This window comes from Daucus carota, chromosome 2 (genome assembly GCF_001625215.2).
Source record: "Daucus carota subsp. sativus chromosome 2, DH1 v3.0, whole genome shotgun sequence".
In the NCBI taxonomy this organism is placed as follows: domain Eukaryota; kingdom Viridiplantae; phylum Streptophyta; class Magnoliopsida; order Apiales; family Apiaceae; genus Daucus; species Daucus carota.
In genome coordinates, this window is record NC_030382.2 from 8589324 (window position 1) to 8661412 (window position 72089).

Consider the following 72089-nt stretch of genomic DNA (forward strand, 5'->3'; position numbering starts at 1 on the left):
GGGCTGCCGCCCCCGGACCCCCGCTTTGTATGGTTATGTGTTCTTATTTGTTTACTTGAGCATGGTGCTGGTTATGGCCTTAAGGACCCCTAGTTTAATGTTTTTGGTTTTGGTTGTATAAATACGACTTGCATGTCGTGATATTTATTCTTGTAATTTTAAATCTCGAATGTAACTCGAGTTTTCTCATGTAAGTACATTAGAATAGGTTGTATTCAATTATTCATTGTAATGTACTTGAAGATTGAAGGATGATCCACAAGGAGGGGCAATCAAGGAGCATGAAGACTTGTAATAGTTATACATCTTCACCATAGATTGACCTAGATTCTTTCATTAGCTTGAAAGAATCATATAGGATAAAGGCCATAACCATGCACGTTTACATACTGCACTTTACATATATGATGCATGAGATGATGATATGTATGCGTAGTTATAGAGATGCATGCTTAATTAGATTAAGATGTATGTATTCGATACGACACCCATGCCATGCTTGTTTAAACAAGATAAAATCTGTAACGACTCAAGATTTTAAAAAGGAATACAACGATCATGAGATTCTCGTGTTTATGAAACACGGAATTAATTATGGATTTTCGATATTCAATGAGAGGAAGATTCCGTCGGATTTGGGGTTTTTAAGTATAGCCGTTGTGCCAACACCTCAGGTCGGGTTTTCAACCAATCAAAGAGTATTGATTTGAAATATTTGATTCAAGGAAAAATTGAGGATCTCTTTATGACAGGATCATGGTCGTTTTAATAAAATCCCTAATTAAAATATTAAGTTAATCAGATGCCTTCCAATGATTAATACTCGTCAAGATCTAGATTGAAAGAAGTAGGTTTGCCAAAGCAAAGTGCTTTAATCAATCATGGGAAGACGTGATAAGTAAATGTACTTAGTTATTGAATTATTGGGTCTAACTTAACTAAACCATCACAATAGGATTGTGGGTTTAGAGGCATGAAGTTTGGTGAGATTTATTACATAAATATGTGCAAAGGGTTGCTCCACCAAACTATCCAAGAGTTATATTTGATATAATTGACAAATGTTGTCTACCTAAATAGTCATGTTTTGAGAGTATTAGCCCACGCTAACTTAAAACATGGATGAAATATGGATCTTGGCTCACTAGAAAGATTTGCAGAAATGCTTTCCGAATTAATAGTTAGGGCTATTGATTTGAACAAAATAGTGGGAGATATATATTTTGAATATATATTTATAATCACTTGAACATAATTTAATAAACATCTGTAGACTAATTTATCTTATGCATTTGAAAATATTGTAGATATCCAATGGCAAATAATTCAAACAACTTCTCTGTACGATCAGTCCTTGAGAAGGACAAGCTGACAAGAACCAACTTCCTTGACTGGCAAAGGAATTTGAGGATTGTCCTCAAACAAGAGCGCAAGCTCTATGTCATAGATATTCCTCGCCCTACACCTCTCGCTGAAGGATCAACCCGTGCTCAGCATACTGCTTATCAGAAGCATATCGATGATGACACGGATGTTCAATGTCTCATGTTAGCGACCATGAGTGCTGAACTTCAGAAACAACATGAGAATATGGATTCTTATGATATGATTGAGCACCTTAAGCGTATGTTTGAGGGACAGGCTCGTCAGGAGAGGTTTGATACTTTCAAATCTTTGAATGCTTGTAAGCAGGGTGAACGTGATCCGGTAGGACCGCATGTTCTGAAGATGATAGGGTATATTGATTATCTTGAAAAATTGGGTGCCCCGATTGGTCCTGAGCACCAAATTGATCTGATCTTGCAATCTCTAAACAATAACTATTCTCAGTTTGTAATGAATTACAATATGAATGAGATAAACAAGAACCCCGCCGAATTGTTGGCAATGTTGAAAACTGCTGAAACCAACATTCAGAAGGTGTCCCCTACTCCCATATTGATGGTGAATAAGGGGAAGGCCAAAGGAAAGGGTAAATGGAAAGGCAAGAAGAAGATGGGATCTAATTCTAATGCCAATCCGAAACCTGGTCCGACTAAGGCCTTGAAACCGAAAGGTGGTGTTCAGAAGGATGGTGATTGTCACTATTGCAAGAAACCAGGTCATTGGAAGAGGAACTGTCATGCTTATTTGGAGGATCTGAAGAAGAAGAAGGCTGCTACCGCTTCTGATTCAGGTATTTATGTTATAGAAGTCAATTTGTCTACTTCAACATCTTGGGTATTAGATACTGGATGTGGTTCTCACATTTGTATTAATGTGCAGGAACTACAGGGAAGTAGGCCATTGGCAAAGGGAGAAGTCGACCTACGAGTTGGCAATGGAGCAAAAGTTGCTGCTATAGCTGTAGGGACTTATCATTTATCGTTGCCCACTGGGCTTATTTTAGAACTTGAGAATTGTTTTTACGTGCCTGCAATTTGCAGAAACATTATTTCAGTTTCTTGTTTGGACAAGATAGGTTTTGCTTTTTCAATTCAGAACAATAGTTGTTCCTTTTCTTTGAATAATGTTACCTATGGGGTTGCACGTTTATTTAACGGTTTATATGTTCTTGACTTGGATACTCCCATCTATAATGTGAATAATAAACGACTTAAAACTGATGACTCAAATAAAACATACCTCTGGCACTGTCGTTTAGGCCATATAAATGAGAAGCGCATTTCCAAGTTACATAAGGATGGATACTTGGATAAGTTTGATTTTGAATCATACGAAGCATGCGAACCATGTCTCATTGGAAAAATGACTAAAGCACCTTTCACTGGACAAGGTGAAAGGGCCACTGAGAGATTGGAACTAATACATAGTGATGTATGTGGTCCAATGCGAACTATGGCAAGAGGTGGCTTTTACTACTTCATAACATTTACTGATGATTTCAGTAGATATGGATATGTGTATCTTATGAAGAATAAATCCGATTCTTTTGAAAAGTTCAAAGAGTACAAAGCTGAAGTAGAAAAGCAAACTACCAAAAGTATTAAGACTCTACGATCAGATCGTGGAGGTGAATACTTAAGCCAAGAATTTAAGAATTTCTTAAAAGAGTGTGGTATTGTATCACAACTTACTCCTCCTGGAACACCACAATGGAATGGAGTTTCCGAGAGGAGGAATCGTACCTTGTTGGACATGGTGCGATCAATGATGAGTCATGCAGATCTTCCAATTAGTTTTTGGGGCTATGCCCTAGAGACGGCTGCCTATACACTTAACCGAGTTCCTACTAAAACGGTCCAGAACACTCCATATGAGATATGGACTGAGAAACGACATAGCATGTCATTTATGAAAATTTGGGGATGTGAGGCGTTTGTGAAACGTCAAAATTCTGACAAGCTAGGACCTAAGTCTGATAAATGTAATTTTGTGGGATACCCAATTGAAACAAGAGGTTATTCATTCTATAATCCTTCTGAGAACAAAGTGTTTGTTGCTCGAACCGCTGTGTTTCTTGAAAGAGAGATGCTTTCTAAGAAAAACAGTGGGAGGATAATAGATCTCGATGAAGTTCGAGAACCACATGATAACATTGAACCAGAGCAGGAACCTGAGCAGGATGTACATCAAAATACTGAGAGTAATCCTGTTCCGGAAACACAGGTTGTTCGTAGATCTAGTAGGGTTCGCCATGAGCCAGAGAGATATTATGGTTTTCTCTTGACTCAAACTGGTGATGTGATGCTTATGGATAATGATGAGCCTCTAACCTACAAAGATGCTAAGAACACTCCAGATTCCAAGAGATGGCTTGATGCCATGAAATCTGAGATGGATTCCATGTATGAAAACCAAGTATGGACTTTGGTTGATTTACCCGAGGGAGTTAAACCTATCGAGTGTAAATGGGTTTTCAAAAAGAAAACCGACATGGATGGAAATGTTCAGACCTATAAGGCACGACTAGTTGCAAAAGGTTTCAGACAGATTCATGGTATTGACTATGATGAAACCTTCTCACCAGTTGCTATGGTCAAATCCATCAGGATTTTGCTTGCAATAGCTGCTTACTATGACTACGAAATCTGGCAGATGGATGTCAAAACCGCCTTCTTGAATGGAAGCCTAGAAGAGGATGTGTATATGACACAACCTGAAGGTTTTGTCGATCCGAGATTTCCCAAAATGGTTTGTAAGTTGCGACGATCTATATACGGATTGAAGCAAGCCTCAAGGAGATGGAATATTCGTTTTGATGAAACAGTCAAAGAGTTTGGCTTCATTCAAAATGAAGATGAGCCTTGTGTTTACAAGAAAGTGAGTGGGAGCCATGTGGCATTCCTAGTGCTATATGTGGATGACATATTACTAATGGGGAATGACATACCTTCTTTACAGGCTGTTAAGACTTGGTTGAGCAAAAATTTCTCGATGAAAGACTTGGGCGATGCGACCTATATATTAGGGATCAGGATCTATAGAGATAGACCAAGAAGACTAATCGGCCTAAGTCAGAGTACATACATTGATAAGGTATTGCATCGATTTGGGATGCAAGAGGCAAAAAGGGGATACGTCCCAATGTCTCACGGGATATTGATCTCGAAAGAAAACAGTCCGAAATCATTGGATGATAAGGACCGTATGAGCAAAGTTCCATATGCTTCGGCAATTGGTTCCATAATGTATGCAATGATATGTACTCGTCCTGATGTCTCGTATGCCTTGAGCATGACGAGTAGATACCAGTCTAATCCAGGTGAAGGTCACTGGACGGCAGTCAAGAATATTCTTAAGTACCTAAAGAGGACTAAAGATCAATTCTTGGTATATGGAGGAGAAGAGAAACTAGTTGTAAAAGGTTACACAGATGCTAGTTTCCAAACAGACAAAGATGATTCGATCTCTCAGTCTGGCTTTGTATTTTGTCTAAATGGAGGTGCTGTTAGTTGGAAAAGTTCAAAGCAAGAGACGGTTGCCGATTCTACAATGGAGGCTGAGTATATAGCTGCTTGTGAAGCAGCCAAGGAAGCTGTTTGGATCAGAAAATTTCTTACAGGACTTGATGTGGTTCCTTCAGTATCAGATCCGATAGATTTGTACTGTGACAATAATGGAGCCATTTCACAGGCTAAGGAACCCCGATCACATTCCCGCACTAAGCATATACTCAGACGATACCACCTGCTCCGAGAGATTAATACTCGAGGGGATATACATATATGTAAAGTGCATACAGATGATAACATTGCAGATCCACTGACCAAGGCTTTGTCGCAGCAGAAGCACGAAGGTCATACTAGTTCCATGGGTATTAGATACATCAGAGATTGGCTCTAGTACAAGTGGGAGATTGTTAGTATTGGTGTCCTAGAGACAATGCTATTGTGTTCTATTGTAGACATTTATGGATTATGTTATATTGATTATTGAATAAATATTTATTATGTCCTCATTTACTGCGTAATAAATTGGAAGCGTAATAAATGTCCTTGGAATATTATATGTAATTCTATATCTCTAAGTACGTGACTTAGAAATGAGATTATGAGAATAATATCAATATTCCTAAATGTCCCTAGTCGAGTATCATTGTTAAGGGACAATAATGATGCATTAAGACTAGTATGTTTGTTGACTGATGATCACATCTCATTGATCATAGGTATAGTGATGCTAAAGTCAAGAACATAAGTGCATGTATCGACACATGGCACTGGAATGACCCACCGTGAGATTTTACATGTTAATAAGTGTCATTGGAAATTCTCACTGTGATAATGATGTAATGATCCTCTGACTTGATATCATTATATTTCTATATGAGAATTAATATACTTTGGTTGCACTAAAAGTTGCCTTTGACCGGGTGATGATGAAATGTACATTGGGTATATTATGAATCGTATGAGAAATATGAATGATCTAGAAAGGATTTAACCCTCCTATTTTAGGAGTCATATTATTGGCCTCTTGATTGAGTGAGACTATAAAATGCATGGCCGTGCTCAAATATTGATTTGTTTAATAGTCTACTCATTGATCAAGGAAATTCGGATTAGATGATGAAGAGGATGACACAATACATGCCTTGAGTCTGATCTATAATATAAGGTTAAAGGGATTATATTACATTGTACATTATTCACAAAAGGTTTAATTGAATCACCAATTATTATTATTACTTGGGTAGCAATGATGTATTACTAGATGCCGCTCATTGTTTATAATTTTATTATTGGATATTAAAATTATTGCCAACGTAATAATAACCTAAAGGGTCACACACTTTGAACGTTTAAAGGAGTTTTAATTTAAATTCTGAATTTAAATTAAATGATTAAGTTCGAAATAAATTATTTAATTGAGCCAGTCTTAATTAAGTAATAGAATTTCGAATTTAATATTAAAACCAAAATCGGATTAGGTTTGGAGAAGCCCAAATCCGATTAGGGTTTGGCCCATCTATCTCTCTTCCCTATAAATACATAATGATGTATTGTTTTAAGGTTAAGTAACATAAAATTCGTTTTATTATAAAACCCTAGCAGCTCTACATCAAGAGAGGCTAGAGAGAGAGAGAGAGGGGCTGCATTCGGCTAGTACCGGCTCCGGTGATCTTTGGCGATCAGACGTTCGTGTGGACTGCTTAGAGACGCGATCCTTAGACGAGGGCTGCGTGGTGATTGCTTGTTCCGGACCTCCATCTTTCGCTAACGTAAAGCTTCAACAAGGTATTATTTCGTATCTCCATGATCAGCCGTTCTTTATAGATGGATCCTCGGGTTAGGGTTTCGGATTTTTTTTATTTTACGTCGATTATCCGCTGCGTTTGTTGCCCCGAAACCCAACACAATTTTCACTGCCAAGACAATTAACAAGGATGGTTTCTTTTATACTAATAACTAAATTTAATAATCAAATTCAGAATAGGAAAACACATGGGATTCTAACTTCATTATCGAATTCATCTAGAATTGAAATTACTGATTAACCTGTGACTGTTGATCCTAATCAGACAACACGAAAGTAATACATGCCAACTCTCGTTGCACACATATCATACCAATCAAAATCCGCAATTAAGACAGAAATCTCATGGACACCAACAAAGCTCAGACCCTATATCTCTATAGCGGTAGTGTAAGCAGAGAGGTTTAATAGCAAGCCGTCTATCGTGATTACACAGGGTGATAAAAATAGTTCAAGTCTACCACAAATTATGTTTCATTCACATAATCCTATGTTTACATGGCATAGTTCTAAATTCAATCATCCACTCTCGCTTCAGAAAGAATTAACAAACAACTTAGAAGTTAGCTACGCTCCTAAGAAGAATAAGCACGGCTCATGCAAAGAAATCAACGTACGTCACAAAATCGAGTAATTAATATTCGTTACTAGACTACATCGATAAATCCATTAGAATCCCATGAAGGCGGTTAGTTCATAATCGAACTAATCGACATCATGGGTTCTAATGAAAACATTATAAAGAAAAGACAAGAATTGAATGGAATAAAAATGCTTGAATTAATAGTAATAAGGATCACACGTTACAGATTTGATGTTCACGATCTTGCTCGAAACTGTCACTTCCTCGCAAAGAACGATCCAATACAACTGATAATGTGCTTCGATAAAAATTAAACTATGATTACGATATTGTTCTCTACTCTAACTCCTACTATTATTAGGCTAGGGTTTTTACACACGAGAAATAAAAATGCATTGACTAAGTCAACCGGGCCTCCGCCGCTGCGAAAATCCATCAGAAAAGCTGTAAAAATCGGCCCGAGAAGTTTCTGTGGGGCGCCACCGCGCTACACTAGCGCGGGCGCGCTAGTGTTGCAGACTGTAGCGCGGGCGCGCTACAAGTTAGCGCGGGCGCGCTACTGTCTGTGATGGCAGCTCTGATTCCTTGTTTTTCAGCCCGTCCTCGCGTGCATGTCCTTCCTCGCTCCTAGTACCACTTCCGTAGGTGATCACGGTTGCATTTAGCATATGCAACAAGCCCTTTAAACCCCTAGATAGCTCTAGTGGACGAGTGTGCTCTCGTGAGGGTTTGTAGAAGATGTACCCACAAAATCCCAAGTTGTGATGAATCCATAATTCTCTATTCTTGCAAATAATGCACCAAAACCAACCTAAAATGATAGAAAATCACTTCATCACCTCAACTCGTGACCTGCACAGAAAAACAATAAAAACACATCAAAAGACACTAAACACTTAAGTACAACGAACCAATTTAAGTGGAAATGAAGGCCTATAAGTGTGTATAAATACCACTTATCAGTCTCCAAAAGGAAAATGAATCTGATTCTCTACAATTTGAGAATTTAGAAGACATCTACTTAGGAGAAGATCAACCTGAAGCTGATATAAGAGATCCTAATGCAAATGAAGAGAATGCTGATCCTGAACCATCTGGAGGAAGTATTGGCAACAATACAAATGATCATCATGGTCACAGTGGTCAAAGTGGAGGATCATCAAATAGGATTTACATCAGCTCAGGGGGAGTAAGTCAAAGTGGATCTACTAGTCATCACACTCAACACAACTATGATTTTGGTGAATCATCAAGATTGAATCTGCCAAGACAAAGGGTATGGAGTAGAGACCATCCTGTCGAACAAATCATTGGTGATCCAGACACAGGAGTGCAGACTAGAAGAGCAACTCAGAATGAATGCAACTTTGCTGGATTCTTGTCTCAGACAGAACCAAAGAAAGTTGAAGAGGCTCTAAGTGATCCAAATTGGGTATCTGCAATGCAGGAAGAACTCAATCAATTCGAAAGGCAGAAAGTTTGGAAGCTGGTGCCAAGACCTAAAGGAAAATCTATAGTTGGCACTAGATGGGTTTTTAGAAACAAACTGGATGAAGATGGTATTGTTACGAGGAATAAGGCAAGACTGGTTGCAAAGGGTTATTCACAAGAAGAAGGAATTGATTATGATGAAACCTATGCTCCAGTTGCTAGGCTTGAAGCAATCAGGATGTTCTTAGCATTTGCTGCACACTCCAACTTCAAAGTATATCAGATGGATGTGAAAAGTGCATTCCTGAATGGTGATCTGGAAGAGGAAGTCTATGTTGAACAACCCCCTGGGTTTGAAGACAAAGAATTTGAAGACTTCGTATACTTTCTCTTCAAAGCACTCTATGGCCTGAAGCAAGCCCCTCGAACCTGGTATGACACTCTTTCCAAGTTCTTACTTGAAAATGGTTTCACCAGAGGTATCATCGATAAAACTCTTTTCCATAAAAAGCATAAGGATGATATAATTCTTGTACAAGTATATGTCGATGACATTATATTTGGTTCTACTAATGATCTTCTGTGCGAGAGATTTGCTAAGTTAATGCAGAGCAAGTATGAGATGAGCATGATGGGAGAATTGTCCTTCTTCCTAGGACTTCAAGTCATTCAGAAGCCTGACGGTATTTTTATCTGCCAATCTAAATACATCAAGGATCTTCTGAAGAAATATGGAATGGAAGAAGCATCTCCTGCCAAAACCCCTATGCCAACTGCTGTCAAACTTGATCAGGACAAATCTGGTAAGTCAGTTGACATCACGAAGTATCGAGGTATGATTGGCTCTCTTTTATACTTAACTGCTAGTAGACCAGATATCATGTTCGCAACTTGTTTATGTGCTAGATTCCAGGCTGATCCTAAAGAGTCACATCTTATAGCTGTTAAGCGTATTTTTAGGTATCTTAAGGGAACCCCCAATCTAGGGATTTGGTACCCTAAAGATACAGGTTTCAATCTGATTGGCTATACAGATTCTGACTTTGCAGGATGTAAGATTGATAGGAAAAGTACTTCAGGAAGCTGTCAGTTTCTTGGACGAAGGTTGGTGTCATGGTATAGCAAGAAGCAACACTCCGTGTCTATGTCTACAGCTGAAGCTGAATACATAGCTGCTGGGAGTTGTTGTGCTCAAATCCTGTGGATGAGGAATCAACTACAAGATTATGGACTTATGTTGGATAAAATTCCGATTCTGTGTGATAACACGAGTGCCATTGCCATTGCCAACAATCCTGTTCAACACTCCAGGACAAAGCATATTGATATCAGGTATCATTTCCTTCGCGAGCATGTCATGAATGGAACAGTAGAGTTACACTTTGTACCTACTGATCAACAAATTGCAGACATATTCACTAAACCATTAGACGAATCCACTTTCTCTAGACTGGTTGGTGAACTTGGGATGTTAAATATGTCTAATTAATTAGACAAGAAACAACTGCAATTTGTTCGTAAGTTCACAAGTTTTAAAATGTACATATTTTCAGGACTTGTGAATTTACAAAGTGCATCCAGTATTTTACACAATTATCTGATAATTAGTTTTAATTATTTGCCATGATTTGCATGATTTTGTGTGATTATGTGCTTAATTGCTAAGTGGTAGATATTTAGAATTAATTTTCTTGAATTATTTAAGTGCTTATATTCAATTTATGAATATTAGTGTTTATTTAATTCATATTTTAGTTATATTTGATTAATGGATTTGAAGCAATTCAAATTATATTAAGTTTTCCATTAATTAGATTTTAATTAAAATATATGCAGCATAATTTATTAAATATTTGTTGACTAAATCTATATTTAGTTAAATTTATTTAATTTAATTATGATACCCTTTTGTCAAATGAAATTTGATTCAATTCAAATTTATTCGACAAGTTTAATTCTCTGTATACGCTTATGACTAAGCGCAACATTTGACTAAAGTCAAATGTTGCGCCCAAGTTCTAACAGGTGTATATAAATGGCTGTTTCGACTTAGAATCACTTTCTAAGTTTGTTTTCTTTAACTGTGTTCTCAACAGAAGCGCAAGGTTTGACTGAAAGTCAAAGATTGCGCTCCTGTTCTATGTATAGGTGTTGTATGAGTTTTTGACTTAGGAACTAAGTCTTGACAAAGTTGCGCCTCCACAGTACACTCTATGGAAGGCAATTTTGTCAATACCTAACCTGCGCCAACCCCGTATACTGTGTCCAGTATAAGGGGTGTTTTAGTCATTCTTTATGTTGCGCCTAGTATTTGTCTGTGTATATATGTTGAGCACTTTGCCAATTCTTTTCTTTCATCTTCATATACACACAAATACATACACACGAGAACAGCCTCTCTGCCAATTTCAAACTTACGAGTTCGTGATTTTTAAATCCCCAAAACACCGATCAATCCTTGCCCATTTTTCATTCTAAGACTAGTTTTGGACTCACCGTGACGAGAGCTTTCTATTCATACCAGAATATTAACGATCCGTCGTTATTTTTCGTGAGGGTTTTTCGAGACCTTTAGACTTCTAGGCTTGGTTTGAACGTGATTCTTGTGTCGAAAATTTGCGTAACCGATACCATAATTCTTAAAATTTCAAGGAGTATAACATACTGTAATTTCATCAAAATCTGAAATTCTTGGAATTAGGGTTTTACGGAGCGTTATTAATTAATTATTTTCGTGACAAAGTGAATATTTGTTCGTGTTTATTCGTGAAACGAAATTTTTAATCATTTTTAATTTTAATTAAAAATGGCTGCAAATTTTGAGATTCCGAAAACAAATTTCACAATTGTTGAGAATAATAATTTAATTACGCAAGCGAATTATCGACGTTGGGTAAGATATATGTCAGAATATTCATTTGCTAGATTTGCTATGACAGAGTCAGTTTATCTTAACAAATCTCTACTTCGAGATTTTCTGTCTTCTGTTTCTGTTGTGAATGAAGGACAGGTATTTGGACTCAAGTGTGTTATTCAGGGACGAACACTGATGATAACTGAACAAACTCTGAACAATGCACTCCATCTGCCAACTGACAATTTTGAAGCTGTTCCAGACAGGGCTGAAAGGACAAACTTTTTCTTTGCTATTCACTGCCAGAGGGAGAATGGTGATCTTCCAGGAAAGATGTATGTCAAGCATTTACCTCGAGAATGGAATTTCTTCTTTAATTCCATCTCTCATGTATTTGCACCAAAAACTGGAGGGTTCCATGGGATTACCATCTTCAATCAAGAAATTGGAATTGCAATAGCTCAGAACACAAGAATCAATCTGGGACATCTGATAATGGGAGCTTTTCAGGACTCCTTAAGGAAGAACAGGAATGTACTTCTTTATCCTCGATTCTTCCAGATAGTGCTGAACCAGCTACTGACTCCTGCTGAAAGAGCTGTCTATCCTAATATAGACAATGTTATCTGCTCCTTCATGTCAACAAGAGTGATCTCCATGCTGGAAAACCATCAGAACTACACAAACAATGAGGATGTGGTTCTTCCAGAGGCAATGCAAGAATTCTTAAACAACCAGAACTTGCCTCCACCACACATTCAAAATGTTGCTGATCCAGTGGTTCAGGAAGAGGAGGCCCCTGAAACACAAGCTGAAGAAGTCACTGAGTCATCTCAACAAGCTAATATCCCTGAGACTCAAACTTCTCAAATAGAAGAGGAAGTGATAGTGGAAGATGCACAGACATCCTCAGATGACAATGCTCAATCTGAAGGAGAGGATTCATTACAGGATAATTCCACTGACTCTGAGGATGAAGTGGATACTCCTGTTCAAGTCACTGTAGCTGCACCTTCTGATGATGCAATGGTGGATATTGATGAACTCTTCACCAACACTTACAATCCACTGCTACAGTCAGGTATTCATTCTGATTCTGACAATCTTTCCTTTAGTGCACCTGAATGGGTTCAGAATCTTCTGGATTCCAATCAGCTTTCACCTCCTATCACAAGTGCCAATGAATTTGAAATCCCACAAGTTCATAACCAAGGCACCACCTCACAAACAACTGAAGCAGAAACTACTCTACCCCTCAGCCAACCACTTACTATTCCTGAGAGCGAGGGAGAAAGTGCCTTAAGTGCACCACATAAGGAGATTGTTTCTGAAACTGCAGCTCTGTCTCCTAGTCAAGAAAGGAGAATAGAACCTGAGACAACTGCAGATATGTCTATTTCTTCACCACCTCAGCCAAATACTATTCCAATGCACAGTGAGGTTGCACACACGATGGAAGAATTGACGGTTGCTAACACTTTGTCGTCCATGTCAGGGACAGACACTGTTGTTTCTGATCCTATTCAGGGTCAATTGCCTTCACAGGCTTCTGGGGGAAACTTGGATGAATTGCCACATTCTACATCCTTGTCTACCCCCCTGGGAGGAACATTCCCAGATCCTTCAAAGGACTCTTCACCTCTCGAAGGTGAACGGCAATCTGTTTCTGAGCCCTTCATATCAGGAAGTGTGCCAGTTATAGAGGACTTGTCACAAAGTCTTTCGCCGTCAAAGCAGTTGTGGGAAACCAGGGTGCTTCGCCAATTCAAGGATCACATCCTTCGAGCCCTGTGTCTACCCACCCTGAGATTCCAACTCAGGATCCAACAAAGGACTCACTACTTTCGAGTAGTCGGCAACTTGTTTCTTATGACTCAGATTCATCTGACGAGGAAACTGAGGACGAAGGCTCACGAACCTTCATTGCACCTTCTGTGACCTCTCTAGAAGAGGCTAAGAATATTTCACTTGCAGGTACATCCACTGAAGCTGGAAATCCACTGAGTGAGAGGGAAACACTTACAGAACATACTATACAGAAACCCTTTGACCCACTGAGTGTTCTAGTCTTGAGTGAAAGGAGAGAAACACCTGCAGAACGTGCTAGTGAGAACCCCACAACCCAACCTACAATTGAATCTGCCATTCCAACTGTATCTGTGACAGAATTTGAAGCTCTGAAATTCAAAGTTCAACACTTAGAAGCTGAGAATCTTGTTCTACGGGAGGAGTTGGTAGAAATCAAATCAACAATGGAACAAAGGTTGGCTGCCCTGGAGGCTAAGTTGCTGGCTTCTCAACCTTCCAGAGAGGATTACTCAACTGAGGGGGAGAGAGCAGCAGAAAAAGCAAAAGGAAAGAGGGTGATATCAGGGGTGTCTGAAGAACTGATTGATTATGCTCTTAGGCATCAATTCAGTTACAGTCATGATGAATACATCCCTGAGTTTGTGGATGACAGGGTGATTAGGATGGTTGGTGCTGAGAATGAAGATCTTGAAGAAGGAGAAATCCCAGACACTGAAGTCTTTGCTGATGAACTTGCATATCACAATGACATCTTTCCTGCTGAAGAGTTTGAAATTGCAAATCCACAAGACATTGCTAATGTTGCTAAGGATTATGCTGAGCAAAGGAGAGCAAGGGAGAAGTTAGAAAATCAAAGACGGATTCGAAGGGAAAGGAGACTTGCCAATCTACACAAGGAAGGAGATGAGTGGGATGCTGCTAGATCAGTGTTTGACTTTCCAGAGGTCACTCAAGATAATGATGATGACGAAGTGAAAGATATCTTTGACTCCTTCAGGAACAATTACAAGGACTTACATGATTATCATGAGGTGTTAAATGATATCATTTCTACTGTGTCTGTTGCTGTGCTTCCCAGAAGAGGATGGATGGTAAACATGTCATTTGAGCTACAAAGAGAAGGCCATGGACTCAAGCATGTGTCAAGTCAGTTTCTCAGAGATCTATCTTTAACTGAGCTGTTTGTGGTAAGAAATAAAATCATCTCAACCGGCAGAAAGCATAATGAAGTATTCAGAGATATGGTGGAAGAATGGATCACTGATATTGGAGTTGAAATTCATGACAAACCTTCAGTTATCAAGTATTTCAAGGATGGTATGATTCAGAGTATTGGACTCACTGATGAAGCATTGTCAACATACAATCCTCGTATACTGAAATATCTGGAAACTCAAGTCAGGGAGAAGTGCTCAAGGACTAGCAAGGGAAGACTAACTGCAGAACTGCTATATGCCTATCGTCTGAACTTTGCTGCTCTGAGAGACTTAGACTTATCAGCAATCAATCGTCAACCACCATATCCACTGCCTCCACTCAATCCTGAAATTCCTGAAAATCCAAAAGCACCTGTTGTAACCTACAATCCTACCTCTGTGATATTCAAGAAGAAGAAAGACTCTGAGGCCACTGCTATACCTCTGACAGAAATTGGAAAGTTTTCTTCCAAAAGAATCATTCGTGCTGTTGCTGCTGTCAAGTTATCAGTTGTGAAAGAAGATAAGAGTGTGCTCAAGGATTTAATTGATCTTCTGGAAATAAGAAAAGCTGTAGAGACTGTCCATAACACTTCAAGGGTTCGTGCTCATCCATCAAGAATCATCATGAAAATTGAAGGAATGGAGATGAATGTCACCTTTAAGAAGTTGAAGAAAATGGTTCATGTCCAGACATTAGAGAAGATGAAGAAGAATCTAGAGCAACCTCCACCTGAGAACACACTGGAGCAAGTGGCACTGAGTACCATCACTGCTAGGATTGAAGAAATTGAGAGCAAGCTCACTCAGAAGAAAGAGGAGGAAGCTGCAAAGAGAAAAGCAGAGCAGAAGCTGATTAATGCAAGAGCCAAGAAACCAAGGAAAGATTAGTTCAGGCTAGAGGAACAATGGCTGCTTGTATTTACTTTTGATTTCTGGAAATTGTAAGATATAATCCAGACTGTACTTAGCATTATTTCCTGTTTAAAATAGTATGCTTTTTCATTGTGTCAGTTGAGTTATCCTCTTAAAGGATTTGCTTGTCGAACTCTAACAATCAAATAGGGGGAGATTGTAAAGCATAATGTAACGTAACTGTAATTACGATAACTCAACACAACAAAAGACAGGAAACAATACGTAAGTATAATACAGGAATCTACAGGTTGGAGATTCGATACGAACAGACAAAGACAATCAAGATATCTGAGACGAGCATCCGTCCACTGAAAGAAGTTCATTAATATGTTCAAGCCTCAGTGAAGAATAAAGCACAATCAGTTTCTGCTATCAAGATTATCTGAAGATCAAGTGTCAAAGACCAGAAGATTCCAGTATATTTAAATTGATTATTTATAATCAAATTTATCGAAGCAACATCTAACCCGGAATGACTGATCAAGTACATTATCAAGCAAAGGATTCAAAGAATTATTTCAGTTCGAGTCGTTCGTGAACCAGACCAGTGCACAGGATGACAGGACATACGAAAGTATTCAATGGATTCGATCAACGGATTAATTGATCAAGTCAATCGAGCTGCTCCAGGATATATTACCAAAGGGACTCATTAATTATATATATATATATATATATATATTAATTGTGAATTATTTGAATTTAATTAATTCAAGTAATTAATTAAACATAATTAATTATATATATGTATATTTAATTATTATACCAAACGAGAAGCCTTGAATTTGTCTAAGTGGTTCATCAAGGGAAGCTTCATCACTGATGAAGCGCAAACTTTGACTAGGTCAAAGTTTGCGCCTCATCCTTCCTTTAAAACACTTAGAAATATTCTAAGTGACTCAGGGGTACACACTGTGAAGGAAGCGCAAGGTTTGACCTCAAGTCAAAGCGCCAACTTTGACTTGAGTCAATCTCTTCTAAATTGTCTATGGCAACACACAGTGATACAGTAGTGCTCAAGTGGGGCGCAACCTTTGACTCACGGTCAAAGTTTGCGCCACAACTCTCCAACCGTGTCCAAGGCGCAACTTCAGTAATTTTATCTAAGGCATCACAGTGGAGTACTATAGGGCGCAACATTTGACTGGCGCCAAGTTTGACCTTCTAATATATACATATATGTATCCAAGCGCAAGTTTGTGATATATATAAGTATATATATAACTGGCGCCACTTCAATCACATATTGGGGAGTTAGATTTATTTTTCTAAAATGAATCCGTCCAGGACGAACTCAAGTCGTCCAGGACGAACTCGTTAACCATGGTTAGATTTTGTAAAGCCTATAAATAGAGCCTTGTAGTTTCATTTGAAACTAACTACACACTTTGTAAGTGCACACACTATACACGTTCTCGAGAGTTAAATTAGAAGATCGTATTTATCGAGAGTTTGTAATAGAGTGATTGTAGTCTCTGCAGCCGACACTTGTGTTGGAATTTGTAGCACCCGAGGATTATTTCTAATACAAAGAATATTCCCCGACTTGCTGGAGTTATTTATTTACGATTGATTTAACATGGACTGAAACAAAGATTATCCGCAATTAAATTAAATCGAAGAAATTGGTACGACGTATTCAACCCCCCCCTTCTACGTCTGATTGGACCTAACAATTCTTGACTCGTTTGAGCTTGAAAACAATTTGTGGCTTCATTTTTGGTTGTTTGAAATTGGAATTAACTTGTAGTTTCATTTTTGACTCGTTTGAGCTTGAAAACAACTTGTAGCTTTATTATTGACTAGATTGAAGTTGGAAACAACTTGTAGCTTCATTCCAGACTCATTTGAAGTTGAAAACAACTTGTAGCTTCATTTTCGATTGTTTGAAATTGGAATCAACTTGTAGTTTCATTCTTGACTCGTTTGAGCTTGAAAACAACTTGTAGCTTCATTTTTGGTTGTTTAAATTTTGAATCAACTTGTACTTTCATTCTTGACTCGTTTGAGCCTGAAAACAACTTGTAGCTTCATTATTGACTAGATTGAAGTTGGAAACAAGTTGTAGTTTTATTCCAAACTCGTTTGAAATTGAAAACAACTTGTAGCTTCATTTTCGGTTGTTTGAAATTGGAAACAAATTGTAGTATTATTTTTGATTCGTTTGAGCTTGTAAACCACTTGGAGCTTCATTATTGACTAAATTGAAGTTGGAAACAACTTGCAGATTAATTACAGCCTCATTTGAAGTTGAAAACAACTTGTAGTTTCATTTTCGGTTGTTTGAAATTGGAATCAACTTGTAGTTTCATTCTTGACTCGTTTGAGCTTAAAAACAACTTGTAGCTTTATTATTGACTAGATTGAAGTCGGAAACAACTTGTAGCTTCATTCCAGACTCGTTTGAAACTGAAAATTACTTGTAGCTTCATTTTCGGTTGTTTTAAATTGGAATCAACTTGTAGTTTCATTCTTGACTCGTTTGTGCATGGAAACAATTTTTAGCTTCATTATCGACTAGATTGAAGTTGGAAACAACTTGCAGATTCATTCCAGACTCGTTTGAAGTTGAAAACAACTTGTAGCTTCATTTTCGATTGTTTCAAATTGAAATCAACTTGTAGTTTCATTCTTGACTCGTTTGAGCTTGAAAACAACTTGTGGCTTCATTTTTGGTTGTTTGAAATTGGAATTAACTTGTAGTTTCATTTTTGACTCGTTTGAGCTTGAAAACAACTTGTAGCTTTATTATTGACTAGATTGAAGTTGGAAACAACTTGTAGCTTCATTCCAGACTCATTTGAAATTGAAAACAACTTGTAGCTTCATTTTCGGTTGTTTGAAATTGGAATCAACTTGTAGTTTCATTTTTGACTCGTTTGAGCTTGAAATCAACTTGTAGCTTCATTATTGACTAGAATGAAGTTGGAAACAACTTGTAGCTTCATTCCAGACTCGTTTGAAATAGAAAATTACTTGTAGCTTCATTTTCGGTTGTATGAAATTGGAATCAACTTGTAGTTTCATTCTTGACTCGTTTGTGCACAGAAATATTTTTTAGCTTCATTATCGACTAGATTCATTATCGACTAGATTGAAGTTGAAAACAACTTGTAGATTCATTCCAGACTCGTTTGATGTTTGAAACAACTTGTAGCTTCATTTTTGGTTGTTTGAAATTGGAATCAACTTGTAGTATTATTTTTCACTCGTTTGAGCTTGTAAACCACTCGGAGCTTCATTATTCACTACATTGAAGTTGAAAACAACTTGCAGCTTAATTCCGGACTCATTTGAAGTTGAAAACAACTTGTAGTTTTATTTTCGGTTGTTTGAAATTGGAATCAACTTGTAGTTTCATTATTGACTCGTTTCAGCTTGGAATCAACTTGTAGCTTAATTATTGACTAGATTGAAGTTGGAAACAACTTGTAGCTTCATTCCAGACTCGTTTGAAACTGAAAATTACTGGTAGCTTCATTTTTGGTTGTTTGAAATTGGAATCAACTTGTAGTTTCATTCTTGACTCGTTTGTGCACGGAAACAATTTTTAGCTTCATTATCGACTAGATTGAAGTTGGAAACAACTTGTAGATTCATTCCAGACTCGTTTGAAGTTTGAAACAACTTGTAGCTTCATTTTTGGTTGTTTAAAATTGGAATCAACTTGTAGTATTATTTTTGACTCGTTTGAGCTTGTAAACCACTTGGAGCTTCATTATTCACTACATTGAAGTTGAAAACAACTTGCAGCTTAATTCCAGACTCATTTGAAGTTGAAAACAACTTGTAGTTTCATTTTTGGTTGTTTGAAATTGGAATCAACTTGTAGTTTCATTCTTGACTCGTTTGAGCTTGAAAACAACTTGTTGCTTTATTATTAACTAGATTGAAGTTGGAAACAACTTGTAGCTTCATTCCAGACTCGTTTGAAACTGAAAATTACTTGTAGCTTCATTTTCGGTTGTTTGAAATTGGAATCAACTTGTAGTTTCATTCTTGACTCGTTTGTGCACGGAAACAATTTTTAGCTTCATTATTGACTAGATTGAAGTTGGAAACAACTTGTAGCTTCATTTTTGGTTGTTTGAAATTTGAATCAACTTGTAATTTTATTCTTGACTCGTTTGAGCCTGAAAACAACTTCTAGCTTCATTATTGACTAGATTGAAGTTGGAAACAAGTTGTAGTTTTATTCCAAACTCGTTTGAAATTGAAAACAACTTGTAGCTTTATTTTTGGTTGTTTGAAATTGGAATCAAATTGTAGTATTATTTTTGATTCGTTTGAGCTTGTAAACCACTTGGAGCTTCATTATTGACTAAATTGAAGTTGGAAACAACTTGCAGCTTAATTACAGCCTCATTCGAAGTTGAAAACAACTTGCAGTTTCATTTTTGGTTGTTTGAAATTGGAATCAACTTGTAATTTCATTCTTGACTCGTTTGAGCTTGAAAACAACTTGTAGCTTTATTATTGACTAGATTGAAGTCGGAAACAACTTGTAGCTTCATTCCAGACTCATTTGAAGTTGAAAACAACTTGTAGCTTCATTTTCGATTGTTTGAAATTGGAATCAACTTGTAGTTTCATTCTTGACTCGTTTGAGCTTGAAAACAACTTGTAGCTTCATTTTTGGTTGTTTAAATTTTGAATCAACTTGTACTTTCATTCTTGACTCGTTTGAGCCTGAAAACAACTTGTAGCTTCATTATTGACTAGATTGAAGTTGGAAACAAGTTGTAGTTTTATTCCAAACTCGTTTGAAATTGAAAACAACTTGTAGCTTCATTTTCGGTTGTTTGAAATTGGAAACAAATTGTAGTATTATTTTTGATTCGTTTGAGCTTGTAAACCACTTGGAGCTTCATTATTGACTAAATTGAAGTTGGAAACAACTTGCAGATTAATTACAGCCTCATTTGAAGTTGAAAACAACTTGTAGTTTCATTTTCGGTTGTTTGAAATTGGAATCAACTTGTAGTTTCATTCTTGACTCGTTTGAGCTTAAAAACAACTTGTAGCTTTATTATTGACTAGATTGAAGTCGGAAACAACTTGTAGCTTCATTCCAGACTCGTTTGAAACTGAAAATTACTTGTAGCTTCATTTTCGGTTGTTTTAAATTGGAATCAACTTGTAGTTTCATTCTTGACTCGTTTGTGCATGGAAACAATTTTTAGCTTCATTATCGACTAGATTGAAGTTGGAAACAACTTGCAGATTCATTCCAGACTCGTTTGAAGTTGAAAACAACTTGTAGCTTCATTTTCGATTGTTTCAAATTGAAATCAACTTGTAGTTTCATTCTTGACTCGTTTGAGCTTGAAAACAACTTGTGGCTTCATTTTTGGTTGTTTGAAATTGGAATTAACTTGTAGTTTCATTTTTGACTCGTTTGAGCTTGAAAACAACTTGTAGCTTTATTATTGACTAGATTGAAGTTGGAAACAACTTGTAGCTTCATTCCAGACTCATTTGAAGTTGAAAACAACTTGTAGCTTCATTTTCGGTTGTTTGAAATTGGAATCAACTTGTAGTTTCATTTTTGACTCGTTTGAGCTTGAAATCAACTTGTAGCTTCATTATTGACTAGAATGAAGTTGGAAACAACTTGTAGCTTCATTCCAGACTCGTTTGAAATAGAAAATTACTTGTAGCTTCATTTTCGGTTGTATGAAATTGGAATCAACTTGTAGTTTCATTCTTGACTCGTTTGTGCACAGAAATATTTTTTAGCTTCATTATCGACTAGATTCATTATCGACTAGATTGAAGTTGGAAACAACTTGTAGATTCATTCCAGACTCGTTTGATGTTTGAAACAACTTGTAGCTTCATTTTTGGTTGTTTGAAATTGGAATCAACTTGTAGTATTATTTTTCACTCGTTTGAGCTTGTAAACCACTCGGAGCTTCATTATTCACTACATTGAAGTTGAAAACAACTTGCAGCTTAATTCCGGACTCATTTGAAGTTGAAAACAACTTGTAGTTTCATTTTTGGTTGTTTGAAATTGGAATCAACTTGTAGTTTCATTCTTGACTCGTTTGAGCTTGAAAACAACTTGTAGCTTTATTATTAACTAGATTGAAGTTGGAAACAACTTGTAGCTTCATTCCAGACTCGTTTGAAACTGAAAATTACTTGTAGCTTCAATTTTGGTTGTTTGAAATCGGAATCAACTTGTAGTTTCATTCTTGACTCGTTTGTGCACGAAAACAATTTTTAGCTTCAATATTGACTAGATTGAAGTTGGAAACAACTTGTAGCTTCATTTTTGGTTGTTTGAATTTTGAATCAACTTTTACTTTCATTCTTGACTCGTTTGAGCCTGAAAACAACTTGTAGCTTCATTATTGACTAGATTGAAGTTGGAAACAAGTTGTAGTTTTATTCCAAACACGTTTGAAATTGAAAACAACTTGTAGCTTCATTTTTGGTTGTTTGAAATTTGAATCAAATTGTAGTATTATTTTTGATTCGTTTGAGCTTGTAAACCACTTGGAGCTTCATTATTGACTAAATTGAAGTTGGAAACAACTTGCAGCTTAATTACAGCCTCATTTGAAGTTGAAAACAACTTGTAGTTTCATTTTTGGTTGTTTGAAATTGGAATCAACTTGTAGTTTCATTCTTGACTCGTTTGAGCTTGAAAACAACTTGTAGCTTTATTATTGACTAGATTGAAGTCGGAAACAACTTGTAGCTTCATTCCAGACTCGTTTGAAACTGAAAATTACTTGTAGCTTCATTTTCGGTTGTTTTAAATTGGAATCAACTTGTAGTTTCATTCTTGACTCGTTTGTGCATGGAAACAATTTTTAGCTTCATTATCGACTAGATTGAAGTTGGAAACAACTTGCAGATTCATTCCAGACTCGTTTGAAGTTGAAAACAACTTGTAGCTTCATTTTCGATTGTTTCAAATTGAAATCAACTTGTAGTTTCATTCTTGACTCGTTTGAGCTTGAAAACAACTTGTGGCTTCATTTTTGGTTGTTTGAAATTGGAATTAACTTGTAGTTTCATTTTTGACTCGTTTGAGCTTGAAAACAACTTGTAGCTTTATTATTGACTAGATTGAAGTTGGAAACAACTTGTAGCTTCATTCCAGACTCATTTGAAGTTGAAAACAACTTGTAGCTTCATTTTCGGTTGTTTGAAATTGGAATCAACTTGTAGTTTCATTATTGACTCGTTTCAGCTTGGAATCAACTTGTAGCTTAATTATTGACTAGATTGAAGTTGGAAACAACTTGTAGCTTCATTCCAGACTCGTTTGAAACTGAAAATTACTGGTAGCTTCATTTTTGGTTGTTTGAAATTGGAATCAACTTGTAGTTTCATTCTTGACTCGTTTGTGCACGGAAACAATTTTTAGCTTCATTATCGACTAGATTGAAGTTGGAAACAACTTGTAGATTCATTCCAGACTCGTTTGAAGTTTGAAACAACTTGTAGCTTCATTTTTGGTTGTTTAAAATTGGAATCAACTTGTAGTATTATTTTTGACTCGTTTGAGCTTGTAAACCACTTGGAGCTTCATTATTCACTACATTGAAGTTGAAAACAACTTGCAGCTTAATTCCAGACTCATTTGAAGTTGAAAACAACTTGTAGTTTCATTTTTGGTTGTTTGAAATTGGAATCAACTTGTAGTTTCATTCTTGACTCGTTTGAGCTTGAAAACAACTTGTTGCTTTATTATTAACTAGATTGAAGTTGGAAACAACTTGTAGCTTCATTCCAGACTCGTTTGAAACTGAAAATTACTTGTAGCTTCATTTTCGGTTGTTTAAAATTGGAATCAACTTGTAGTTTCATTCTTGACTCGTTTGTGCATGGAAACAATTTTTAGCTTCATTATCGACTAGATTGAAGTTGGAAACAACTTGTAGCTTCATTTTTGGTTGTTTGAAATTTGAATCAACTTGTAATTTTATTCTTGACTCGTTTGAGCCTGAAAACAACTTCTAGCTTCATTATTGACTAGATTGAAGTTGGAAACAAGTTGTAGTTTTATTCCAAACTCGTTTGAAATTGAAAACAACTTGTAGCTTTATTTTTGGTTGTTTGAAATTGGAATCAAATTGTAGTATTATTTTTGATTCGTTTGAGCTTGTAAACCACTTGGAGCTTCATTATTGACTAAATTGAAGTTGGAAACAACTTGCAGCTTAATTACAGCCTCATTCGAAGTTGAAAACAACTTGTAGTTTCATTTTTGGTTGTTTGAAATTGGAATCAACTTGTAATTTCATTCTTGACTCGTTTGAGCTTGAAAACAACTTGTAGCTTTATTATTGACTAGATTGAAGTCGGAAACAACTTGTAGCTTCATTCCAGACTCATTTGAAGTTGAAAACAACTTGTAGCTTCATTTTCGATTGTTTGAAATTGGAATCAACTTGTAGTTTCATTCTTGACTCGTTTGAGCTTGAAAACAACTTGTAGCTTCATTTTTGGTTGTTTAAATTTTGAATCAACTTGTACTTTCATTCTTGACTCGTTTGAGCCTGAAAACAACTTGTAGCTTCATTATTGACTAGATTGAAGTTGGAAACAAGTTGTAGTTTTATTCCAAACTCGTTTGAAATTGAAAACAACTTGTAGCTTCATTTTCGGTTGTTTGAAATTGGAAACAAATTGTAGTATTATTTTTGATTCGTTTGAGCTTGTAAACCACTTGGAGCTTCATTATTGACTAAATTGAAGTTGGAAACAACTTGCAGATTAATTACAGCCTCATTTGAAGTTGAAAACAACTTGTAGTTTCATTTTCGGTTGTTTGAAATTGGAATCAACTTGTAGTTTCATTCTTGACTCGTTTGAGCTTAAAAACAACTTGTAGCTTTATTATTGACTAGATTGAAGTCGGAAACAACTTGTAGCTTCATTCCAGACTCGTTTGAAACTGGAAATTACTTGTAGCTTCATTTTCGGTTGTTTTAAATTGGAATCAACTTGTAGTTTCATTCTTGACTCGTTTGTGCATGCAAACAATTTTTAGCTTCATTATCGACTAGATTGAAGTTGGAAACCACTTGCAGATTCATTCCAGACTCGTTTGAAGTTGAAAACAACTTGTAGCTTCATTTTCGATTGTTTCAAATTGAAATCAACTTGTAGTTTCATTCTTGACTCGTTTGAGCTTGAAAACAACTTGTGGCTTCATTTTTGGTTGTTTGAAATTGGAATTAACTTGTAGTTTCATTTTTGACTCGTTTGAGCTTGAAAACAACTTGTAGCTTTATTATTGACTAGATTGAAGTTGGAAACAACTTGTAGCTTCATTCCAGACTCATTTGAAGTTGAAAACAACTTGTAGCTTCATTTTCGGTTGTTTGAAATTGGAATCAACTTGTAGTTTCATTTTTGACTCGTTTGAGCTTGAAATCAACTTGTAGCTTCATTATTGACTAGAATGAAGTTGGAAACAACTTGTAGCTTCATTCCAGACTCGTTTGAAATAGAAAATTACTTGTAGCTTCATTTTCGGTTGTATGAAATTGGAATCAACTTGTAGTTTCATTCTTGACTCGCTTGTGCACAGAAATATTTTTTAGCTTCATTATCGACTAGATTCATTATCGACTAGATTGAAGTTGGAAACAACTTGTAGATTCATTCCAGACTCGTTTGATGTTTGAAACAACTTGTAGCTTCATTTTTGGTTGTTTGAAATTGGAATCAACTTGTAGTATTATTTTTCACTCGTTTGAGCTTGTAAACCACTCGGAGCTTCATTATTCACTACATTGAAGTTGAAAACAACTTGCAGCTTAATTCCGGACTCATTTGAAGTTGAAAACAACTTGTAGTTTCATTTTTGGTTGTTTGAAATTGGAATCAACTTGTAGTTTCATTCTTGACTCGTTTGAGCTTGAAAACAACTTGTAGCTTTATTATTAACTAGATTGAAGTTGGAAACAACTTGTAGCTTCATTCCAGACTCGTTTGAAACTGAAAATTACTTGTAGCTTCAATTTCGGTTGTTTGAAATCGGAATCAACTTGTAGTTTCATTCTTGACTCGTTTGTGCACGAAAACAATTTTTAGCTTCATTATTGACTAGATTGAAGTTGGAAACAACTTGTAGCTTCATTTTTGGTTGTTTGAATTTTGAATCAACTTTTACTTTCATTCTTGACTCGTTTGAGCCTGAAAACAACTTGTAGCTTCATTATTGACTAGATTGAAGTTGGAAACAAGTTGTAGTTTTATTCCAAACACGTTTGAAATTGAAAACAACTTGTAGCTTCATTTTTGGTTGTTTGAAATTTGAATCAAATTGTAGTATTATTTTTGATTCGTTTGAGCTTGTAAACCACTTGGAGCTTCATTATTGACTAAATTGAAGTTGGAAACAACTTGCAGCTTAATTACAGCCTCATTTGAAGTTGAAAACAACTTGTAGTTTCATTTTTGGTTGTTTGAAATTGGAATCAACTTGTAGTTTCATTCTTGACTCGTTTGAGCTTGAAAACAACTTGTAGCTTTATTATTGACTAGATTGAAGTCGGAAACAACTTGTAGCTTCATTCCAGACTCGTTTGAAACTGAAAATTACTTGTAGCTTCATTTTCGGTTGTTTTAAATTGGAATCAACTTGTAGTTTCATTCTTGACTCGTTTGTGCATGGAAACAATTTTTAGCTTCATTATCGACTAGATTGAAGTTGGAAACAACTTGCAGATTCATTCCAGACTCGTTTGAAGTTGAAAACAACTTGTAGCTTCATTTTCGATTGTTTCAAATTGAAATCAACTTGTAGTTTCATTCTTGACTCGTTTGAGCTTGAAAACAACTTGTGGCTTCATTTTTGGTTGTTTGAAATTGGAATTAACTTGTAGTTTCATTTTTGACTCGTTTGAGCTTGAAAACAACTTGTAGCTTTATTATTGACTAGATTGAAGTTGGAAACAACTTGTAGCTTCATTCCAGACTCATTTGAAGTTGAAAACAACTTGTAGCTTCATTTTCGGTTGTTTGAAATTGGAATCAACTTGTAGTTTCATTATTGACTCGTTTCAGCTTGGAATCAACTTGTAGCTTAATTATTGACTAGATTGAAGTTGGAAACAACTTGTAGCTTCATTCCAGACTCGTTTGAAACTGAAAATTACTGGTAGCTTCATTTTTGGTTGTTTGAAATTGGAATCAACTTGTAGTTTCATTCTTGACTCGTTTGTGCACGGAAACAATTTTTAGCTTCATTATCGACTAGATTGAAGTTGGAAACAACTTGTAGATTCATTCCAGACTCGTTTGAAGTTTGAAACAACTTGTAGCTTCATTTTTGGTTGTTTAAAATTGGAATCAACTTGTAGTATTATTTTTGACTCGTTTGAGCTTGTAAACCACTTGGAGCTTCATTATTCACTACATTGAAGTTGAAAACAACTTGCAGCTTAATTCCAGACTCATTTGAAGTTGAAAACAACTTGTAGTTTCATTTTTGGTTGTTTGAAATTGGAATCAACTTGTAGTTTCATTCTTGACTCGTTTGAGCTTGAAAACAACTTGTTGCTTTATTATTAACTAGATTGAAGTTGGAAACAACTTGTAGCTTCATTCCAGACTCGTTTGAAACTGAAAATTACTTGTAGCTTCATTTTCGGTTGTTTGAAATTGGAATCAACTTGTAGTTTCATTCTTGACTCGTTTGTGCACGGAAACAATTTTTAGCTTCATTATTGACTAGATTGAAGTTGGAAACAACTTGTAGCTTCATTTTTGGTTGTTTGAAATTTGAATCAACTTGTAATTTTATTCTTGACTCGTTTGAGCCTGAAAACAACTTCTAGCTTCATTATTGACTAGATTGAAGTTGGAAACAAGTTGTAGTTTTATTCCAAACTCGTTTGAAATTGAAAACAACTTGTAGCTTTATTTTTGGTTGTTTGAAATTGGAATCAAATTGTAGTATTATTTTTGATTCGTTTGAGCTTGTAAACCACTTGGAGCTTCATTATTGACTAAATTGAAGTTGGAAACAACTTGCAGCTTAATTACAGCGTCATTCGAAGTTGAAAACAACTTGTAGTTTCATTTTTGGTTGTTTGAAATTGGAATCAACTTGTAATTTCATTCTTGACTCGTTTGAGCTTGAAAACAACTTGTAGCTTTATTATTGACTAGATTGAAGTCGGAAACAACTTGTAGCTTCATTCCAGACTCGTTTGAAACTGAAAATTACTTGTAGCTTCATTTTCGATTGTTTCAAATTGAAATCAACTTGTAGTTTCATTCTTGACTCGTTTGAGCTTGAAAACAACTTGTGGCTTCATTTTTGGTTGTTTGAAATTGGAATTAACTTGTAGTTTCATTTTTGACTCGTTTGAGCTTGAAAACAACTTGTAGCTTTATTATTGACTAGATTGAAGTTGGAAACAACTTGTAGCTTCATTCCAGACTCATTTGAAGTTGAAAACAACTTGTAGCTTCATTTTCGGTTGTTTGAAATTGGAATCAACTTGTAGTTTCATTTTTGACTCGTTTGAGCTTGAAATCAACTTGTAGCTTCATTATTGACTAGAATGAAGTTGGAAACAACTTGTAGCTTCATTCCAGACTCGTTTGAAATAGAAAATTACTTGTAGCTTCATTTTCGGTTGTATGAAATTGGAATCAACTTGTAGTTTCATTCTTGAATCGTTTGTGCACGGAAATATTTTTTAGCTTCATTATCGACTAGATTCATTATCGACTAGATTGAAGTTGGAAACAACTTGTAGATTCATTCCAGACTCGTTTGATGTTTGAAACAACTTGTAGCTTCATTTTTGGTTGTTTGAAATTGGAATCAACTTGTAGTATTATTTTTCACTCGTTTGATCTTGTAAACCACTCGGAGCTTCATTATTCACTACATTGAAGTTGAAAACAACTTGCAGCTTAATTCCGGACTCATTTGAAGTTGAAAAACAACTTGTAGTTTCATTTTGGTTGTTTGAAATTGGAATCAACTTGTAGTTTCATTCTTGACTCGTTTGAGCTTGAAAACAACTTGTAGCTTTATTATTAACTAGATTGAAGTTGGAAACAACTTGTAGCTCATTCCAGACTCGTTTGAAACTGAAAATTACTTGTAGCTTCAATTTTGGTTGTTTGAAATTGGAATCAACTTGTAGTTTCATTCTTGACTCGTTTGTGCACGAAACAATTTTTAGCTTCATTATTGACTAGATTGAAGTTGGAAAACAACTTGTAGCTTCATTTTGGGTTGTTTGAAATTTGAATCAACTTGTAGTTTCATTCTTGACTCGTTTGAGCCTGAAAACAACTTGTAGCTTCATTATTGACTAGATTGAAGTTGGAAACAACAAGTTGTAGTTTTATTCCAAACTCGTTTGAAATTGAAAACAACTTGTAGCTTCATTTTGGTTGTTTGAAATTGGAATCAAATGTAGTATTATTTGATTCGTTTGAGCTTGTAAACCACTTGGAGCTTCATTATTGACTAAATTGAAGTTGGAAACAACTTGCAGCTTAATTACAGACTCATTTGAAGTTGAAAACAACTTGTAGTTTCATTTTTGGTTGTTTGAAATTGGAATCAACTTGTAGTTTCATTCTTGACTCGTTTGAGCTTGAAAACAACTTGTAGCTTTATTATTGACTAGATTGAAGTGGAAACAACTTGTAGCTTCATTCCAGACTCGTTTGAAACTGAAAATTACTTGTAGCTTCATTTTCGATTTGTTTGAAATTGAAATCAACTTGTAGTTTCATTCTGACTCGTTTGAGCTTGAAAAAGGCCAATCCCATCTCGCCTTCCAAAAGGGCTTGGACACCGAAGATGCAATAACAGGTCTCTGAAGATCATTCTCTCAACATAATAAGCCATTAAGTTGACCGGCCGCCACGTATCCTGTAGGCAGAATAGTTACACTGCTCTAGCACTCACGCTATTGCAAAATCAAGCCAATACACAGTTACTACACTTTTCTGAGAGCACAGTTTTTCAAAATCAAATTACTATGCATGAAACACTTTCTGATCACCCTTTCTTTCTTTCATGATCAGGACTGCTTGGCAATGGCAAGTAGATTGCCTTCATCTGGCTTCGGAGGACAATTTGTTCCCCACTACCTTTGAACCCATTTCAGGGAACATGGTAGTGTAAACATGTACAAATCTGGAGCATGAGTGAATCGAGTGATGAAAGGCAAACACCGAGCGATACACATGCACGTGAGGCTAGTGAAAGACTTTGATTGTACGTGAGGGGAGTCACACACTAACCCAGCTCTGTTCGAGGAACAAATGCTAAGTTACAAGCTGAACTTGCCCGGATGATGCGGAGAATGAGAAATTGAAAGGTGCACAAGGGTCACTTAGAAAATAAAGTAGAGAGGAGCCATCCAGTTCTTACAGGGATGAGCTTAGAGCTGATATCCAGAGTTTGACTGTCGAAATGAGATCCACCATGAGCGCTACATGTCTAATTTGATGAGTCGACAGCAAACTGGATCAACTCTCAGGAATCCCAAGTCCTGAAGCTCCAACCTCCGAAGAAGGAGCCCTCAACTAGGGGGAGAGATAAGACAAGGGAGGAGAAGACAAAGGAACAAGTCCAATAAAAGTAAAAAGGGAACACAACACCAACACTTCTGATTCTGCACCTGCAGAGAATCTGAAAGCCAAAAGGAGCAAAACCCTGCATCAACAGGAAGACAATTATGAGGCCTTTCCTAAGGAAATGGATGATGATGATGTGTGTTGATGCCACTTACTCGCCAGAATCACGAAGATGGTCATTTGAGGAAGATTATGTGTTCCAGACTGAAGAGAGGCTTGTAGATCTTGAACGGAAGAGTTGGTGAAAAAGTTCAGTTGGAAAATGAAGCTAGGAAGAGAAAGCTCAGGGACTTCAAAAGCTTCTAGAGGACAAGCTCATACAGAAGAGGAAATCAAGAAGGAAAGGCAAAAGATCGATGATGCTGCTGTGTGCAGAAGAATCTTGATGTGAAGCATAAAGTTGGTAAGAGTTTGGGACATTGCTCGCAGAATTTTCAATGGACCTCGAGAGGAACCTTCGATGAACAGGAAGTTCATGTCCTTATCTATGACTAGAGAGATAACAACCTGATGAGGATTTATTCATGCAATGCCCTTTCTCTGGAGTGTGGTACATTACTGTGCAGTCAGGAATCTGCTAGATCAATGGGAACTCATCGTATACACAAGGAGAAACGGGACATTCAAGACTCTCAGTTGAATCTCTTAAAGTCTTTACAGTAACTGACGTTCTGGTGCTTCGTAACAAAGTCAAGCGAAGCTCTAATTTGAATGAACTCCTTCGAGACAAGCTGATGGAACATGCTGATTTCAATAGCACCCTCAGATGTCAAGATCCTTATTGTGTGAAGTTCAAGCATCAATACGACGTCATATACTTGTACCTGAATGATGAGTCCTTCCCAAAGTACCCGGGTGAACCAACTATCCTTGCATCTACTCTCTAAGAACCAAGGGTCGCTTCGAAAGAGAAGGCTGATGTTGATAAAGTTATAGCTGACTACTGTCTTCGGAATGGTATTCCAAGTATAAGGAAGATGAAGCAAGTCACAAAGGACTCAGCCTGCTGACTTTCAGGAGGACCCTGTGAGTTGGAAGTTGATGCACCAACTGCTCTGGCAACAAAAGGAAGAACCGTGTGAAGCCACTACTGCAGAAAAGCCATCCAGGGAAGAACCTCAACTCCTATTCTTCACATTCTGATACTGAAGAAGGAGAAGTGGATCTGTAGATTAAATAGGGATTTGTAATATATGTTCGAAATGAACACCCCTTTTTAATATTCACTTAATGTTTGAATCGGTGAATGTCTAAGAATACCAGAAACTTTTGCTATTTATCTTCCATATGTTTAAATCCTTTGTCTACAGTTAGTTGAGTTATCCTCTCGATAATTTGCATGTTGTTTAACAAACAATAGGGGGAGATTGAAAGGCATATGTTAAGGAGCCTATTTGTAATAAGAGAATCAACTCACTCTGATAAAAGCAAGTAAATAGCAGTTCGGTATTCCCGGAATCCGTACGAAGAACGTCAAATGATTTATTGAAGATTTATGTCAGAAGAATTCAGGATCTGCTGCAAACCAGGAAGAGAAGTTCATAATATGATCAAGCCTCAGTGCACAAATAATCTTTTGTGGCACGTCCAGAAGATCAGAAGGTAAAAGTTTCAATACTTATTTCAGAAGATTCCAGTATTGTGTCTACAAATGAAGAAGAACTAAGAAGACGAAGAATCGACGAACAAGTCACAGCTTAAATTGTAAAATGACAAGAATATTATTGAGCTAGTTACAGATGAACCGACATACATTGTGTTATCAGCTCATCTGATTATATTCTACGTCAAAAGAAAGGCCATTCGTTCAAGTGAAGATTTAATTGTTTACAGAAGACTGAACGTCTGAAGAAGAAGAAAAGGGATAATTGATTATCTAATTATTTAATCCATTCTCAAAATAAATATATGAGTGTGAATTTATTTATTAAATTAATTTCTATCTCGAATTAATTTAATTTATGAATTTATGCATTTAAATAATTAAGTGGATGTTAATTGGTTAATTAATTAAGAGAAATAAGCATTTGTTTTGTTGGAATCAAAAGGAAACACATTCCTTGATTGTCTGTAGAAATACCAAAGGTAAGACAATCAAACAATTGTCTACCGTGCCATTTCCCTCCTCACAACCACGGTAAACAATCCCTCAGATTGTCTTACGTGCCCTCTATTGTCTTTTATTACCGCTGGTTGGCAAGACATCATTCTGATTGTCTTACCGTTGTGCTCCAAACAATCAGGATGATCTCTTACTACCGTTTGGAGTGTCAGACAATGTCCCGATTGTCTTACCGCTTCCCAAAGATGTCCTACCACTTCGATTGTCTTACTAAGCTATAGACAATGCTTAGATTGTCTTACCTTATGTTTTTCAACAGACAAATGCCAAATTGTCATAGATCAACCACTAGATTGTCTTTGCACTTTTGGTGCTTGCCTAGTTCTTGAGATTTGCCTATAAATATGGCTCATCTCCTGCATTTCAAAGTGTTCAAAGTGCTTGAAAGCTTTCAAGTTGTGCTAAACTGTTTATCGTTAAAACCACAGTTTACTGTGCTTTTGATCATTCGGTTGTTTTGTTCCACCGAGTTAGAATACTTTCGGTCAATTATTCTACGAACTCAGTGGACATTAAAACGAACCATATTAATTAGATAACGACTTAAAACATTGTTATTTTCAAGAAGAATGAAAGTACAAGTTGATTCAAAATTCAAACAACCAAAAATGAAGCTACAAGTTGTTTCAAGCTCAACGAGTCAAGAATGAAACTACAAGTTGATTCCAATTTCAAACAATCGAAAATGAAGCTACAAGTTGTTTTCAACTTCAAATGAGTCTGGAATGAAGCTACAAGTTGTTTCCAACTTCAATCTAGTCAATAATAAAGCTACAAGTTGTTTCAAGCTCAAACGAGTCAAAAATGAAACTACAAGTTAATTTCCAATTTCAAACAACCAAAAATGAAGCCACAAGTTGTTTTTCAAGCTCAAACGAGTCAAGAATGAAACTACAAGTTGATTCCAATTTCAAACAATCGAAAATGAAGCTACAAGTTGTTTTCAACTTCAACCGAGTCTGGAATGAATCTGCATGTTTTTCCAACTTCAATCTAGTCGATAATGAAGCTAAAAATTGTTTCCATGCACAAACGAGTCAAGAATGAAACTACAAGTTGATTCCAATTTAAAACAACCGAAAATGAAGCTACAAGTAATTTTCAGTTTCAAACGAGTCTGGAATGAAGCTACAAGTTGTTTCCGACTTCAATCTAGTCAATAATAAAGCTACAAGTTGTTTTCAAGCTCAAACGAGTCAAGAATGAAACTACAAGTTGATTCCAATTTCAAACAACCAAAAATGAAGCTACAAGTTGTTTTCAATTTCAAACGAGTTTGGAATAAAACTACAACTTGTTTCCAACTTCAATCTAGTCAATAATGAAGCTACAAGTTGTTTTCAGGCTCAAACGAGTCAAGAATGAAAGTACAAGTTGATTCAAATTCAAACAACCAAAAATGAAGCTACAAGTTGTTTCCAACTTCAATCTAGTCAATATTGAAGCTAAAAATTGTTTCCGTGCACAAACGAGTCAAGAATGAAACTACAAGTTGATTCCAATTTCAAACAACCGAAAATGAAGCTACAAGTAATTTTCAGTTTCAAACGAGTCTGGAATGAAGCTACAAGTTGTTTCCAACTTCAATCTAGTTAATAATAAAGCTACAAGTTGCTTTCAAGCTCAAACGAGTCTAGAATGAAACTACAAGTTGATTCCAATTTCAAACAACCAAAAATGAAACTACAAGTTGTTTTCAACTTCAAATGAGGCTGTAATTAAGCTGCAAGTTGTTTCCAACTTCAATTTAGTCAATAATGAAGCTCCAAGTGGTTTACAAGCTCAAACGAATCAAAAATAATACTACAATTTGATTCCAATTTCAAACAACCAAAAATGAAGCTACAAGTTGTTTTCAATTTCAAACGAGTTTGGAATAAAACTAGAACTTGTTTTCCAACTTCAATCTAGTCAATAATGAAGCTACAAGTTGTTTTCAGGCTCAAACGAGTCAAGAATGAAATGACAAGTTGATTCAAAATTCAAACAACCAAAAATGAAGCTACAAGTTGTTTCCAACTTCAATCTAGTCAATATTGAAGCTAAAAATTGTTTCCATGCACAAATGAGTCAAGAATGAAACTACAAGTTGATTCCAATTTCAAACAACCGAAAATGAAGCTACAAGTAATTTTCAGTTTCAAACGAGTCTGGAATGAAGCTACAGTTGTTTCCAACTTCAATCTAGTTAATAATAAGCTACAAGTTGCTTTCAAGCTCAAACGAGTCAAGAATGAAACTACAAGTTGATTCCAATTTCAAACAACCAAAATGAAACTACAAGTGTTTTCAACTTCAAATGTGTCTGGAATTAAGCTGCAAGTTGTTTTCAACTTCAATGTAGTCAATAATGAAGCTCCAAGTGGTTTACAAGCTCAAACGAGTGAAAAATAATACTACAAGTTGATTCCAATTTCAAACAACCAAAAATGAAGCTACAAGTTGTTTCAAACTTCAAACGAGTCTGGAATGAAGCTACAAGTTGTTTCCAACTTCAATCTAGTTAATAATAAAGCTACAAGTTGCTTTCAAGCTCAAACGAGTCAAAAATGAAACTACAAGTTGATTCCAATTTCAAACAACCGAAAATGAAACTACAAGTTGTTTTCAACTTCAAATGAGGCTGTAATTAAGCTGCAAGTTGTTTCCAACTTCAATTTAGTCAATAATGAAGCTCCAAGTGGTTTACAAGCTCAAACGAATCAAAAATAATACTACAATTTGATTCCAATTTCAAACAACCAAAAATGAAGCTACAAGTTGTTTTCAATTTCAAACGAGTTTGGAATAAAACTACAACTTGTTTCCAACTTCAATCTAGTCAATAATGAAGCTACAAGTTGTTTTCAGGCTCAAACGAGTCAAGAATGAAAGTACAAGTTGATTCAAAATTCAAACAACCAAAAATGAAGCTACAAGTTGTTTTCAAGCTCAAACGAGTCAAGAATGAAACTACAAGTTGATACCAATTCAAACAATCGAAAATGAAGCTACAAGTTGTTTTCAACTTCAAATGAGTCTGGAATGAAGCTACAAGTTGTTTCCAACTTCAATCTAGTCAATAATAAAGCTACAAGTTGTTTTCAAGCTCAAACGAGTCAAAAATGAAACTACAAGTTAATTCCAATTTCAAACAACCAAAAATGAAGCCACAAGTTGTTTTCAAGCTCAAACGAGTCAAGAATGAAACTACAAGTTGATTCCAATTTCAAACAATCGAAAATGAAGCTACAAGTTGTTTTCAACTTCAAACGAGTCTGGAATGAATCTGCAAGTTGTTCCAACTTCAATCTAGTCGATAATGAAGCTAAAAATTGTTTCCATGCACAAACGAGTCAAGAATGAAACTACAAGTTGATTCCAATTTAAAACAACCGAAAATGAAGCTACAAGTAATTTTCAGTTTCAAACGAGTCTGGAATGAAGCTACAAGTTGTTTCCGACTTCAATCTAGTCAATAATAAAGCTACAAGTTGTTTTCAAGCTCAAACGAGTCAAGAATGAAACTACAAGTTGATTCCAATTTCAAACAACCAAAAATGAAACTACAAGTTGTTTTTCAACTTCAAATGAGGCTGTAATTAAGCTGCAAGTTGTTTCCAACTTCAATTTAGTCAATAATGAAGCTCCAAGTGGTTTACAAGCTCAAACGAATCAAAATAATACTACAATTTGATTCCAATTTCAAACAACCAAAAATGAAGCTACAAGTTTTTTTCAATTTCAAACGAGTTTGGAATAAAACTACAACTTGTTTCCAACTTTAATCTAGTCAATAATGAAGCTACAAGTTGTTTCAGGCTCAAACGAGTCAAGAATGAAAGTACAAGTTGATTCAAAATTCAAACAACCAAAAATGAAGCTACAAGTTGTTTCCAACTTCAATCTAGTCAATATTGAAGCTAAAAATTGTTTCCGTGCACAAACGAGTCAAGAATGAAACTACAAGTTGATTCCAATTTCAAACAACCGAAAATGAAGCTACAAGTAATTTTCAGTTTCAAACGAGTCTGGAATGAAGCTACAAGTTGTTTCCAACTTCAATCTAGTTAATAATAAAGCTACAAGTTGCTTTCAAGCTCAAACGAGTCAAGAATGAAACTACAAGTTGATTCCAATTTCAAACAACCAAAAATGAAACTACAAGTTGTTTTCAACATCAAATGTGTCTGGAATTAAGCTGCAAGTTGTTTTCAACTTCAATGTAGTCAATAATGAAGCTCCAAGTGGTTTACAAGCTCAAACGAGTGAAAAATAATACTACAAGTTGATTCCAATTTCAAACAACCAAAAATGAAGCTACAAGTTGTTTCAAACTTCAAACGAGTCTGGAATGAATCTACAACTTGTTTCCAACTTCAATCTAGTCGATAATGAATCTAGTCGATAATGAAGCTAAAAAATATTTCCGTGCACAAACGAGTCAAGAATGAAACTACAAGTTGATTCCAATTTCAAACAACCGAAAATGAAGCTACAAGTAATTTTCTATTTCAAACGAGTCTGGAATGAAGCAACAAGTTGTTTCCAACTTCAATCTAGTCAATAATAAAGCTACAAGTTGATTTCAAGCTCAAATGAGTCAAAAATGAAACTACAAGTTGATTCCAATTTCAAACAACCGAAAATGAAACTACAAGTTGTTTTCAACTTCAAATGAGGCTGTAATTAAGCTGCAAGTTGTTTCCAACTTCAATTTAGTCAATAATGAAGCTCCAAGTGGTTTACAAGCTCAAACGAATCAAAAATAATTCTACAATTTGATTCCAATTTCAAACAACCAAAAATGAAGCTACAAGTTGTTTTCAATTTCAAACGAGTTTGGAATAAAACTACAACTTGTTTCCAACTTCAATCTAGTCAATAATGAAGCTACAAGTTGTTTTCAGGCTCAAACGAGTCAAGAATGAAAGTACAAGTTGATTCAAAATTCAAACAACCAAAAATGAAGCTACAAGTTGTTTTCAAGCTCAAACGAGTCAAGAATGAAACTACAAGTTGATTCCAATTTCAAACAATCGAAAATGAAGCTACAAGTTGTTTTCAACTTCAAATGAGTCTGGAATGAAGCTACAAGTTGTTTCCAACTTCAATCTAGTCAATAATAAAGCTACAAGTTGTTTTCAAGCTCAAACGAGTCAAAAATGAAACTACAAGTTAATTCAAATTTCAAACAACCAAAAATGAAGCCACAAGTTGTTTTCAAGCTCAAACGAGTCAAGAATGAAACTACAAGTTGATTCCAATTTCAAACAACCAAAAATGAAACTACAAGTTGTTTTCAACTTCAAATGAGGCTGTAATTAAGCTGCAAGTTGTTTCCAACTTCAATTTAGTCAATAATGAAGCTCCAAGTGGTTTACAAGCTCAAACGAATCAAAAATAATTCTACAATTTGATTCCAATTTCAAACAACCAAAAATGAAGCTACAAGTTGTTTTCAATTTCAAACGAGTTTGGAATAAAACTACAACTTGTTTCCAACTTCAATCTAGTCAATAATGAAGCTACAAGTTGTTTTCAGGCTCAAACGAGTCAAGAATGAAAGTACAAGTTGATTCAAAATTCAAACAACCAAAAATGAAGCTACAAGTTGTTTTCAAGCTCAAACGAGTCAAGAATGAAACTACAAGTTGATTCCAATTTCAAACAATCGAAAATGAAGCTACAAGTTGTTTTCAACTTCAAATGAGTCTGGAATGAAGCTACAAGTTGTTTCCAACTTCAATCTAGTCAATAATAAAGCTACAAGTTGTTTTCAAGCTCAAACGAGTCAAAAATGAAACTACAAGTTAATTCAAATTTCAAACAACCAAAAATGAAGCCACAAGTTGTTTTCAAGCTCAAACGAGTCAAGAATGAAACTACAAGTTGATTCCAATTTCAAACAACCAAAAATGAAACTACAAGTTGTTTTCAACTTCAAATGAGGCTGTAATTAAGCTGCAAGTTGTTTCCAACTTCAATTTAGTCAATAATGAAGCTCCAAGTGGTTTACAAGCTCAAACGAATCAAAAATAATACTACAATTTGATTCCAATTTCAAACAACCAAAAATGAAGCTACAAGTTTTTTTCAATTTCAAACGAGTTTGGAATAAAACTACAACTTGTTTCCAACTTTAATCTAGTCAATAATGAAGCTACAAGTTGTTTTCAGGCTCAAACGAGTCAAGAATGAAAGTACAAGTTGATTCAAAATTCAAACAACCAAAAATGAAGCTACAAGTTGTTTCCAACTTCAATCTAGTCAATATTGAAGCTAAAAATTGTTTCCGTGCACAAACGAGTCAAGAATGAAACTACAAGTTGATTCCAATTTCAAACAACCGAAAATGAAGCTACAAGTAATTTTCAGTTTCAAACGAGTCTGGAATGAAGCTACAAGTTGTTTCCAACTTCAATCTAGTTAATAATAAAGCTACAAGTTGCTTTCAAGCTCAAACGAGTCAAGAATGAAACTACAAGTTGATTCCAATTTCAAACAACCAAAAATGAAACTACAAGTTGTTTTCAACATCAAATGTGTCTGGAATTAAGCTGCAAGTTGTTTTCAACTTCAATGTAGTCAATAATGAAGCTCCAAGTGGTTTACAAGCTCAAACGAGTGAAAAATAATACTACAAGTTGATTCCAATTTCAAACAACCAAAAATGAAGCTACAAGTTGTTTCAAACTTCAAACGAGTCTGGAATGAATCTACAACTTGTTTCCAACTTCAATCTAGTCGATAATGAATCTAGTCGATAATGAAGCTAAAAAATATTTCCGTGCACAAACGAGTCAAGAATGAAACTACAAGTTGATTCCAATTTCAAACAACCGAAAATGAAGCTACAAGTAATTTTCTATTTCAAACGAGTCTGGAATGAAGCAACAAGTTGTTTCCAACTTCAATCTAGTCAATAATAAAGCTACAAGTTGATTTCAAGCTCAAATGAGTCAAAAATGAAACTACAAGTTGATTCCAATTTCAAACAACCGAAAATGAAACTACAAGTTGTTTTCAACTTCAAATGAGGCTGTAATTAAGCTGCAAGTTGTTTCCAACTTCAATTTAGTCAATAATGAAGCTCCAAGTGGTTTACAAGCTCAAACGAATCAAAAATAATTCTACAATTTGATTCCAATTTCAAACAACCAAAAATGAAGCTACAAGTTGTTTTCAATTTCGAACGAGTTTGGAATAAAACTACAACTTGTTTCCAACTTCAATCTAGTCAATAATGAAGCTACAAGTTGTTTTCAGGCTCAAACGAGTCAAGAATGAAAGTACAAGTTGATTCAAAATTCAAACAACCAAAAATGAAGCTACAAGTTGTTTTCAAGCTCAAACGAGTCAAGAATGAAACTACAAGTTGATTCCAATTTCAAACAATCGAAAATGAAGCTACAAGTTGTTTTCAACTTCAAATGAGTCTGGAATGAAGCTATAAGTTGTTTCCAACTTCAATCTAGTCAATAATAAAGCTACAAGTTGTTTTCAAGCTCAAACGAGTCAAAAATGAAACTACAAGTTAATTCAAATTTCAAACAACCAAAAATGAAGCCACAAGTTGTTTTCAAGCTCAAACGAGTCAAGAATGAAACTACAAGTTGATTCCAATTTCAAACAACCAAAAATGAAACTACAAGTTGTTTTCAACTTCAAATGAGGCTGTAATTAAGCTGCAAGTTGTTTCCAACTTCAATTTAGTCAATAATGAAGCTCCAAGTGGTTTACAAGCTCAAACGAATCAAAAATAATACTACAATTTGATTCCAATTTCAAACAACCAAAAATGAAGCTACAAGTTTTTTTCAATTTCAAACGAGTTTGGAATAAAACTACAACTTGTTTCCAACTTTAATCTAGTCAATAATGAAGCTACAAGTTGTTTTCAGGCTCAAACGAGTCAAGAATGAAAGTACAAGTTGATTCAAAATTCAAACAACCAAAAATGAAGCTACAAGTTGTTTCCAACTTCAATCTAGTCAATATTGAAGCTAAAAATTGTTTCCGTGCACAAACGAGTCAAGAATGAAACTACAAGTTGATTCCAATTTCAAACAACCGAAAATGAAGCTACAAGTAATTTTCAGTTTCAAACGAGTCTGGTATGAAGCTACAAGTTGTTTCCAACTTCAATCTAGTTAATAATAAAGCTACAAGTTGCTTTCAAGCTCAAACGAGTCAAGAATGAAACTACAAGTTGATTCCAATTTCAAACAACCAAAAATGAAACTACAAGTTGTTTTCAACATCAAATGTGTCTGGAATTAAGCTGCAAGTTGTTTTCAACTTCAATGTAGTCAATAATGAAGCTCCAAGTGGTTTACAAGCTCAAACGAGTGAAAAATAATACTACAAGTTGATTCCAATTTCAAACAACCAAAAATGAAGCTACAAGTTGTTTCAAACTTCAAACGAGTCTGGAATGAATCTACAACTTGTTTCCAACTTCAATCTAGTCGATAATGAATCTAGTCGATAATGAAGCTAAAAAATATTTCCGTGCACAAACGAGTCAAGAATGAAACTACAAGTTGATTCCAATTTCAAACAACCGAAAATGAAGCTACAAGTAATTTTCTATTTCAAACGAGTCTGGAATGAAGCTACAAGTTGTTTCCAACTTCAATCTAGTCAATAATAAAGCTACAAGTTGATTTCAAGCTCAAATGAGTCAAAAATGAAACTACAAGTTGATTCCAATTTCAAACAACCGAAAATGAAACTACAAGTTGTTTTCAACTTCAAATGAGGCTGTAATTAAGCTGCAAGTTGTTTCCAACTTCAATTTAGTCAATAATGAAGCTCCAAGTGGTTTACAAGCTCAAACGAATCAAAAATAATACTACAATTTGATTCCAATTTCAAACAACCAAAAATGAAGCTACAAGTTGTTTTCAATTTCAAACGAGTTTGGAATAAAACTACAACTTGTTTCCAACTTCAATCTAGTCAATAATGAAGCTACAAGTTGTTTTCAGGCTCAAACGAGTCAAGAATGAAAGTACAAGTTGATTCAAAATTCAAACAACCAAAAATGAAGCTACAAGTTGTTTTCAAGCTCAAACGAGTCAAGAATGAAACTACAAGTTGATTCCAATTTCAAACAATCGAAAATGAAGCTACAAGTTGTTTTCAACTTCAAATGAGTTTGGAATGAAGCTACAAGTTGTTTCCAACTTCAATCTAGTCAATAATAAAGCTACAAGTTGTTTTCAAGCTCAAACGAGTCAAAAATGAAACTACAAGTTAATTCCAATTTCAAACAACCAAAAATGAAGCCACAAGTTGTTTTCAAGCTCAAACGAGTCAAGAATGAAACTACAAGTTGATTCCAATTTCAAACAATCGAAAATGAAGCTACAAGTTGTTTTCAACTTCAAACGAGTCTGGAATGAATCTGCAAGTTGTTTCCAACTTCAATCTAGTCGATAATGAAGCTAAAAATTGTTTCCATGCACAAACGAGTCAAGAATGAAACTACAAGTTGATTCCAATTTAAAACAACCGAAAATGAAGCTACAAGTAATTTTCAGTTTCAAATGAGTCTGGATTGAAGCTACAAGTTGTTTCCGACTTCAATCTAGTCAATAATAAACCTACAAGTTGTTTTCAAGCTCAAACGAGTCAAGAATGAAACTACAAGTTGATTCCAATTTCAAACAACCAAAAATGAAACTACAAGTTGTTTTCAACTTCAAATGAGGTTGTAATTAAGCTGCAAGTTGTTTCCAACTTCAATTCAGTCAATAATGAAGCTCCAAGTGGTTTACAAGCTCAAACGAATCAAAAATAATACTACAATTTGATTCCAATTTCAAACAACCAAAAATGAAGCTACAAGTTGTTTTCAATTTCAAACGAGTTTGGAATAAAACTACAACTTGTTTCCAACTTCAATCTAGTCAATAATGAAGCTACAAGTTGTTTTCAGGCTCAAACGAGTCAAGAATGAAAGTACAAGTTGATTCAAAATTCAAACAACCAAAAATGAAGCTACAAGTTGTTTCCCACTTCAATCTAGTCAATATTGAAGCTAAAAATTGTTTCCGTGCACAAACGAGTCAAGAATGAAACTACAAGTTGATTCCAATTTCAAACAACGGAAAATGAAGCTACAAGTAATTTTCAGTTTCAAACGAGTCTGGAATGAAGCTACAAGTTGTTTCCAACTTCAATCTAGTTAATAATAAAGCTATAAGTTGCTTTCAAGCTCAAACGAGTCAAGAATGAAACTACAAGTTGATTCCAATTTCAAACAACCAAAAATGAAACTGCAAGTTGTTTTCAACTTCAAATGAGTCTGGAATTAAGCTGCAAGTTGTTTTCAACTTCAATGTAGTCAATAATGAAGCTCCAAGTGGTTGACAAGCTCAAACGAGTGAAAAATAATACTACAAGGTGATTCCAATTTCAAACAACCAAAAATGAAGCTACAAGTTGTTTCAAACTTGAAACGAGTCTTGAATGAATCTACAAGTTGTTTCCAACTTCAATCTAGTCGATAATGAATCTAGTCGATAATGAAGCTAAAAAATATTTCCGTGCAGAAACGAGTCAAGAATGAAACTACAAGTAATTTTCTATTTCAAACGAGTCTGGAATAAAGCTACAAGTTGTTTCCAACTTCAATCTAGTCAATAATAAAGCAACAAGTTGATTTCAAGCTCAAACGAGTCAAAAATGAAACTACAAGTTGATTCCAATTTCAAACAACCGAAAATGAAACTACAAGTTGTTTTCAACTTCAAATGAGGCTGTAATTAAGCTGCAAGTTGTTTCCAACTTCAATTTAGTCAATAATGAAGCTCCAAGTGGTTTACAAGCTCAAACGAATCAAAAATAATACTACAATTTGATTCCAATTTCAAACAACCAAAAATGAAGCTACAAGTTGTTTTCAATTTCAAACGAGTTTGGAATAAAACTACAACTTGTTTCCAACTTCAATCTAGTCAATAATGAAGCTACAAGTTGTTTTCAGGCTCAAACGAGTCAAGAATGAAAGTACAAGTTGATTCAAAATTCAAACAACCAAAAATGAAGCTACAAGTTGTTTTCAAGCTCAAACGAGTCAAGAATGAAACTACAAGTTGATTCAAATTTCAAACAATCGAAAATGAAGCTACAAGTTGTTTTCAACTTCAAATGAGTCTGGAATGAAGCTACAAGTTGTTTCCAACTTCAATCTAGTCAATAATAAAGCTACAAGTTGTTTTCAAGCTCAAACGAGTCAAAAATGAAACTACAAGTTAATTCCAATTTCAAACAACCAAAAATGAAGCCACAAGTTGTTTTCAAGCTCAAACGAGTCAAGAATGAAACTACAAGTTGATTCCAATTTCAAACAATCGAAAATGAAGCTACAAGTTGTTTTCAACTTCAAACGAGTCTGGAATGAATCTGCAAGTTGTTTCCAACTTCAATCTAGTCGATAATGAAGCTAAAAATTGTTTCCATGCACAAACGAGTCAAGAATGAAACTACAAGTTGATTCCAATTTAAAACAACCGAAAATGAAGCTACAAGTAATTTTCAGTTTCAAACGAGTCTGGAATGAAGCTACAAGTTGTTTCCGACTTCAATCTAGTCAATAATAAAGCTACAAGTTGTTTTCAAGTTCAAACGAGTCAAGAATGAAACTACAAGTTGATTCCAATTTCAAACAACCAAAAATGAAACTACAAGTTGTTTTCAACTTCAAATGAGGCTGTAATTAAGCTGCAAGTTGTTTCCAACTTCAATTCAGTCAATAATGAAGCTCCAAGTGGTTTACAAGCTCAAACGAATCAAAAAAAATACTACAATTTGATTCCAATTTCAAACAACCAAAAATGAAGCTACAAGTTGTTTTCAATTTCAAACGAGTTTGGAATAAAACTACAACTTGTTTCCAACTTCAATCTAGTCAATAATGAAGCTACAAGTTGTTTTCAGGCTCAAACGAGTCAAGAATGAAAGTACAAGTTGATTCAAAATTCAAACAACCAAAAATGAAGCTACAAGTTGTTTTCAAACTCAAACGAGTCAAGAATGAAACTACAAGTTGATTCAAATTTCAAACAATCGAAAATGAAGCTACAAGTTGTTTTCAACTTCAAATGAGTCTGGAATGAAGCTACAAGTTGTTTCCAACTTCAATCTAGTCAATAATAAAGCTACAAGTTGTTTTCAAGCTCAAACGAGTCAAAAATGAAACTACAAGTTAATTCCAATTTCAAACAACCAAAAATGAAGCCACAAGTTGTTTTCAAGCTCAAACGAGTCAAGAATGAAACTACAAGTTGATTCCAATTTCAAACAATCGAAAATGAAGCTACAAGTTGTTTTCAACTTCAAACGAGTCTGGAATGAATCTGCAAGTTGTTTCCAACTTCAATCTAGTCGATAATGAAGCTAAAAATTGTTTCCATGCACAAACGAGTCAAGAATGAAACTACAAGTTGATTCCAATTTAAAACAACCGAAAATGAAGCTACAAGTAATTTTCAGTTTCAAACGAGTCTGGAATGAAGCTACAAGTTGTTTCCGACTTCAATCTAGTCAATAATAAAGCTACAAGTTGTTTTCAAGCTCAAACGAGTCAAGAATGAAACTACAAGTTGATTCCAATTTCAAACAACCAAAAATGAAACTACAAGTTGTTTTCAACTTCAAATGAGGCTGTAATTAAGCTGCAAGTTGTTTCCAACTTCAATTCAGTCAATAATGAAGCTCCAAGTGGTTTACAAGCTCAAACGAATCAAAAATAATACTACAATTTGATTCCAATTTCAAACAACCAAAAATGAAGCTACAAGTTGTTTTCAATTTCAAACGAGTTTGGAATAAAACTACAACTTGTTTCCAACTTCAATCTAGTCAATAATGAAGCTACAAGTTGTTTTCAGGCTCAAACGAGTCAAGAATGAAAGTACAAGTTGATTCAAAATTCAAACAACCAAAAATGAAGCTACAAGTTGTTTCCAACTTCAATCTAGTCAATATTGAAGCTAAAAATTGTTTCCGTGCACAAACGAGTCAAGAATGAAACTACAAGTTGATTCCAATTTCAAACAACCGAAAATGAAGCTACAAGTAATTTTCAGTTTCAAACGAGTCTGGAATGAAGCTACAAGTTGTTTCCAACTTCAATCTAGTTAATAATAAAGCTACAAGTTGCTTTCAAGCTCAAACGAGTCAAGAATGAAACTACAAGTTGATTCCAATTTCAAACAACCAAAAATGAAACTACATGTTGTTTTCAACTTCAAATGAGTCTGGAATTAAGCTGCAAGTTGTTTTCAACTTCAATGTAGTCAGTAATGAAGCTCCAAGTGGTTTACAAGCTCAAACGAGTGAAAAAGAATACTACAAGTTGATTCCAATTTCAAACAACCAAAAATGAAGCTACAAGTTGTTTCAAACTTCAAACGAGTCTGGAATGAATCTACAAGTTGTTTCCAACTTTAATCTAGTCGATAATGAATCTAGTCGATAATGAAGCTAAAAAATATTTCCGTGCACAAACGAGTCAAGAATGAAACTACAAGTTGATTCCAATTTCAAACAACCGAAAATGAAGCTACAAGTAATTTTCTTTTTCAAACGAGTCTGGAATGAAGCTACAAGTTGTTTCCAACTTCAATCTAGTCAATAATAAAGCTACAAGTTGATTTCAAGCTCAAACGAGTCAAAAATGAAACTACAAGTTGATTCCAATTTCAAACAACCGAAACTGAAACTACAAGTTGTTTTCAACTTCAAATGAGGCTGTAATTAAGCTGCAAGTTGTTTCCAACTTCAATTTAGTCAATAATGAAGCTCCAAGTGGTTTACAAGCTCAAACGAATCAAAAATAATACTACAATTTGATTCCAATTTCAAACAACCAAAAATGAAGCTACAAGTTGTTTTCAATTTCAAACGAGTTTGGAATACAACTACAACTTGTTTCCAACTTCAATCTAGTCAATAATGAAGCTACAAGTTGTTTTCAGGCTCAAACGAGTCAAGAATGAAAGTACAAGTTGATTCAAAATTCAAACAACCAAAAATGAAGCTACAAGTTGTTTCCAACTTCAATCTAGTCAATATTGAAGCTAAAAATTGTTTCCGTGCACAAACGAGTCAAGAATGAAACTACAAGTTGATTCCAATTTCAAACAACCGAAAATGAAGCTACAAGTAATTTTCAGTTTCAAACAAGTCTGGAATGAAGCTACAAGTTGTTTCCGACTTCAATCTAGTCAATAATAAAGCTACAAGTTGTTTTCAAGCTCAAACGAGTCAAGAATGAAACTACAAGTTGATTCCAATTTCAAACAACCAAAAATGAAACTACAAGTTGTTTTCAACTTCAAATGAGGCTGTAATTAAGCTGCAAGTTGTTTCCAACTTCAATTCAGTCAATAATGAAGCTCCAAGTGGTTTACAAGCTCAAACGAATCAAAAAAATACTACAATTTGATTCCAATTTCAAACAACCAAAAATGAAGCTACAAGTTGTTTTCAATTTCAAACGAGTTTGGAATAAAACTACAACTTGTTTCCAACTTCAATCTAGTCAATAATGAAGCTACAAGTTGTTTTCAGGCTTAAACGAGTCAAGAATGAAAGTACAAGTTGATTCAAAATTCAAACAACCAAAAATGAAACTACAAGTTGTTTTTAAGCTCAAACGAGTCAAAAATGAAACTACAAGTTAATTCCAATTTCAAACAACCAAAAATGAAGCCACAAGTTGTTTTCAAGCTCAAACGAGTCAAGAATGAAACTACAAGTTGATTCCAATTTCAAACAATCGAAAATGAAGCTACAAGTTGTTTTCAACTTCAAACGAGTCTGGAATGAATCTGCAAGTTGTTTCCAACTTCAATCTAGTCGATAATGAAGCTAAAAATTGTTTCCATGCACAAACGAGTCAAGAATGAAACTACAAGTTGATTCCAATTTAAAACAACCGAAAATGAAGCTACAAGTAATTTTCAGTTTCAAACGAGTCTGGAATGAAGCTACAAGTTGTTTCCGACTTCAATCTAGTCAATAATAAAGCTACAAGTTGTTTTCAAGCTCAAACGAGTCAAGAATGAAACTACAAGTTGATTCCAATTTCAAACAACCAAAAATGAAACTACAAGTTGTTTTCAACTTCAAATGAGGCTGTAATTAAGCTGCAAGTTATTTCCAACTTCAATTCAGTCAATAATGAAGCTCCAAGTGGTTTACAAGCTCAAACGAATCAAAAAAATACTACAATTTGATTCCAATTTCAAACAACCAAAAATGAAGCTACAAGTTGTTTTCAATTTCAAACGAGTTTGGAATAAAACTACAACTTGTTTCCAACTTCAATCTAGTCAATAATGAAGCTACAAGTTGTTTTCAGGCTCAAACGAGTCAAGAATGAAAGTACAAGTTGATTCAAAATTCAAACAACCAAAAATGAAGCTACAAGTTGTTTTCAAACTCAAACGAGTCAAGAATGAAACTACAAGTTGATTCAAATTTCAAACAATCGAAAATGAAGCTACAAGTTGTTTTCAACTTCAAATGAGTCTGGAATGAAGCTACAAGTTGTTTCCAACTTCAATCTAGTCAATAATAAAGCTACAAGTTGTTTTCAAGCTCAAACGAGTCAAAAATGAAACTACAAGTTAATTCCAATTTCAAACAACCAAAAATGAAGCCACAAGTTGTTTTCAAGCTCAAACGAGTCAAGAATGAAACTACAAGTTGATTCCAATTTCAAACAATCGAAAATGAAGCTACAAGTTGTTTTCAACTTCAAACGAGTCTGGAATGAATCTGCAAGTTGTTTCCAACTTCAATCTAGTCGATAATGAAGCTAAAAATTGTTTCCATGCACAAACGAGTCAAGAATGAAACTACAAGTTGATTCCAATTTAAAACAACCGAAAATGAAGCTACAAGTAATTTTCAGTTTCAAACGAGTCTGGAATGAAGCTACAAGTTGTTTCCGACTTCAATCTAGTCAATAATAAAGCTACAAGTTGTTTTCAAGCTCAAACGAGTCAAGAATGAAACTACAAGTTGATTCCAATTTCAAACAACCAAAAATGAAACTACAAGTTGTTTTCAACTTCAAATGAGGCTGTAATTAAGCTGCAAGTTGTTTCCAACTTCAATTCAGTCAATAATGAAGCTCCAAGTGGTTTACAAGCTCAAACGAATCAAAAATAATACTACAATTTGATTCCAATTTCAAACAACCAAAAATGAAGCTACAAGTTGTTTTCAATTTCAAACGAGTTTGGAATAAAACTACAACTTGTTTTCAACTTCAATCTAGTCAATAATGAAGCTACAAGTTGTTTTCAGGCTCAAACGAGTCAAGAATGAAAGTACAAGTTGATTCAAAATTCAAACAACCAAAAATGAAGCTACAAGTTGTTTCCAACTTCAATCTAGTCAATATTGAAGCTAAAAATTGTTTCCGTGCACAAACGAGTCAAGAATGAAACTACAAGTTGATTCCAATTTCAAACAACCGAAAATGAAGCTACAAGTAATTTTCAGTTTCAAACGAGTCTGGAATGAAGCTACAAGTTGTTTCCAACTTCAATCTAGTTAATAATAAAGCTACAAGTTGCTTTCAAGCTCAAACGAGTCAAGAATGAAACTACAAGTTGATTCCAATTTCAAACAACCAAAAATGAAACTACATGTTGTTTTCAACTTCAAATGAGTCTGGAATTAAGCTGCAAGTTGTTTTCAACTTCAATGTAGTCAGTAATGAAGCTCCAAGTGGTTTACAAGCTCAAACGAGTGAAAAAGAATACTACAAGTTGATTCCAATTTCAAACAACCAAAAATGAAGCTACAAGTTGTTTCAAACTTCAAACGAGTCTGGAATGAATCTACAAGTTGTTTCCAACTTCAATCTAGTCGATAATGAATCTAGTCGATAATGAAGCTAAAAAATATTTCCGTGCACAAACGAGTCAAGAATGAAACTACAAGTTGATTCCAATTTCAAACAACCGAAAATGAAGCTACAAGTAATTTTCTTTTTCAAACGAGTCTGGAATGAAGCTACAAGTTGTTTCCAACTTCAATCTAGTCAATAATAAAGCTACAAGTTGATTTCAAGCTCAAACGAGTCAAAAATGAAACTACAAGTTGATTCCAATTTCAAACAACCGAAACTGAAACTACAAGTTGTTTTCAACTTCAAATGAGGCTGTAATTAAGCTGCAAGTTGTTTCCAACTTCAATTTAGTCAATAATGAAGCTCCAAGTGGTTTACAAGCTCAAACGAATCAAAAATAATACTACAATTTGATTCCAATTTCAAACAACCAAAAATGAAGCTACAAGTTGTTTTCAATTTCAAACGAGTTTGGAATACAACTACAACTTGTTTCCAACTTCAATCTAGTCAATAATGAAGCTACAAGTTGTTTTCAGGCTCAAACGAGTCAAGAATGAAAGTACAAGTTGATTCAAAATTCAAACAACCAAAAATGAAGCTACAAGTTGTTTCCAACTTCAATCTAGTCAATATTGAAGCTAAAAATTGTTTCCGTGCACAAACGAGTCAAGAATGAAACTACAAGTTGATTCCAATTTCAAACAACCGAAAATGAAGCTACAAGTAATTTTCAGTTTCAAACAAGTCTGGAATGAAGCTACAAGTTGTTTCCGACTTCAATCTAGTCAATAATAAAGCTACAAGTTGTTTTCAAGCTCAAACGAGTCAAGAATGAAACTACAAGTTGATTCCAATTTCAAACAATCGAAAATGAAGCTACAAGTTGTTTTCAACTTCAAACGAGTCTGGAATGAATCTGCAAGTTGTTTCCAACTTCAATCTAGTCGATAATGAAGCTAAAAATTGTTTCCATGCACAAACGAGTCAAGAATGAAACTACAAGTTGATTCCAATTTAAAACAACCGAAAATGAAGCTACAAGTAATTTTCAGTTTCAAACGAGTCTGGAATGAAGCTACAAGTTGTTTCCAACTTCAATTTAGTCAATAATGAAGCTCCAAGTGGTTTACAAGCTCAAACGAATCAAAAATAATACTACAATTTGATTCCAATTTCAAACAACCAAAAATGAAGCTACAAGTTGTTTTCAATTTCAAACGAGTTTGGAATACAACTACAACTTGTTTCCAACTTCAATCTAGTCAATAATGAAGCTACAAGTTGTTTTCAGGCCCAAACGAGTCAAGAATGAAAGTACAAGTTGATTCAAAATTCAAACAACCAAAAATGAAGCTACAAGTTGTTTCCAACTTCAATCTAGTCAATATTGAAGCTAAAAATTGTTTCCGTGCACAAACGAGTCAAGAATGAAACTACAAGTTGATTCCAATTTCAAACAACCGAAAATGAAGCTACAAGTAATTTTCAGTTTCAAACAAGTCTGGAATGAAGCTACAAGTTGTTTCCGACTTCAATCTAGTCAATAATAAAGCTACAAGTTGTTTTCAAGCTCAAACGAGTCAAGAATGAAACTACAAGTTGATTCCAATTTCAAACAATCGAAAATGAAGCTACAAGTTGTTTTCAACTTCAAACGAGTCTGGAATGAATCTGCAAGTTGTTTCCAACTTCAATCTAGTCGATAATGAAGCTAAAAATTGTTTCCATGCACAAACGAGTCAAGAATGAAACTACAAGTTGATTCCAATTTAAAACAACCGAAAATGAAGCTACAAGTAATTTGTAAGTCTAAATGTAAAGACAACCCTATCTGTTACATAGGGATGATAACTCAACAATAGAACAGGACAAGTAAATAACACTACGCCTGCACCGGAATCGGAAGATACGAAGACAAAGGTTGAAGAAGCCATCTACAGTCTTGAAGGAATAAGTTCACTGGAAGAAGTTCATTAATATGTTCATGCCTCGGTGAAGAATAAGGATTGAAGTATTCAAGATTGTGGAAGCAATGAAGATGTTGTCCAAGTACTCGAAAGATTTCAGTGCAACCCCTGAAGCAAGATATTTCTATATATCTTGGTTGGTTATTTATAATCAACAAACTGAAGCATAAACTAACCCGGAATGACTGATCAAGTATATTATCAAGCAAAGAATTCAAGGGATTATTTCAGTTCGAGTCGTTCGTGAACCAGACCAGTGCACAGGACGTCAGGACGTACGAAAGTATTCAGTGGATTCGATCAACGGATTAATTGATCAAGTCAATCGAGCTGCTCCAGAATATTGCCAAAGGAACTTATTATTATTATATATATGTATATATATATATATATATTAATTGTGAATTACTTGAACATATATAATTCAAGTAATTATTTAAACACAATTAATTCTATATATATGTATATATATATTTTAATAAGTGATACAAATGGGAAGTCTAAGGCAAAATCTTCAAGGTATACAATCATTGTATACACTGTGAATAAATCAGGCGCCAAGTTTGACCAGAAGTCAAAACTTGCGCTTGGTTTATTCATCAGGATTTTGGCTAAGTGAAGCTATCAGTATACTGAAGGAAGGAGCGCAACATTTGACTAAAGTCAAATGTTGCGCCTCCTGTCATTGCACAAGGCGCAACTCTTCCCTTGGATTAATTCTCTAAGTCCATTCACTTGCTTACAGTGGAACATTGGCGCAAGTTTTGACTCACCTAGTCAACACACATGTACATACACTGAAGCCAAAGGAGTAACACTTGGAGCGCAAACTTTGACTTAGTCAAAGTTCGCGACTCCAAGTACCACCTTGATCTCTGCTTAAATTTTCTAAGTCACAACAGATGTACATACAGCCAACACTTGGAGCGCAACATTTGACCGAGTCAAATGTTGCGACTCCAAGTCATTCTCATCCATGACTTAAAAATTCTAAGTCATCTCAAGTCACAGGGCTACACTGTAAAGCGCAATGTTTGACTAAGAGGGGCGCCAACTTTGACTTTCACTACAGGCGCAACTTTGGTATCCTTGGAGTTAGATTTATTTTCATAAATCGAATCCGTCCAGGACGAACTCAAGTCGTCCAGGACGAACTCGTTAACCATGGTTAGTTATGAAAAGCCTATAAATATGTGACTTGTGTTCTCACAATTCATTGAACATCCTTCGGGATGAAATGGTCAAGTGCTCTGCACGGCTACTCCCACTATACACACACCCTAGCCTAGCTTTGTAATAGAAATATCAGTAGTGGTTAGAGTTTGTAATATTGAGAGTAGTGGCCATTGTAGCCGAACCTTCGGGTTTGGATTTATAGCACCTTCGAGGTATTTATCAATATACAGATATACCTTGAAAATATTGTGTGTTGGTTTAATATTTTTATATCCTCAGAAACCGACCCAATAAATATCCGGAACACGAAACCCATTACAGGACTGCAATTTGTTTATCCGCAAGATTCGAAAGAATTTTAAATTGTAGTGAGTATCGTATTCAACCCCCCCTTCTACGATACTTTGGACCTAACAATTGGTATCAGAGCGAGGCTGATTGATATACAAATCAGGATCCTTATCGTACGGAAAATCAAGAACCTAGCTTTTGATATTTGATTAGGGGAAATGTTTTTCCGGTTTGTGTTGCTGAATTTGTCCGTAAGCCTAAGCAAGGATTATCTGTTGGATACTAAACTTTGGACCGGGACTTATAAATTTATACTTTAAATTTTAATAAGTTTATTTTATAAATTTGAATTAATTTATTTTAAACTTATTAATTGAGTTTATTATGAATTAATTAAATTTATTTTATGAACTTAATTAAATTTACTTTATAAACTTTACTAAATTCAATTATTAAATTTGTTTAAATTTATTTTAGACTTGTAAAGTTTACCCTTAGACTTTACCAAGCTTATCATAAATTTTTATAAATTTATTATTTAAATTTGTATAGTTTATGATTTAAATTTAAGTTAAAATCTAGAATATAAATTTAAGAGGATTTAACTGATTATGGATATAAGTTCAAGTTCAAGGGTTCAATTTAGTTTGTTCTGGAAGCTATGATTTAATTGGAGACGAGACACTTGAATATTTTCAAAAATTAAATTTATTTAATAAATTTTAATATATTTACTAAATGAATTTGAAATAAATTTATTCTAAACTTATTCAGTTTATTATGAATTTATTTGAATTTATTTTTTAAATATAATTAAATTTACTTTATAGATTTAACTAAGTTTATTTTATACTTTATTTTCTTTCATCTTTTAAAACTTATTTTTAAATTTATTTTCTTTATAATTTAAACTTAGTTTAAATAATCAAGTGTCCTGTAACTTTTTTAATTATTCTGCTCCAAGACAAATCAGATTGACATTTAGTTGAGACAGATCAGGCTGACAGATTACAAGACAAACACCGGACTTTCAAATACCAGATTCTCAGAACCGGTAATGGAAGTACATTGATGACCCAATCCAATTGATTACTCAAAGGATTATTAGAAGCAGTTTTCTATGTTTGACAAAGTTGATTGTGATTCGAAGAAGATTCTATTGAAGACTGATTGGACACTGCTGACAGTGAATTTTGAAGAAGGTACTTCAGGCCTTGATCTGAGTAATTACTCCGACTTGATTATCAGATCACCAGATCAGGATGGGAATTTGTTACATCTACAATGAAGCATCTTTCCAGGGCTCGGAATGTCAACTTTAAATGGCACCACTAGTAGTAGGAAAAGAGAAGTTTTTACGGACGAATCTTCAAGGGATTTCAATCTAACTCAGTGATTCAGGGATATACAATTACATAGTGAATTGTATCAATACTAAATCCATCCAGAATCAACTGAACCAAAGACAGAGAACTGTGGAGGTTTATGGATATTTATCGAGTTACTACCGCACCAAATCAGTTTCGTGCATTTATGTCAGAACCTTAGGATTGAACAGAAGAGTTTGTAACTGCTGAATTTGAGGAAGCTCAAGTCGACGAAAGTTAACACTTTTGAAGAATGTGAGGACAGAACTTCAAGGATTAGCATAACACTGTCTGAGAGGTTTAGTCATGTCAGATTCAGATGGAATCCATTGGTTTCAAGTGGTGACTCTTCGGGGTTCGGTTCGACAGGTTGTTTGAAAACTGAGTTGGTCAGTACACACAATATTGAGTGGTATCTTTAGCAAAGAAGGGTTGCTACATATATTTGAAGCCTCGACAAACAAGGATGATAGGGCTTGTCTAAAATTCAAGTGGATGTTTTGAAAGAAACATCACAACAAGTTCTTATGCTATTTTAGGAAAGGTGTGAGCTGGATCAGTTGCTGATGAGAAGGATGATTATGGTTATCTGGCTATCCTAGCATTCTCTGAAGATGACTCAACTCGCACATCTCAGGTACGAATTCTTTCTAACTATGCAATACATATTCCTTTATATTCAAAGCATGTTATAAATCTCTGAGTAGAATTGTTTAACACACAAGTACAAGCATGATAGCATCACAGTAGAAAATGTTAAACTGGTATGCTAGATGACTGTTCTAGTTACTAGGCTTGATGATAATCTTGTGCATGTGTCTTTAGCAGATTCTTAACATGTGTATGAATATTTAGGATTTGATTATTTGCAATGGTGAGATTAGAAGCTTTCCTTTGGAACATGACTCTTAGTTTTATGGGTTATGATCCTAGCATATATAACTTTGTTAAAACACTTAGTTTCAAATTCCCTAGTACAATTAGATTTGCTTATTTATCTGAATTGTTTGTTAAGGAATTTATTTGTTCTATGATGGAATGTCTACCTTGTGTCAGTAGAACTTTTAGAACTTCATGTTAGATCTAAAACTGACTTAGGTAATAGAGATAGTATAATGCCATATAACAACAGATTGGGATTAGTATGAATTGATAATGTGATTATTAATTTGTCTCAGATCCTTATGCTCTTAGAAGATTATTGAATATATGTAATTCTACTTGATACCTGTTGCACTTGTGTTAATTGGTTTAAGTAGAGAGTACTGAATCTTATGAATTGCATAACTGCCTACCTTGCTCTTGTCTTATCTTTGATTGTTTGCCATGTGTATTCAACATCATGTCTGCTTATTTTCATGTCATGAATGCATGTCTTTGTACTTGCATTGATTTTAGAAAAGCATGTTTGAGAATCACATTAGGGCAATGTCTAGATAAGAATTAGCATGTTAAGGTTGCTTCTGTTGTTACCACTGTTAAAGAAAAATCTCTAATCCATCCGGACCCAGTTATGATTGGGGACCATAGAACTCTTTCCATTTGTGATTGCAGGTTACATATGATCCATATGATTTTTGGTGCACTCTGTTTGCTGAGTAGCTGAAATCATATGATTCACAAAAAGTACCCTGTTAGCAAATGTGATCGTGTGAGCAGTTCCGTCAATAATCTTTGAAAGATGACAACAAAGATTCTCTTGCGGGACATGCCTGTTTTCCTGGAATGTCATCATGGAAACATATCTTTCTTGAAAGAGTCAAAGCACACAAATTCCTAGTATCAGACGATTCTCTGACAAAGGACATTATGTCAGTTCATGGAATAGTGCTTTATCTCAAATCAGGAAAGATGTGAATCTGCTCGTAGCTAATATGGAACTACAATTGAAGATGGAGTGAGCTGTTTCGATAGTGAAGCTTCATCAGATGAGTATTAGCTATGGCACTTGAAGCTCTCAAACTTGTATGTCAAAACAAGGAGCTCTTTCTATTTGCAAGAAGAGCATTGGTGAGAGGACTACCTCATCTGGAATTCAATATGGATGAAGCTCATGAGGTATGTCAATAGGGAAGTCGAAGGAGCATCGCACAGAAGCAAAGATATGATCAACATTACTGAGCCGCTTCAGATGATACGTATGGATTTCGACGGAGCAGCTAATGTCATGTCTGCAAACAAAGCCAGATATCTTTTTGCGATGATCATTGACTACTCTAGATTTTTTCGTGTTGTTCGTATGCGTTCGAAGGACAAGACGTCACAAATGAAGGTTGATCAAGATGAACCCTGATCATTGATAAATCCAGAAAGACACCATTCTTGTCAGTGGCCAATCAGAAGTAAACACTAACTCTTGGTATGTGTTTGGAGGAAAATGCCTCTTTGCAAGTCTTGCATTTGAAGCTCAAAGAATATTTTCCTCTGCTACTCAATGGAGTCTACAGTCTACAGGGTGATTATGATTGATCAACAGAAGGTGATTGTAAGTCTGGATGGGACGTTGAACGACACTTTGCTCCAAGCTGTTAAAGGTGATATTATTGGTATAATGATAATTCAGATCCAAGCAGAATCTCTTTGCAAGGATAAGGATTATTAAAGAAATCTCAGCAACAGCTTAGGGGGAGCATTTGGTAGATCCACTAGTCAAACTCAACACCACACAAGATGAACAGGACATATCAAGAACGTATCTGCTTAGACAAAGGGTTTGGAGTCAATATCATTCCCGGGTTCTAGTTCTTAAATGTTCCTAACGGTGAAGTGAAGACTGGGAGAGCTATTGTGAAAGGATGTTATTTCTTTAAGTTTCAATCTGAAGTGAAACTTGAGGAAGATTCAAAAGCTCTTAATGGGATCCAGATTGAGTGATTGCACAGCAAGATGATCTCAGTCAGTTTGAAAGCAGATTATGCGGAGTCTGATACCCTGACCTAATGACAATTCAGTACTTGGTATTTGTCGGGTATTTAGATTCCAACTGGATGTTTTTGGCTCTGTTACGAGGGACAAGCCAATTTGGTTGCTCAAAGTTATTACAAAGGAGAAGGTTATGAAGATGATGGAAACAGAATCTTCAAGTTCAGGACTCTACATCTTAGGGGACTCAACGACCTTCATGATTTAACTAAAGCACCATTGACGAGACTCGGGTTCAGGATATTACAGTGAGCTAGAAGATGAAGATTCATACAATATTTCAAGGACTTTGCAGTTGCAGATCCAATGGAATTTGTATTCTCTTTCTTCACCAGCTCTCTATGAGTTGTTATCCAACACCTGATGATCGTCACAGACATGGTATGACTTCTGACTAGCATATTATTTTAATATCTGTTTGCTAGAGTCATATTTGGTATCCAAATTATTACCTCTCATGATACAAGGCACACACAATACAACTATCTGTGATGTAATACCATGATTATATTATATGTGGACTAACGTCACTTGTGCAAGATAATTGCTAAGTGAATGCAGATTAGTGATATGATGAGTTTGTTGGAAAGTTGCAATTCTTTATGGTCTACTAGTTAGCCTAAAGAATGATGGCAATAAAAGGAAGTCAAGGATCTTTTGAATATGCGCATTTTGGAAGATTCTATACATGTCAAGACTTATGCCAACAACCACTGGACTTGGTCAGTACAAGAGAGGTACATCAACTGAAATGTCAAGTCTCAGAGGTATTCAACTTATCACTTTACTTAACTGCAAGTGGATCACATACTATATTTTTCATAAGGTATTACTTCTTTCATGAGCATGTCTATCGTATTTCTTGAATGAATTCATGAGTATTAAATTGTCTATACATAGGACTTGTGAATTTATTCAAAATCCAGTACCTCGTGCTTTTTGCTATTATATGTGATTGCCATGTTTATTGTTTTGCATGCTTAGATGGTGATTATATATTTTAGCATGAGTGTTTGTTATTTCAAATTATTTAAATTATGGTGCATGACAATTAAGTGACTTATTTGTTCATGATTTAAATGATTAGAGATGACATGAAGCATGACTTAATTATGTTATCTTTCTTGATCTATACCTATTTAACAATTGGTATCTAGTAGAGAACTTTGTCATAATCAAGTTGTGATATATCTGTATTTGTGAACATACTTAGGATTATTTTCTAGGTTGAATTCATTTTTATAGGTATAAAATCTGAAGCATGACTTATTTGTTTCTAGACTTGTAACTTGTATCAGTAATTGGTATGTGGTTAGAATCTAGTTAGAATTTAGTCATGATATACTAGTATTTGTGGAGTTACTTAGATTCTCTCTAGGCTGAATCCATTTATATTAGTGTATATATTTGAAGCATAACTATTTGTGTTGGATATTTGATGATTTATTAATTGATATCTTATTTCATGTCTAACTGCATATAGTTGTGATACTTTTAGTGTTAGTGATATTTTGCATGCTTATATGTAGATCACTAATATTAATTGTTAATATGTTCTGCGAGGAGTTGTGTGAGTTTACTTGTACCCAATGCTTACATGTATAGGACTTGTGAATTTTTCTTCAACTTTTCCTCGGGCTTGCGAATATCTTTGTATGATTGTCATAATTTTAGTTGTTATATGCTGATCTGATAATTATATGATATTGCGTAGGTAATTATTATTTTATCTTAGTTAGATTGTGATCCATGACAATTATATGCTTATTTGTTTCATGATTGACTTTGATAGAATAATAGAAGCATGATTAATTCATCTTTGAAATATTTGATTGGTATCTTTTCTTGATGCTTTATTGATGTTTTATTTGTGAATTGATTGTGATGTATTGGCACTGGTGAAATATTGTTGCATATTTCTTAAAACCACTAGTGCAAATATATATTAGGTGTTTAATATTCTGAGTACAAGGGAGACAACAAAATCTTTATTTTGTCTCATATTTATGTTCTGGAGTGGTGAGTTTCTTCAAAGAAATTTTCTTATCAATTGATTTCAACAATTGGTATCCACTACTCTATTTCATAAATATTTCTTAGAATATTTTGCATCTATACATGTAGCGTCATAGGACGAGACATTGATTATCTTGTATTTGTGTACTTGGTGATCTTTGTCACTTGCAGCGTCTGTTTTGACGATGTGCTAGTATGAGGCATTTTCACTAATTAGTGTGGCGAGTGCTTTATACACTGTAGCGCATAAATTTTCTTGTTTCCTTTTTAAATTGTAGTGAGAAACAGGAGTCTGTGTCTTTTTCAAAGACAAGTTCATCTAAACTTTTTATGCATAGATTGAGACTCTCGTACTCAAACTAGTTTTTTAAAGGAAAACTTTATTTCTTTCATCGGTTGTGATTGTCATTCTTTATGTAAATCATTTTACAGTCACAGCTGATTCATTTTTCTCAAAAGATTAAATGCAATTGCTTTCATTCAAAATCATAGATTTTCAAAAATGCATTTATATCTCTTTCTGTTCTTCGGAACTTAATCAGCCTTTCGGCTTTCCTAAATAGTTATAAGGTTGAAAACCAACAATCTTTATCCCAGACTATAAAACCAAATTCAGAACACATCCCAACTTTCCCCCTGGAGTAATAAGGAACTTATTAGACTAGAGGTCAATGAGGGAGAAACTGTACTTGTTGCAGCAAATAAGGATGTGAGGGATAGTGTACCCACAGCTCTACCTCTCAAGGAGAAAAAGGTGTTTTTGAACTTGAGGTAACTGTTGCTCATCTGTATTCTCTCAAAAGAATATAGAGCTGAAAAGGCAATAAAACAGTCTCTGGAATCATTCTCTCAACAGGATGAGTCCATTGAAATTCGCTCGTCAGCCAGAGCATCTTGTATTGAGTCAAGCACATCATCAGTAATCACTCTGATGAAGAGCCTAAACAAAAAAATCTTACGGACACAATACAAGAGAGTGCACAGTGAGGTTAAAGGTTTTGTTCCAGAAGCAACTTCTTCATTTACCATTTTACGGTAGATAAGATGGTTGATGCCTTTACAGGTGTAAGGAGGAAACGAGGATCTCAATTGCCAAATCTTCAGGATTCTCGTCTCCCTCCCCAGATAAGAACAGATCTGGATCCAATTGGAATGGATTTCCTATTTATAGGAGATCGGCAACTCTCTGACTATGAGTCAATTTGTTGATGAGTCAGTTGAGGATTGGGGATTTACGAAACCCCATTGCACCGCCAGTGACCTCTCTTGAAGGGGCTATGGTGATTTTCTCATGCAGGTACAGAAGACCATACTTTGAGTGCTGAGAGAAACACTGTGAGCCAAACACTGAGAGTTAAACACTTGGTGAGATTCTGAGAAGAACCAGTGAGATATCAGAATGAGAAATATGTGAGCATGAGTGAGTGCAAACACATAGGAAATTGAGAAGAGTGAAACACTTGTGAGGCACATATTCTAATATTTGGTATTGAAAACTCACAAGTTGATGAAAGAATTGACGGAAGCAACCACGGTTCATTCCATTTCACGGTGTGAACTTATGGTTGATGATTCACTTGAATCAAGTGTCTTCACAGACATTGAGGAGGACTTAGGCCTTTGCCATAATTAAGCCTTTGTCTAACCTCCTAGAGCAAACAACTCTGGATCCTTAATTGGATAAGCCACTTAGTGGTTGGCAACTTGTGGACCATGATTCGGATTTATCTGATGAGTCTGCAGGGACTGGGAATTACGAACTCCCATTGCACCACCGGTGACCCCCTTTAAGGGTGGCTAAGGTGATTTTCTTGCAGGTACTCAGCATTTTGGAAGCTCAGTATTTGTGTGGAGGGATACACTTACAGAACTCGTGAGTGACACCCTTACCCAAAAATCGAGAGAAATTGAGTGTTGAGTGATACACCTGCAGAACATTTTTGTGAGACACCCACTGAATACCAAATTTATACCTTAAGGCAAAGTGGATACTATCACTGGAATGTTCGACTGACTGCCGTTGGAGCCATGTTGAAGATGTTATCGAAACCTTACCAGGGATCTAACAACTGGTATTGCGACCTAACAATATTGGGAAGCTTTATCATTTGGTAATACCAAAGGGACACGATTGTCAGATTTTACTCATTACTTTTCCGTTTGGAACCTATTCTTTCAGCATAGGGACCAACCCAATCAAAGTAAACCCTTCTTCTGAACTCTTTCTTCGACCCCAGCTTTAGCGTTGTGTAGTTCTCTATGGGGAGATTATCTTTTGGTACAGGAAGTATTGTACACATTCCTTGACCATATTTGATACCACATATCCTCGGAGGATTCCACAACTAAGGGGGAGAATATATTTAGGGGGAGAATATATGAAAGGTGGAAGAAAAAGTAAGTTAGCTTTCTTCTGTTGTCTACAACTAAGGGGGAGTAAACTACTCTTTAGCTGTGTAATACGGAGGAGGAGATTCATCTTTCAACTAAGGAGGAGGATTCATCTTTCATCTAAGGGGAGATAGCTACTTATCACCAAGGGGTACTTGATCAAGGTAATGGGAGGAGAAGTAATAAAAACTCTTGTACACCTCACCACTGTATTGCATTCTTATTCAGGTGGTACGTGGTATGATTCCTAGGAAGTAGTGGTATTAGTTCACCACTATCTCTAACAGAGGGAGAAGCATAAGCAAAGACTTGTTTCTTTACTTTTGAGGGATCACGGTGATACATTTATTCTTCAGTAAGTGGTAGACAGGAACTTATTCATCACCACTGAAGAATTTAAAGAAGCTGCTGATTGTTCTTTGCATAATGGAATGTTTTGAATTCTCTTCAAGACAAACTATGAGGATGATCTGGCAGGTAAGCAAGAACCAGAGAAATAAAGGTGATATGCACATTTGTTATTTCTATTCATGAAATCTGGAAATGTATTATATGATCCAGAAACTTTGTAGCATTATTTACTAGTCCAGGATTTTACTTTTTCTAGTGTTAGTTGAGTTATCCTCCAGAGGATTTGCTTGTTATGATTAACAAACAAATAGGGGGAGATTGTAAGTCTAAATGTAAAGACAACCCTATCTGTTACATAGGGATGATAACTCAACAATAGAACAGGACAAGTAAATAACACTACGCCTGCACCGGAATCGGAAGATACGAAGACAAAGGTTGAAGAAGCCATCTACAGTCTTGAAGGAATAAGTTCACTGGAAGAAGTTCATTAATATGTTCATGCCTCGGTGAAGAATAAGGATTGAAGTATTCAAGATTGTGGAAGCAATGAAGATGTTGTCCAAGTACTCGAAAGATTTCAGTGCAACCCCTGAAGCAAGATATTTCTATATATCTTGGTTGGTTATTTATAATCAACAAACTGAAGCATAAACTAACCCGGAATGACTGATCAAGTATATTATCAAGCAAAGAATTCAAGGGATTATTTCAGTTCGAGTCGTTCGTGAACCAGACCAGTGCACAGGACGTCAGGACGTACGAAAGTATTCAGTGGATTCGATCAACGGATTAATTGATCAAGTCAATCGAGCTGCTCCAGAATATTGCCAAAGGAACTTATTATTATTATATATATGTATATATATATATATATATTAATTGTGAATTACTTGAACATATATAATTCAAGTAATTATTTAAACACAATTAATTCTATATATATGTATATATATATTTTAATAAGTGATACAAATGGGAAGTCTAAGGCAAAATCTTCAAGGTATACAATCATTGTATACACTGTGAATAAATCAGGCGCCAAGTTTGACCAGAAGTCAAAACTTGCGCTTGGTTTATTCATCAGGATTTTGGCTAAGTGAAGCTATCAGTATACTGAAGGAAGGAGCGCAACATTTGACTAAAGTCAAATGTTGCGCCTCCTGTCATTGCACAAGGCGCAACTCTTCCCTTGGATTAATTCTCTAAGTCCATTCACTTGCTTACAGTGGAACATTGGCGCAAGTTTTGACTCACCTAGTCAACACACATGTACATACACTGAAGCCAAAGGAGTAACACTTGGAGCGCAAACTTTGACTTAGTCAAAGTTCGCGACTCCAAGTACCACCTTGATCTCTGCTTAAATTTTCTAAGTCACAACAGATGTACATACAGCCAACACTTGGAGCGCAACATTTGACCGAGTCAAATGTTGCGACTCCAAGTCATTCTCATCCATGACTTAAAAATTCTAAGTCATCTCAAGTCACAGGGCTACACTGTAAAGCGCAATGTTTGACTAAGAGGGGCGCCAACTTTGACTTTCACTACAGGCGCAACTTTGGTATCCTTGGAGTTAGATTTATTTTCATAAATCGAATCCGTCCAGGACGAACTCAAGTCGTCCAGGACGAACTCGTTAACCATGGTTAGTTATGAAAAGCCTATAAATATGTGACTTGTGTTCTCACAATTCATTGAACATCCTTCGGGATGAAATGGTCAAGTGCTCTGCACGGCTACTCCCACTATACACACACCCTAGCCTAGCTTTGTAATAGAAATATCAGTAGTGGTTAGAGTTTGTAATATTGAGAGTAGTGGCCATTGTAGCCGAACCTTCGGGTTTGGATTTATAGCACCTTCGAGGTATTTATCAATATACAGATATACCTTGAAAATATTGTGTGTTGGTTTAATATTTTTATATCCTCAGAAACCGACCCAATAAATATCCGGAACACGAAACCCATTACAGGACTGCAATTTGTTTATCCGCAAGATTCGAAAGAATTTTAAATTGTAGTGAGTATCGTATTCAACCCCCCCTTCTACGATACTTTGGACCTAACATAATTTTCAGTTTCAAACGAGTCTGGAATGAAGCTACAAGTTGTTTCCGACTTCAATCTAGTCAATAATAAAGCTACAAGTTGTTTTCAAGCTCAAACGAGTCAAGAATGAAACTACAAGTTGATTCCAATTTCAAACAACCAAAAATGAAACTACAAGTTGTTTTCAACTTCAAATGAGGCTGTAATTAAGCTGCAAGTTGTTTCCAACTTCAATTCAGTCAATAATGAAGCTCCAAGTGGTTTACAAGCTCAAACGAATCAAAAATAATACTACAATTTGATTCCAATTTCAAACAACCAAAAATGAAGCTACAAGTTGTTTTCAATTTCAAACGAGTTTGGAATAAAACTACAACTTGTTTTCAACTTCAATCTAGTCAATAATGAAGCTACAAGTTGTTTTCAGGCTCAAACGAGTCAAGAATGAAAGTACAAGTTGATTCAAAATTCAAACAACCAAAAATGAAACTACAAGTTGTTTCCAACTTCAATCTAGTCAATATTGAAGCTAAAAATTGTTTCCGTGCACAAACGAGTCAAGAATGAAACTACAAGTTGATTCCAATTTCAAACAACCGAAAATGAAGCTACAAGTAATTTTCAGTTTCAAACGAGTCTGGAATGAAGCTACAAGTTGTTTCCAACTTCAATCTAGTTAATAATAAAGCTACAAGTTGCTTTCAAGCTCAAACGAGTCAAGAATGAAACTACAAGTTGATTCCAATTTCAAACAACCAAAAATGAAACTACATGTTGTTTTCAACTTCAAATGAGTCTGGAATTAAGCTGCAAGTTGTTTTCAACTTCAATGTAGTCAGTAATGAAGCTCCAAGTGGTTTACAAGCTCAAACGAGTGAAAAAGAATACTACAAGTTGATTCCAATTTCAAACAACCAAAAATGAAGCTACAAGTTGTTTCAAACTTCAAACGAGTCTGGAATGAATCTACAAGTTGTTTCCAACTTCAATCTAGTCGATAATGAATCTAGTCGATAATGAAGCTAAAAAATATTTCCGTGCACAAACGAGTCAAGAATGAAACTACAAGTTGATTCCAATTTCAAACAACCGAAAATGAAGCTACAAGTAATTTTCTTTTTCAAACGAGTCTGGAATGAAGCTACAAGTTGTTTCCAACTTCAATCTAGTCAATAATAAAGCTACAAGTTGATTTCAAGCTCAAACGAGTCAAAAATGAAACTACAAGTTGATTCCAATTTCAAACAACCGAAACTGAAACTACAAGTTGTTTTCAACTTCAAATGAGGCTGTAATTAAGCTGCAAGTTGTTTCCAACTTCAATTTAGTCAATAATGAAGCTCCAAGTGGTTTACAAGCTCAAACGAATCAAAAATAATACTACAATTTGATTCCAATTTCAAACAACCAAAAATGAAGCTACAAGTTGTTTTCAATTTCAAACGAGTTTGGAATACAACTACAACTTGTTTCCAACTTCAATCTAGTCAATAATGAAGCTACAAGTTGTTTTCAGGCTCAAACGAGTCAAGAATGAAAGTACAAGTTGATTCAAAATTCAAACAACCAAAAATGAAGCTACAAGTTGTTTCCAACTTCAATCTAGTCAATATTGAAGCTAAAAATTGTTTCCGTGCACAAACGAGTCAAGAATGAAACTACAAGTTGATTCCAATTTCAAACAACCGAAAATGAAGCTACAAGTAATTTTCAGTTTCAAACAAGTCTGGAATGAAGCTACAAGTTGTTTCCGACTTCAATCTAGTCAATAATAAAGCTACAAGTTGTTTTCAAGCTCAAACGAGTCAAGAATGAAACTACAAGTTGATTCCAATTTCAAACAATCGAAAATGAAGCTACAAGTTGTTTTCAACTTCAAACGAGTCTGGAATGAATCTGCAAGTTGTTTCCAACTTCAATCTAGTCGATAATGAAGCTCCAAGTGGTTTACAAGCTCAAACGAATCAAAAAAATACTACAATTTGATTCCAATTTCAAACAACCAAAAATGAAGCTACAAGTTGTTTTCAATTTCAAACGAGTTTGGAATAAAACTACAACTTGTTTCCAACTTCAATCTAGTCAATAATGAAGCTACAAGTTGTTTTCAGGCTTAAACGAGTCAAGAATGAAAGTACAAGTTGATTCAAAATTCAAACAACCAAAAATGAAGCTACAAGTTGTTTTCAAGCTCAAACGAGTCAAGAATGAAACTACAAGTTGATTCAAATTTCAAACAATCGAAAATGAAGCTACAAGTTGTTTTCAACTTCAAATGAGTCTGGAATGAAGCTACAAGTTGTTTCGACTTCAATCTAGTCAATAATAAAGCTACAAGTTGTTTTCAAGCTCAAACGAGTCAAGAATGAAACTACAAGTTGATTCCAATTTCAAACAATCGAAAATGAAGCTACAAGTTGTTTTCAACTTCAAACGAGTCTGGAATGAATCTGCAAGTTGTTTCCAACTTCAATCTAGTCGATAATGAAGCTCCAAGTGGTTTACAAGCTCAAACGAATCAAAAAAATACTACAATTTGATTCCAATTTCAAACAACCAAAAATGAAGCTACAAGTTGTTTTCAATTTCAAACGAGTTTGGAATAAAACTACAACTTGTTTCCAACTTCAATCTAGTCAATAATGAAGCTACAAGTTGTTTTCAGGCTTAAACGAGTCAAGAATGAAAGTACAAGTTGATTCAAAATTCAAACAACCAAAAATGAAGCTACAAGTTGTTTTCAAGCTCAAACGAGTCAAGAATGAAACTACAAGTTGATTCAAATTTCAAACAATCGAAAATGAAGCTACAAGTTGTTTTCAACTTCAAATGAGTCTGGAATGAAGCTACAAGTTGTTTCCAACTTCAATCTAGTCAATAATAAAGCTACAAGTTGTTTTCAAGCTCAAACGAGTCAAAAATGAAACTACAAGTTAATTCCAATTTCAAACAACCAAAAATGAAGCCACAAGTTGTTTTCAAGCTCAAACGAGTCAAGAATGAAACTACAAGTTGATTCCAATTTCAAACAATCGAAAATGAAGCTACAAGTTGTTTTCAACTTCAAACGAGTCTGGAATGAATCTGCAAGTTGTTTCCAATTTCAATCTAGTCGATAATGAAGCTAAAAATTGTTTCCATGCACAAACGAGTCAAGAATGAAACTACAAGTTGATTCCAATTTAAAACAACCGAAAATGAAGCTACAAGTAATTTTCAGTTTCAAACGAGTCTGGAATGAAGCTACAAGTTGTTTCCGACTTCAATCTAGTCAATAATAAAGCTACAAGTTGTTTTCAAGCTCAAACGAGTCAAGAATGAAACTACAAGTTGATTCCAATTTCAAACAACCAAAAATGAAACTACAAGTTGTTTTCAACTTCAAATGAGGCTGTAATTAAGCTGCAAGTTGTTTCCAACTTCAATTCAGTCAATAATGAAGCTCCAAGTGGTTTACAAGCTCAAACGAATCAAAAATAATACTACAATTTGATTCCAATTTCAAACAACCAAAAATGAAGCTACAAGTTGTTTTCAATTTCAAACGAGTTTGGAATAAAACTACAACTTGTTTCCAACTTCAATCTAGTCAATAATGAAGCTACAAGTTGTTTTCAGGCTCAAACGAGTCAAGAATGAAAGTACAAGTTGATTCAAAATTCAAACAACCAAAAATGAAGCTACAAGTTGTTTCCAACTTCAATCTAGTCAATATTGAAGCTAAAAATTGTTTCCGTGCACAAACGAGTCAAGAATGAAACTACAAGTTGATTCCAATTTCAAACAACCGAAAATGAAGCTACAAGTAATTTTCAGTTTCAAACGAGTCTGGAATGAAGCTACAAGTTGTTTCCAACTTCAATCTAGTTAATAATAAAGCTACAAGTTGCTTTCAAGCTCAAACGAGTCAAGAATGAAACTACAAGTTGATTCCAATTTCAAACAACCAAAAATGAAACTACATGTTGTTTTCAACTTCAAATGAGTCTGGAATTAAGCTGCAAGTTGTTTTCAACTTCAATGTAGTCAGTAATGAAGCTCCAAGTGGTTTACAAGCTCAAACGAGTGAAAAAGAATACTACAAGTTGATTCCAATTTCAAACAACCAAAAATGAAGCTACAAGTTGTTTCAAACTTCAAACGAGTCTGGAATGAATCTACAAGTTGTTTCCAACTTCAATCTTGTCGATAATGAATCTAGTCGATAATGAAGCTAAAAAATATTTCCGTGCACAAACGAGTCAAGAATGAAACTACAAGTTGATTCCAATTTCAAACAACCAAAAATGAAGCTACAAGTAATTTTCTATTTCAAACGAGTCTGGAATGAAGCTACAAGTTGTTTCCAACTTCAATCTAGTCAATAATAAAGCTACAAGTTGTTTTCAAGCTCAAACGAGTCAAGAATGAAACTACAAGTTGATTCCAATTTCAAACAACCAAAAATGAAACTACAAGTTGTTTTCAACTTCAAATGAGGCTGTAATTAAGCTGCAAGTTGTTTCCAACTTCAATTCAGTCAATAATGAAGCTCCAAGTGGTTTACAAGCTCAAACGAATCAAAAATAATACTACAATTTGATTCCAATTTCAAACAACCAAAAATGAAGCTACAAGTTGTTTTCAATTTCAAACGAGTTTGGAATAAAACTACAACTTGTTTCCAACTTCAATCTAGTCAATAATGAAGCTACAAGTTGTTTTCAGGCTCAAACGAGTCAAGAATGAAAGTACAAGTTGATTCAAAATTCAAACAACCAAAAATGAAGCTACAAGTTGTTTCCAACTTCAATCTAGTCAATATTGAAGCTAAAAATTGTTTCCGTGCACAAACGAGTCAAGAATGAAACTACAAGTTGATTCCAATTTAAAACAACCGAAAATGAAGCTACAAGTAATTTTCAGTTTCAAACGAGTCTGGAATGAAGCTACAAGTTGTTTCCGACTTCAATCTAGTCAATAATAAAGCTACAAGTTGTTTTCAAGCTCAAACGAGTCAAGAATGAAACTACAAGTTGATTCCAATTTCAAACAACCAAAAATGAAACTACAAGTTGTTTTCAACTTCAAATGAGGCTGTAATTAAGCGGCAAGTTGTTTCAAACTTCAATTCAGTCAATAATGAAGCTCCAAGTGGTTTACAAGCTCAAACGAATCAAAAATAATACTACAATTTGATTCCAATTTCAAACAACCAAAAATGAAGCTACAAGTTGTTTTCAATTTCAAACGAGTTTGGAATAAAACTACAACTTGTTTCCAACTTCAATCTAGTCAATAATGAAGCTACAAGTTGTTTTCAGGCTCACACGAGTCAAGAATGAAAGTACAAGTTGATTCAAAATTCAAACAACCAAAAATGAAGCTAGAAGTTGTTTCCAACTTCAATCTAGTCAATATTGAAGCTAAAAATTGTTTCCGTGCACAAACGAGTCAAGAATGAAACTACAAGTTGATTCCAATTTCAAACAACCGAAAATGAAGCTACAAGTAATTTTCAGTTTCAAACGAGTCTGGAATGAAGCTACAAGTTGTTTCCAACTTCAATCTAGTTAATAATAAAGCTACAAGTTGCTTTCAAGCTCAAACGAGTCAACAATGAAACTACAAGTTGATTCCAATTTCAAACAACCAAAAATGAAACTACATGTTGTTTTCAACTTCAAATGAGTCTGGAATTAAGCTGCAAGTTGTTTTCAACTTCAATGTAGTCAGTAATGAAGCTCCAAGTGGTTTACAAGCTCAAACGAGTGAAAAAGAATACTACAAGTTGATTCCAATTTCAAACAACCAAAAATGAAGCTACAAGTTGTTTCAAACTTCAAACGAGTCTGGAATGAATCTACAAGTTGTTTCCAACTTCAATCTAGTCGATAATGAATCTAGTCGATAATGAAGCTAAAAAATATTTCCGTGCACAAACGAGTCAAGAATGAAACTACAAGTTGATTCCAATTTCAAACAACCGAAAATGAAGCTACAAGTAATTTTCTATTTCAAACGAGTCTGGAATGAAGCTACAAGTTGTTTCCAACTTCAATCTAGTCAATAATAAAGCTACAAGTTGATTTCAAGCTCAAACGAGTCAAAAATGAAACTACAAGTTGATTCCAATTTCAAACAACCGAAACTGAAACTACAAGTTGTTTTCAACTTCAAATGAGGCTGTAATTAAGCTGCAAGTTGTTTCCAACTTCAATTTAGTCAATAATGAAGCTCCAAGTGGTTTACAAGCTCAAACGAATCAAAAATAATACTACAATTTGATTCCAATTTCAAACAACCAAAAATGAAGCTACAAGTTGTTTTCAATTTCAAACGAGTTTGGAATACAACTACAACTTGTTTCCAACTTCAATCTAGTCAATAATGAAGCTACAAGTTGTTTTCAGGCTCAAACGAGTCAAGAATGAAAGTACAAGTTGATTCAAAATTCAAACAACCAAAAATGAAGCTACAAGTTGTTTTCAAGCTCAAACGAGTCAAGAATGAAACTACAAGTTGATTCCAATTTCAAACAATCGAAAATGAAGCTACAAGTTGTTTTCAACTTCAAATGAGTCTGGAATGAAGCTACAAGTTGTTTCCAACTTCAATCTAGTCAATAATAAAGCTACAAGTTGTTTTCAAGCTCAAACGAGTCAAAAATGAAACTACAAGTTAATTCCAATTTCAAACAACCAAAAATGAAGCCACAAGTTGTTTTCAAGCTCAAACGAGTCAAGAATGAAACTACAAGTTGATTCCAATTTCAAACAATCGAAAATGAAGCTACAAGTTGTTTTCAACTTCAAACGAGTCTGGAATGAATCTGCAAGTTGTTTCCAACTTCAATCTAGTCGATAATGAAGCTAAAAATTGTTTCCATGCACAAACGAGTCAAGAATGAAACTACAAGTTGATTCCAATTTCAAACAACCGAAAATGAAGCTACAAGTAATTTTCAGTTTCAAACGAGTCTGGAATGAAGCTACAAGTTGTTTCCAACTTCAATCTAGTTAATAATAAAGCTACAAGTTGCTTTCAAGCTCAAACGAGTCAAGAATGAAACTACAAGTTGATTCCAATTTCAAACAACCAAAAATGAAACTACATGTTGTTTTCAACTTCAAATGAGTCTGGAATTAAGCTGCAAGTTGTTTTCAACTTCAATGTAGTCAGTAATGAAGCTCCAAGTGGTTTACAAGCTCAAACGAGTGAAAAAGAATACTACAAGTTGATTCCAATTTCAAACAACCAAAAATGAAGCTACAAGTTGTTTCAAACTTCAAACGAGTCTGGAATGAATCTACAAGTTGTTTCCAACTTCAATCTTGTCGATAATGAATCTAGTCGATAATGAAGCTAAAAAATATTTCCGTGCACAAACGAGTCAAGAATGAAACTACAAGTTGATTCCAATTTCAAACAACCGAAAATGAACCTACAAGTAATTTTCTATTTCAAACGAGTCTGGAATGAAGCTACAAGTTGTTTCCAACTTCAATCTAGTCAATAATAAAGCTACAAGTTGTTTTCAAGCTCAAACGAGTCAAGAATGAAACTACAAGTTGATTCCAATTTCAAACAACCAAAAATGAAACTACAAGTTGTTTTCAACTTCAAATGAGGCTGTAATTAAGCTGCAAGTTGTTTCCAACTTCAATTCAGTCAATAATGAAGCTCCAAGTGGTTTACAAGCTCAAACGAATCAAAAATAATACTACAATTTGATTCCAATTTCAAACAACCAAAAATGAAGCTACAAGTTGTTTTCAATTTCAAACGAGTTTGGAATAAAACTACAACTTGTTTCCAACTTCAATCTAGTCAATAATGAAGCTACAAGTTGTTTTCAGGCTCAAACGAGTCAAGAATGAAAGTACAAGTTGATTCAAAATTCAAACAACCAAAAATGAAGCTACAAGTTGTTTCCAACTTCAATCTAGTCAATATTGAAGCTAAAAATTGTTTCCGTGCACAAACGAGTCAAGAATGAAACTACAAGTTGATTCCAATTTAAAACAACCGAAAATGAAGCTACAAGTAATTTTCAGTTTCAAACGAGTCTGGAATGAAGCTACAAGTTGTTTCCGACTTCAATCTAGTCAATAATAAAGCTACAAGTTGTTTTCAAGCTCAAACGAGTCAAGAATGAAACTACAAGTTGATTCCAATTTCAAACAACCAAAAATGAAACTACAAGTTGTTTTCAACTTCAAATGAGGCTGTAATTAAGCTGCAAGTTGTTTCAAACTTCAATTCAGTCAATAATGAAGCTCCAAGTGGTTTACAAGCTCAAACGAATCAAAAATAATACTACAATTTGATTCCAATTTCAAACAACCAAAAATGAAGCTACAAGTTGTTTTCAATTTCAAACGAGTTTGGAATAAAACTACAACTTGTTTCCAACTTCAATCTAGTCAATAATGAAGCTACAAGTTGTTTTCAGGCTCACACGAGTCAAGAATGAAAGTACAAGTTGATTCAAAATTCAAACAACCAAA